Genomic DNA, 72,089 nt, shown 5'->3' on the forward strand with positions numbered 1-72,089 from the left:
GACCCTTCCACCATTCAGTGTGTTGGTCAAACCCCTCCAGCTTGGAAAGGCTGTTCCTGGGGACCCTGCGTGAAAGTCGTTCCCAACAAAAGGCAGAGGAGTCATGTTTTATCCCATGTTCCAGTCAAACGGCTCGACGCACGCATTCGTTGTTCTGTTAGTTGGTAATGGAATCTACCGTTGTTCCCTTGAGGATAAGCGTGCCTGCCTTCTCCATCAGAACAGTGTGTGGCCCAACTAAGAAATATCGACGGACGGAACTCGGAGCTTGATGACTATCATCCTTATCAGAAATCTCTCTACAAACAGAAACCAAAAGCCATAGCAGAACTTGCCAGAACACTTGGCGAAACAAAAATCGATCTTTAAAAGAAAAGGGTTATAAATTCTTCTACGACTGCTGTAGTGAAGACAAGAAAAGCATTTATCTCTCATTTATCCGGTTCTTAGGTGTCTCATTTCTGTAAGAGTCTAAAGGAACGTTTTTTAAATTTCCCTTTCCGATTCTCCTGAGTAAGGCCCCATACATTAAAATATTGTTTACAGCAGACATTACACCATAATACAGCAATGCTCTCCGTACAAACTCAACCCACTTTTGCCACTCAAGCCTCAATAGACAGGCGCACAAAGATGCCAGTTAGGTCAGATTCCTGAAATCAAAGCTGTTACCACACTGCCCCCTCGTGGGTAGTGCTGATTCTGCAGCTCGGATTCCAAAGTTCCATACATATTTGAGAGTTCGAAATCCTTAGCCTCCTCAGTGTCTTGGGGCTTGGAGATGAGGAAGGACCAGCACCGATATCCAGACGTTCAATACCTGTTGTATGATACAATCTGTGATTTTTTTTCGTTTACAACTTGAAATCTGGAACTAGAAGTACATGAGGGGATGGGGTGGAGGGGGGCAGGTGACAGCATCTTCAACAAATGGTGCTGGTCAGACTGAATATCAGCATACAGAAAAATACAAATAGATCAATATTTATCACCTTGACAAAACTCAAGTCTAGGTTAATCAAAAACCTCAACATAAAACCAGACACACTGAACCTGACAAAAGAGAACACATCGGCACAGGAGACAGCTTTCTGGACAGAACAGAAAGAGCTCAGGCACTACAATTAATAAACAGGACCTCAAGGAACCCTTCTGTAACGCAAAGTACATAGTCAACTGGACAAAAAGACAGCCTACAGAATGGGAAGAAATGTTTACCAACTCCACATCTGACAGAGAGCTAATATCCTTACAATATAAAGAACTCAAGAAACTATATGTTATATACTAAAAAAAATAATAATAATCCAATTTTAAAATGGGGTACAGATCTAAAAAGAGAATTTTCAATTCTGTAATCTCTAATGGCCAAGAAACACTTAAAGAAATGTAACATCCTTAGCCACCAACAAAATGCAAATCGAAACGACCCTGAGAGTCCACCTTACAGAATAGCTATGATCAAAATCACAAGTGACAGCTCATGCTGGTGAGGATGTGAAGCAAGGGGAACATGCCTCCACTGATGTGAAGTGCACACTATGGAAATCAATATGGAGGTTCCTCAGAATATTGGGAATTGAACTACCTAGAGACTGATCTGTCCCACTCCTGGGCACATACCCAAAGGACGCTCCATCCTACCACAAAGACACTTGCGCAACTATGTTCATAGCAGCTTTATTCATAATAGCCAGAAACTGAAAACAACCTAGATGTCCCTCAACCTAAGAATAAATAAAGAGAGTGGGGTACATTTATTCAATGGAGTACTGTCAGCTGTTTTAAAAAAATTGAATTGTAAAACTTACAGGCAAATGAATGAAACTAGAAAAAAATCATCCTGAATGAGGTAACATAGACTCAGAAAGACAAATACGGTATGTACTCACTTATAAGTAGACATTAGCCGTTAAGTAAATGATAACCAGGTTACAATCCATGGACCCAGCTAGGTTAAGTAAAGAGAAGCACTCTGGGTTTGCGTGAATCTCCCTAGAAGAGAAAATAGAACAGATTTTGCAGGTGGACTGGATGGATGGGGGAGTTGGGAGCAGGAGGGGTCAGACTGGGGGAGATGGGGTGGAGGAAGGAGTAGTAGAGTGTGGGTAGAGACAGCTAAGACTGGAGGGCATTTGGAAAACAGTTTAGAAACCTAATGCCATGGAAACTCCCTGGAATCTATGAGGGTAACCCTAGTAAGGACTCTTAGTGATGAGAATGTAGAGTCTGAACTAGCATTTCTTTTAACTAGGCAAGGCTCCCAGTGCAAGGACTGGGTTGCATTCAATTAAATTATTGGCCAATGGAGATTCCCAAGCAATCCAAGCTGATGCTAGGACAGAAGGTTGCTCTCCACAAACTGACAGTAGGTCCCCATTGCAGAGGATAACTTCCACTCAGCTCATTAAACATGAAGAGGTCAAGCTGGTGCCTACATGGAACCTTCATGCCTATATTCATGTCTCTTTGGTGCAGGAAGGTACTCTTCAGACTACTGAAAGAGAAAGATGGACACCAACCCAGCCACAAAATCTCTGACCTACAATCTGTCCTGCCTGCAAGATGTGCTGGGGGAAAAGTGGTGCAGAACTTGTGGGAGTGGCCAACCAATGCCTGAGGCCCACTCCACAAGTTGGGAGTCCATTCCCAACACTGCTTCCTGACATGGCCAGGAACCAGAGACTGGATAGCACAGAGACCTGGGGAGGAGCCAAACAGAAAATAAATAAATTAAATGATTCCTAATGATATTCTGCTATAGTCATGGATTGGTACTTTATCCAGTTACCATCAGTAAGGCCTACCCTGGCAGCAGATGAGAGCAAATTCAGACCCACAGCCAGACATTATGCAAAGAGAAAGTCTAAATTGGAGGTCCCCATTGTATCCCTCCCTCAGAGCTTGGAGAATCCCTTGGAAATGGTAAGGAAAGATTGTAGGAGTCAGAGAGGATGGAGGATACCAGTAGAACACCACTGAGTCAAAGAAGCAGGGTGTATATGGACTCACAGAGACTGACATGGCAAGCATGGGGCCCTGCAGAAGTCAGCAACAGGTTGTCGGCATGTATGTTATGGCTGTTAATCTTGTGTTTGGGGGAACTCCTAAATGTGGGGCTGTGTCTTTACCTCTTTTGCCTGTTCTTGGGACTCTTTTCTTCTTGTTGGGTTGCCTTCTCTAGACTCAGTGTGGACTTTTTGACTTGTCTTACTGTATTTTATTTTGTCCTGTTTGGTTGTTGTATCTTGGAGGCCTGCTCTTTTCAGAATGGAAACAGAGGGCATGTGGATTATAGAGAGAGGGGAAATGGGAGGAAGCTGGGAGGAGTGGAGGGAGGGGAAACTGTGGTGTGGTTGTATTGTATGAGAGAAGTATCTATTTTCAATTTTTAAAAATTCCTTCTCACGCCTAGAATCTGCATCCCATCTTCATGACCACTCTGACTTACTGTCTTGCCCAGCTTACTGCCCAAAGCCCAGGGAACACCTCAGGACAGAATGCAGAAAGGAATTAATATCCATAGGCTAGTAAGACATGTCATTAAACACTGCCACCCAGATCTGACATGGTCATTGTAGCCACAAGCACTTTAGAAAGAGGTGGCATTTCTCTACTGATGTAATCACTGGGAAATGAAAGAAGGGGTTTGGGGGAGAGGGAGGAAGGATGTCAAAGTGCACGGGAGGAGGTGGATATGGTCAACACATTGTGCTTATGTATGAGACTCAAAATTTTAAAAAGACTTGAAATGGTTGTAAGACAGTGACCCTTCTTGCATATTTGCATATAGGTAGATGTGCACATGATGGCATTGTGAGCCTTGCCATCCATCTAGGAAATGGAAATGTAGACTCAACACAGATGCCCCAACTCCAGAGTGTGTTCTTGCCCTGTTGTGCAGCTGTGCTTTCCGGCAGGCTTAGACAGCTCCAGGCTGAGCTGGTACATGTTAGAGCTCAGACTTCCAGCCCTGGTGCTCACTGGTGAGCAAGCCTTTTCCGAGCTCTAAGTCCACGAAGAGAGTGTGCTAGATGCAGACACTGGGTGAGGGTGTTCTGCTAGATTTGCCAGTGAAGCATGGTTGCCTCTGTTCTTTCTGTGGGATATGGCAGTAGCCCAGTAGCCCGTGGATGGCAGAAGATCCTGCATTGTCTCAGCAAGCCCTGCTGTTTCTTTCCACAGTCAACGCAACAAAACCCACTAGGCTCTAGTCAACCCTGTGTGTCTAGTCAGCATGTGCCATTTGCTCAGTCAATCACACATCTGATAAGCAGATACCAGACACCTGCTGAAAAACCCACTGTGGGCTCCCAACAGCTTAGAATGTATAACCTAGTCAGGGGCACAAACATTAAGTCAACCACCACAAGTAGATGAAAAATCCCTAGAGTAGTCAATGCTATTCAAGAGAGATTGGTCCCCAGGAGAAGGTAGCAAGGAAAATTCACAAGCTCAGAAAGTTGGAAGCTAGTCTTAGGACACGATGACCAGCCCAGTGGGAGGAGCTACAACCATGCAGAAGAAGAGGAGGGGTCCCAGGTAAAAGGGTATGATGGGAGAGCAAAAGTGCCAGGATGCTGAAGGGGTGAATTCCATGGGTGTGACCATAAAGCCAGCTATCCACTCTCCTTGGTTCTGCTTTACCTAAGAAAATGGGCATAAAGTCAGTCACCTACCTCCACACTCAAGGGTTCCATATCTGTGGATTTGATCAACTCTATTGAAAACGGTTGAGAAAAAAATGCATCCGAATGGAGCATTTCAGGGCCATTTTCATCTGTTTGCCATTATTCCCTAAATTATACAAATGGTGAGTATTTACGTAGCATTGTCCATGCAAGCACAGCTCTCATCCCAAAGGGAATAAGAACGTGTTTATTATAAGCCACATACGAGTAAAGCTACAGCCTGAGAATGTAGATTCAGATTGTCCCAAGCAACAGGTTCCACTGCCACAGTAATTGCATGAAGTTCTCTGCCCACAGAACAAAAGAAAGTCATAAATCAAGACGTTTTCCTAATGTGTTAGTGGGAACATCAGGTAAGTCATTAAAGGGACTAACGATATCTCAAGATGATGTGCAACATTTCAACTCTCCATGATGGTCTAATCAGCCCCTGTAAATGCTTAGCATTGGTTTGGGTTTTCTCTCTGGGAACTTCAGTTTGGCTCACAGCATGCTTACTCCATTACGCGCATAAGTAATCTACAGATGTCTGAGGGGCACGGAAGAATTATGGAGGCTGTATACAAACACTGTGCCATGTTAAGTAGTAGTTCTGAAAAGCCTCAGATTACGAGTATCAAGAGATGGTTGTGAGTTCTCCTCTCTTCCACCCACTGCTCAGTGGACTCATGTTCTTCTAGAAAGACTCAAACTCACAAAGACAAAGAACATACATAGACCCTAGCCAACAAGGCAGGGGCAGGGGTAAAGTCTACGATTTAATAAAGAAGACCAAGAGAGGGGTGATTTAAATGATAAGGAAGGGTGGGGGATGGTAAAAGGACACAGGAGAGGAATGAAGGGGTGGAGGAGGGGTTATAATGAGGGATGGGGAAATGGTGTGGGGGACGTGGGGACGTGGGGAATGGAAAACGTCATAGCAGTATCTAACACATTATAATTATTTTAATTTTTAAAAAATGAAAATAAATAATTCTTTTAAAAATAGAATCAAAGGGGCTGAAATTTGAAATTCCTTCTCCAATTCCTTCCCACCCCTCATCACCTAACCAAACTATCCATACAAAATCTCCCTCTGGTGGAGATAATAGTTTGACCCACTGTCTTAATACGGAATCTCTTTTCATTTCTTATAGAACTTCCTAGGTTGTGTGTACTTAAGACAATTTTACAGCATTGTAACTACTTTGTAATTTTCTGGATTCACTCAATGTTATAAAGTAAGCTCTTTATCATGCAAAAAACCCACTTACCTGTTGGAATAACTCCTAATGCAAAAGATCTATGGAAAAAGAGCCCCTAAACACCGAGTCCCCAGCACCCACATCCAGTGGCTCACAACTACCTTTAATTCTAGATGCAGGGAAATTGACACTCCTGGTCTCTATGGGCATCTGCTCATTCACACACATGGAGGCGGGGGAGGGAGAGAGGGAGACAGGGAGACAGAGAGACAGAGAGACAGAGACAGACAGACAGAGACAGAGAGAGACACACAGAGAGAGACAGGGAGACAGAGAAACAGAGAGAGCCCTTTCTTTCCCTTCTGCTTTCTCTTCTCTATGCCATCAGAGCCAAGCATGACAGTTGTTGCTCTTGCATTTATCAGGGGAGGGAGACTCAGACAGGCTAAGTGGCTTCTGCAGGTCACTGGCTAAAGTGCCCAAAGCCACCTTGATAATCTGCCCACCAGTTCTTGATGTTGCTTGGTCCTTGACCACCACTAATTACCATGCTGGTATCAGCAACTGAACATTTGATACTGCAGTCAAAAGTACTTTTTGTTCCTATGACATTCCCCTCCTCCACTGTAATGGTGCTGAGCCCTGACTTGTGAGCCAGGAGTCCTCCAGGTTAATGCTTCAGGCTTAAACCTGATACCAATCTTGTATTTTTCCTGACTATCAGATCAAAGCTCAACTGGGGTATTTAATCAACACCTGATCAATTCAAACGGCTTTAATTAATTTTTTCCACCAAATTTCTCTACTCTTTAATGGATTTTTATCAAATTGATCAGTTGTATAAGAGTTGAGAAGATATAATGGGATAATTCCATTACGTTTAATTTCAGTGGAAAGATGGGATTCCGGGAGTAAGAAATATCGCTGGGGATTGTGTAGATAATTTTAAACCCGGGGAAATTGAGCTCTCTAATACGGCTATTGGGAAAAAAAATCTATTCATTCAATCATCATGTTAACATCAATGTTGTATTCACTGAGTGTCACAATTGTGCAACGTGAGATACTACAGAAATGGTCTTGAGTACAGTACAAAGCTCTGCCCCTGGGTAGTGTGTGCTTTTTCTGCCAGCTGCAAATCCACCCTGCTTTGCCTGTCCTGTGATGTTCTGGTCTGAAGCGGGTGTGGTGCCGCTTGACAGTAGAGGGCGCTGGAGAGACGGTATAAGACTAACCAGCTTCTCGCAGTGGGTGTGTCCGGCTTACAAGTTGGCAGCTGTAGGCATAGGAGACAGGAGAACATATCAATCTGCTGATTCCCACACCCAGGGTTGCTCAGGCAACACTTCCTGAATGTTCAATGGGCAAATGAATGCACTTTGTGGTGCTCCTGAAGTCTTCCAAGTAAATGTTTAGTAGAAAAGCCAGAGAAGTCGGAAGCAATCTTCTGACCCAAGTTGCTTTTGAGTCCTTAGGACCAAGGGCTGTCATAACCCTTGCCTGTCACAACCTGTCAATGAGCTGAAGAGGAATTAAATCTTAAAGTTTTACTTTATTCATAGGACCTTGATCGGAGGAGGTAATGGATCAACACACTCAAAACAAACTGTTCTCACTCATCTCCAGACCACAGGCTTTACGGAGACAGAGGAAGCAAAGACAGGCAGTGTATTCGGGAACACTGGTTTGCTCCTCGAGTCAGGTGATCAGTTACTGGCATCTATGCCTCCGTAGCATCCCTTGTAGTCTTCTCTCATTCTCTGATTGTCTGGGATGAGGTTCTTTCTGGAATACAGTCGAGTCGTTGTCAACACTGCTCCTCGTGTCAACTGGGCTGAAAGTCAACTCAGAGAAAGATATTAATCAACAGTGTTGGGTTAGGGTTCTCCAGAGGAGCAGGATAAATAGGTTGGACTCATATTTAAAGGACATTTGTTAGATTGGTCTAGGTAGTCTAACCATGATCACCTCACACTAGACAGGCTGGGAACTCAGTATTTGCTTGGTCCATGAAGTGTCTCAGAAATTCCAATCTGGCACTGAAGCCCTGAAGGACTCCTGGAGAGCCACTGGTCTTCAGCCTTTATTAGAAGCCTAAAGTTGTGTCTGAATGTCAGTGAAAGACTGTAGCAGTAACAGCAGCAGAACAGATGGACTCGCCAGCAAGAGTGGAAGCAAGCAGGCATAAGACAAAAGTCTATCTCCGTCAGTCACAGTTGTCTCGACTGCCACTGGAAGCCAGCACCTCAGTTATGATGGGTCTTCTTACTTCAAATAACCTAATGGAGAAAATTCCTTACTTAACGTGTCCAGCAGGGCTCCTTTTAGTTCCAGATTCAGGTAAGTTGACAACCAGGATCAACCCTCATAAGTGTGTGCATGCTAAGCTATTAATGGTGTGTAGGCAGATTCCTCCCACCCCTAGCAATGCATAGGCATTGTTTCCAGCTGCTAAGCTCTGTGTTACTTTGTTATGCTGCATAACATCTCCCCAGTTCACTTAGTTTTAAACTCCATCCTGATATCTCAGAGCTGGGTTTTACCATGTGTGGGTATCCCCTTAGAGGTCTCTGTATAGGTGTGAATCACAGATGTGAGCTGCTGTGGCTCTGTTTATGCATATTTTCATGACAGCTAGGCTTTCTCACTTTCCACAAGAGCTGGTGGTGACTGGTCCCAGTGGTTCCCTGATAAATCCTGGCTGTGGTTCTTTCTGACTTGAGGACTGTGAAGCTAATGCCACATTGCTCCCATGTGACCTGACTCGGAGGCATCACTAGGATGAAAACCATTCTGTCTACATTGGATTGGGAAATTTATTTCGCACCACTGAACTGACACCAGATGATGCCATAGATGTTTTGTAAACTCTTAGCGAAAAAGTGACAGACCATAAACTGCCTGGTGTCCTTTTAAGAAAATGTCTTAACCAACAAATAAGAAAGAAAGAAAGAAAGAAAGAAAGAAAGAAAGAAAGAAAGAAGGAAGGAAGGAAGGAAGGAAGGAAGGAAGGAAGGAAGGAAAGAAAGAAAGAAAGAAAGAAAGAAAGAAAGAAAGAAACTATACAACAAAAAATACTGTGGGAAGGCAGTACCAAAGTTTCCCCAGAGTAGAGTTTGCATCCTAAAGATTTAATATAGGCTTTTACAGAATCACATTGCTTCCAGCCTCTCTGGTTGGCTGTGAAGGTCTTCTTCTGAAAACAGCCTGGAGCTCTAACTAAGGTGACTGATGGGGACAGGAGTGACTCAACAACCCAGGGATAACACTGAGACAACTGTGTGTCTGCTTTGGGACCCTCAAGGGTAACAAAACCACCTAGAAATTGGCAAGTGAATAGGTGGGCTCAGACCAAGCTCCACAACCCTCTGAATCTCAAAAGGTCCCAGGAGAAACCAGCTTTCCCACACCAGAAGGTTCTGGGGACCAAGACAGCACCAGGAAGATAAGATAGACCTTCCCACATTTTCTGGGTCTTCTTTTATGACTCCATAGATGGGTGTGACTCTCCCAGACTAAGCCAGGTAGAATTTCTCACCCCTTCTGATGAACAGAAGGGAGTCACCAGATCTTTTTTTTTTTAATTGCATATGTGTGCATGTATTTTGTGTCTGTCTATGGGTGTGGATGTATATACACCAGCACCCATGTGTGGAGATCAGGAGAGGACTTTCTGAATTTGGGTCTCTCCTACCCAGTTGAAGCTGGGTTTCTGTCCGTGTTTCTGAAGCTGCACTGTGAACTCTATACTGGCCGGTCGGCAAGCTTCCAAGTGCTGTGTCTGTCTCTCCCTCCCATCTCTCAGTGTGAGTGCTGGGATTACAGACAGATGTAGGACATCATGCCTGGCTTTCCATGTGGGTTTTAGGAATGGAACTCAGGACCTCAGGCTCCAGTGCCTAGCATCTTTGCCTGCTGAGCCATCTCTCCAGTCCTCTTGGTACCACCAGTACTGCCTGTTGTCTGCTGCCTCTCTCCCCTTTATCCATACCATCTCTACCCCCACTGACATCAGCATTAATTTTGTAACCTCACATTCAAAATGTACAGATGCATCTTAAGTGCACAAAAGCCAAGTCACAGATCCCTTCAGCCTCAGTTTCTTTGTCTGCAAAATGGGGGCATAGGTTTCTAGGAAGAACAGTAGAGGGCCCCCAGCAAAGCACTTGTAACTCTGTCACCTTCCGCATCTTTGTCATTCTTCCTAATAATTTTGCCTAGTCTCCCAGACAACATTTTCCCCTAGGTCCCATGGGTAAACAAAGCTCTTCTTGATGTGCTGTGTGTCTGCAAGTCTCTAATCTACTTCTGATTGCTTTGCCGTTATAACAAACAAGCCATTGTAATCACCTAAGAGAATCCAAGTGTCACAGCCAACTGACTACCAACCTGGAACTGCCTAAGCCAGCCACAGCAGCTGTAAGAGGGGTGGGACAGGAAAAGAAGGGCTGGGGTCCTCAGGTCTCCACTCAAGGACAGTTGGCCAAGAAACAGCCCAGAAATCACTGAGAAGCATCCTGAGCTGGTCTGGGAGCCACCCGGGAATGTGGATGTCCAGAGGTGGGAGTTCAGGGCTTGGGAATGAGGTTTCTATACATGATGTTCAGGCAGAACTGAAGTCTGAATTGTGCTGCAGAATCTTTCTGGCCTCCAGCAGTTTCCAGTGGGCTAAAAACAGGCCCAAGACCCCTTGCCTGCTTCATCCACTTTTCTCAAGACTGCCAAGTTTGGGCCTCCTGTGAGCTGGTACTTCTTTCCAGCCCTGTACCAACTATTCTCTGAGCACCTCATCCCAGGAATGGGGGCCCAAACCACCCAAAGGAAGCCTATCCAATCCATCATGTCATATAAATTCAGCAAGGAAGAAATGGCTCCGCACAAAAGAAAAACTAACCTATATTCATTACTAATCATTGTTGAGATAAAAATGCCCTGACCAATGCAATTTACAGAATAAAGAAGATTTTTTTTTTTTAAGATTCTATTTGAGATTAAGGGTCCAGGGGGAAAGTCCAAAGTGGCAGAGGAGGCATGGCAGCTGGGCCTGAAGCAGATCATATCTTTAATCACAAGCATGAAGCAGAGACAGTGACCCGGAAGTAAAGCTAAGTAAGGCTAGTTCCTAAGCCAGCCCCCACTGAAGTCTTCTCTCAACAAGGCACCATCCACTCCCCAAACCACTAACTAGGCATAGAGTCTTCAAATACCAGAACCCATAGAGGACACTTCTCATCCAAACCAAAATGTACTGGTTTTGTTGTTGTTGTTTGCCTGAAATGAGAACATTTTTATTGATGGGGGGAAGTATACCTTACCTTTTAATTTCCACTATTTACTATGAATTTGTCCTCATTATTTGTGAAGTAAAGCAAGGCACAGGGACTCCTGGGACATGGAACCCTGGTGCCCCGTTGGTGATAAAAATATCTTGAAGTATTTCAGATTTCCAGTTTCCTGAATAGAGAGACTCGGCTGTGTTGTCTTCCATAGCCACATTTATACCTACAAGGAAATGAAGCACAGAGACATCAAGTTACTGTCAGAAGTAACCCAGCTTATCAGTGGTATTCCAGGACTTGGTACAGAGTGGCTAACTGCAGTGTCTGTTCACATAGGCACTAACTTGTGCAGCAAACACTGTGTTTAGAACTCTTTACCACAGTGGGAAAGTACCACCAGCGGTAAGACCTGTGGTAGAACCCATCCTCTCAAACATCGCATCAGAGCAGCCTCCATTGGCCATTCCAGACACACCTCCATCCCAGGCTCAGCCTTGGGCCTTATCAGCCCCTGGAAGCTCTTGGTCTCAAACTTGGCTGCTGGTTCCAGCGTATCTGCAGCTCATACACATCTGCCACCATTACTGTTAACATCAGCAGAGAATATGTCAAGAGGAAGGAGGACAAAAGGTTCCCCGGTGTCCAAACATGGACTCCGGAGCAGGCATGCCACCTGTGTGACAGTGTGACACAGCCCTGTCATCTACAAAGTTTGCAGGAGAGAAAAGCATCATTGAGTTTTAGAAAAAGAAAAAGAAAGAAAGAAATTACAGGTGAAGATAGCTCAGTTGGGGAAGTACTCATCTTACAAGCCTGAGGACCTGAGTTGAATTCCCAAGACCTATTTGAAAATACCCAGGTACTTGATATCACATGTACTTGCATGTACTTGACATTGAAGAACTAGGGAGGCAAGAGGCAGGAGGCTCCCTGGGGCTGGCTAGCCTGCCAGTCTAGTCTAATTAGTATGCTTTAGACCAATAAGAGACCCTGTCTCAAATGAGTTAGATAGCCTTTCTAAGGATGACACCCGGGGTTGTCCTCTCACATTCATATGCATGTACACACATATACGTGCATACTTACATACATCCATATATACACACATACAGAGATGTACTCTGAATAAAATGCAAAGCAAATATCAATGTTTTAAGTCGCATTCCAGTTTTGAGTTGGGCTGCACTCAGGTCCTGTATGAGTAAAAGCCCTAAGTTATGTCTGGGAAGAATCTGCATCTTGCCTGCCCTAAGGAGGCTCTGTCAGATCGTTCAGATTCATTTTGCCACATCTGGCTAGCTGGGAGAACTATTCACACCCAAGGCAGCTCCTGCCCCCACAGGAACCCAAAAAAAATCACCAGAAGAAAAGAAGTTGGAATGGGGGCTCCCTTTGCCAGCCCATCCTCACCCCACCCCCTACAGAAGCAGGCAGTCTTCAGGTCCCCTCTCACACAGAGTTGCTGGTACACTGAATTGTAGTTTGTTTCCAGACAGAGCCCAAGTTGCAGTGAGGGCAGGAAAAGCAAATAGAAGCCAATAAGGGAGAGGTGGCCACAAAGGCAAACAAACAGCCTGCAATCGATATAATGAATGTGTCAGAAGGCAGACTGGGAACTCCAGTGGTGTTGCTGCCATTTGAGGCATTTATCTTTGAAGCTGAGAGGCCTACAGCTGAGAGAGCAAGTTTGCATTTCAAAGAGGCTTCAGGAAGTGGTAACCCACCACCCCAGCCTGCCAACAAGGGCTTGGAATATTCATAATTCCTCAGCACTTAACAAAACATTCCCTCCAAGGTTATGGCTTGACTCTGGAGGAGGCAGAGGTGTATGAGAGGAAGTACTTTTTCCAGGCATTTTAGCAGCTTCCATACCCCAAGGCTTAAGGTGGGGAAATATAGAAGAGGTGAGAAAGGCAGAAGTGTATAAGGCTTATGACAGATTTTTCCAAAGACATATGGACATTTAAGAAATGAATACCACAGGGAAAAAAAAAAAATCCTGGGTTGCATTGGCCATCAGAAGAGGTGATGATGACCTTGTGCCTAAGAACTCTTTGGGAATCTGCAGCCTCACTGAGCATAGAAAGGGTGTAAAGATAGGGACAGAAAAGAAAGAGAAAGAGAGGAAGAAGAGAAATCCTCCACATGCATGTTCACCCACAAGCACACACACACACACACACACACACACACACACACACACACAAAGAGAGGAAGGGAGGGAGGGGGGAAGAGGAGGGAAAGTGAACCAGATGCTGATTGAATGATGATTGAAACCAATGATTGGGTGGGAAGGGCCTAGAAAAGAGGCAGGTGAAGGAAAGCCAGCTAAGGATACAGAGAGCCAAGGCTATGGGAATCCAAAGGTCTGTGTGGCTCCAGGATGACTTGCCAGCCAGTGCATAGATATCATGCTTGCTGAGGATCTAGGCTGCCCACATATATTGGCTATGCCAGGAAAAACTAAGGCTTGGGACTAATAGATACAGTGATGCTAAGAGCAACCACTAAGAATGGGAAGGCTGGACTGGAGGGAGATGGTTCAGTTGGAAAAATGTGAAAACTCCTGAGTGTGAAGACCTGAGTTCACAGCCTGGTGGCGGTGGTGGTGGTGGTGGTGGTGGTGGTGGTGGTGGTGGTGGTGGTGGTGGTGGTGGTTTGGTTGGTTGGTTTGTTTGTTTGTTTGTTTGTTTGTTTAACCCAAAAGTAGCAATATGCTCCTGTAATCCCATCACTAGGCAGGCAGAGATGGGCGGGTCCCCAAGGCTCACAGGCCAGCAAGCCTAGCCTACTTGACAAATTCCAGCCCAGTAAGAGACCCTATCTCCAAAGGAAGGTGGACAGTGCCTGAAGAATGACAGCTGAGATATCATCTGGCCAACATACATGAAGACATGTGCACCTATGTGCATGTGCGTGCACACACACACACACACACACAAAGAGTGAGGGCAGTTCAGCAAGCCTAAAGAGATTTCTGTCCCCACAAGGGACACAGATAGCACCAAGTACTGACTTTAAGGCCTCTGACACAGCAGCACCACCCGACCCCATCCCTGTGTCTTAGGACACATTAAAGCAAGTGTTGGATCAATCACGGCTCCTTCTCGCTAGGCTGACTGCTTCAAGGTGTTCAGTAGCTGGATTCTCCCATCTCAGTATGTGTTCTATCCACTTGCTGTATGAAAAAATAAAATGCTCTGAGCGACAGGAAGGATCAGTGAATTTGGTGGTTTGAATAAGTAAGAAACATTGCCCATAGGCTGAGGTGTTTGACCACTTGATTCCCAGTTTGGAGGCTCTGTTTGAGGAGGTTATGGCCCATTCCGAGGTGCAGCCTTGCTGGGGAAAGAACAGAATCAAAGACAAGCTATGAGGGCTTGTAGCCTCAGTCTGCTTCTTGCTTGCTCCCTGCTTCCTATGTGCAGATAAGACGTGACCTCTCAGCTTCCTGCTCCAGTCATGCCTTCCTCGATGCCATGGACTTCCCCTCTGGGGTCATAAGCCAACATAAGTTCTTTTGCTTTGCGTCATGGTATTTTTATCATAGTAACAGATCCGTGACTGATACAGTCGGCTGCTTGCTAAGCACGCACACCAAAAGAGCTGAACACACATGTCCGCACATTGCTGCACTCCCCGTTTTACAGGCAGGCCCAGCAGGTATCCTGTCCCAGTTTTACAGACAATAAACCAACATACATAGAATGTGGAATAATTATAACATCAATGTATGTCCCACGCCCTGACACTGTGCCAACCCCTTCATGCCTGTCAATCAAATGTGTTGGTTGTAAAATAGGAGCCCTCACTCAGAAATATAGTGTCTGCGCTGGCAAAGCTTCCCACAGACTTCAGGTCTGAGATTTTGCCGTTGTAAATGAATTCCCTTGGATCTAAATTCAAATTCTTCTAGTAAAATGTACAAATTCTAGAAGCAAACAAACCACCTACCCTGTGAATCTGTCCTCTCTAGAGATGAAGGTTGAGCCTCTTAAACACATTGGAAGAAGCTGGGAGAAGAACAGAGTCAAGGATGGAAGGAAACAGAGCACCTGAAAGTGAGACAGGAGACCGGCGCCAGCGTTTGTGGTGTGTCTACAGCCTGCATGCATGGTGACTACTATCCACTGCTGCCTGGAGCTTCCTAGTTTCCAGTCTTTCCAGGGTAAAATCATGAACAAAGCAGCCTGAGCAGAGTCCTCAATGTTATTGACAGCATTAATGATCGATGCTGTGATCTTACCAGAGTCCTATGCGGTAGACATTAGGAAGAAACCCAGGCCTGTGCACACTTTGCAGGACATTTGCCATTTTGCCAAGATCAAACTCAAGACACAATTGGATTCAAGGTCCAAGCTTCAGCCAATCAAACCATGACAAGCAGTCCCACTGACCTCATACTTTATCCACTGCCATTCCTCTGTCAAGTGCATTAAGGACAATCTTGCAGGTTGGACAACCTGTGACAACTTTTTTCAGCAGAGATGAGCCATATTATGCCTGGCACTGTTGGGGGCCGACTTCTAGCAGAAAGCGGCTATCAGCTTTGCAGCCATCTTGAGCCATATACCCTGACATGAGACTTGGATTACAATAGCCTACAACAGCTGAGCACACTCCGATAATCTTGGTTTAGATACCTTGAGATTAAAGGTGCGTGAGATTAAAGGTGTGTGAGATTAAAGGTGTGTGACTTAAGAGTATGACTTAGAAGTATAGAGATCAGATTTAGAGACAAGACCTAAGGGCATGATTAAAGGTATAACTTAGAGGCGTGACTTAGAAGTAAGACATATAAAAGGCAGAGGCAGACAGTAGACACATCAGACATTAGGGAGACACAGAGGAGAGAACCAGACACAGCAGAGAGAAGACAGGTAGCAGGCACTTGGAAGAAACTTGGAAGAAGTAACTTGGAACTTGGAGGGACTAGGAGCTAGGGACTAGGCACTAGGAACTCAAGACTTAGGACTTAGACTGAAGAATAAACGGGATTGAATTACACTCTGTCTGGTCTGCATTCTTCGAGTTCGTCCTCACTCTCGCTCTTGCTGAACCCTGACCCGCAGACCGGAGCGGCAGCTTGGGCCGGGATACAGTGGCCGCCCAAACGTGGGTTAGCCAGGGGCTTCAACATTTTGCTTGGGCCGAGACATTTTTTGGCTGCCCCAATGTGGGGCTAGTGTGGACCCCAACATGGCACAGTGTAAGTCTTCAATCAATATCAGCTTCGAGAATGAACAGTTGTTTTGGAAAGGGGCCATTTTCCCCCCTTCTGTAGTTTCACACAGGAACTTCCTCACCTAAGTAGCCTGACCTGCTTGATGAGCTCTGGGCCAATGAGAGACACCATCTCAAAAATATAACATAGACAGCTCCCAAGGGGGCAATGTCTAATGCTGACATCACACATACACACATACACAGACACATACACACTACTTACACATAATAACACACATACACCAACCACATGCATACATACATACATACACACATGTACAACCTACACACACACACTCCACTATTGTTTTGGTTCAATTATGTGGCTGCCTATTTTGCCATATGCTCTTAAACTGAATTAGCCACAGAATGATATCCATCGTATCAGGTGGTCACATATTCGGTTGCTTGTGGTAAAATTTGAATGGTATGACGTTACAACCATCCTGAAGTATTACCTATCTGTAAGGTCAGGAAAGGAGGAGTCATGGTTTCCCTTATTTATGGTTCCTTTGTATTTAATGCTAAAAGAGGACATTAAAAGAATCTGTTAGGGTATGGTAGGCTCCAGTTGTGTGTTGGCTGTTCAAAAACAATGGAAGCTGGGACAGGGTAGAGGAAAGAAGAGACAGGATCAAAACTGGAGCTTTGTCATCCACTACCTCATATAACCACTAGATGACACCAAACACAAACCATGCTGTATTCCAAGAGAGGAAGCCAGGCAACCTTGATGCTAAAGAATATCTGAACTGAGTCCTGGAAGAGTCTTTAAACTATAATATGTACTCATGACTCTAGTCCAAGCAGAGATGACTGTTTGACTGTCAAGAAAAGAAGAGTATTTTGTATTTAGTACTAAAAGAGGGCATCATAAAGAAGCACTTAGAAGATGGTGGGGTCCAGTCATGGGATTGGCTGTTCAAATGCAACTCTGGCATCCAAGCACACATATCCTCAGTATCACCCTAGAACAGCACGGTTGCTACCCCAGCTTTACAGCTAGTAGCACAGAGAGCTGAAAGACTGTTTCTTGCTCAATGCCATGCAGGTAGGAAGTGGCTGACCTTGGATTGAGTCTGTATTATTCTCACCTACATCGTGACACATACCCCAGGGATGTCGCTGAAGGCCTCTGTGCCCACAAGTCACCATAACAAATACAAGTATCTCATTTTATCCCTACATCCCATTATCCTAACCCCCAAGATTCTTTTTGACTATCAATCCCTGAACTCTGCCATCTTCTCAGGCCCTCGGCTTCTGCAGCCTCTACTCTACCCTGTGCTTCTGAGTTCAGTTGCTTCAGATTCCAGACAGAAGTGAGAACACACTGTGTCTACTGTGCCTGCCTTGTATCACTAGCGTGATGCTGTCCAGTTACTTTAATATTATCATGAATGACCAAAGCCCCTTCTTTCCAAGGCTATGTAGTAATCCATCACACAAGTGTGGCACATTTGCTCTGCCCGTTGTGTGCAAATGAACAACTTTGCTGCTTCCATTTCTTGCCTTTGTGAGACCAATGTGGCAGCACAGGTATCTTATTAAAACAGTCATTTCAGATTCCATGAGTAAACACTGGATCGTCATTGATTATTTTGGCTTTCATCACTCTATTGAAGAGGTTGTACCTGTGGTTTTCATCAGCGGATTTTACCTCTCAATGTCATTTCCTTTTTTAAAAAAAAAAACATTTATTTATTCTATGCATATGAGTACACTGTAGCTGTCTTGAGACATATCAGAAGAGGGCATCAGATCCCATTACAGATGGTTGTGAGCCACCATGTGGTTGCTGGGAATTGAACTCAGGACCTCTGGAAGAGCAGTCAATTCTCTTAACCACTGAGTCATCTCTCCAGCCCTGAATGTCATTTCTAATTGGATACCATGACTCTGTTGTGTATTTATCTTCTAAATTGCAGTATTTCTGCCTAGAGGGAGATGGGAGGTTCATGAAACTTGAGCTAATGAAGCTTGCAATGCTCAAGAAGCTGATGAACATGGCTGGAGAGACGGCTCATCAGTCCAGAGCACTGGCTGCTCTTGCAAAGAACCTGGGTTAAGTTCCTAGCACCAGCATGACTGCTCACACTGTAGCTTCATCTCTGGGATTCTGGTGCCCTCTTCTGGCCACCAGTAGGCACTGCACACACATGGTGCACATAAAGACAAGCGGGTGACACAAAAATAAAACCAAATATGGTTTAAAATAAAAGCAACTCATCAGAATCAGGATTCAAAGAACTCAGAAAATTCTGAGATTTACAAGACTGTCCCACCTCCCAAGAGTATACAGGCTGAAAATTATTATTGGAGCAGAGAAGACTCTCCTGTCTTCCATGGAGCTACTGCCATATTTTTCAGGGAGCTTTAGGGATGCAGCTTCTTGGAGTCCTTAACCACTGGCTTCATTATTCATGAAAGTAACCCCTCAGCCATGTTCCTGATGCAACCCCCAATAAACCCGTCATTTCACTGCACTAGACTTGGGTGGAATACTTGCATTGTTCAAGTGACTATGCCCTATATGATATGTTATATGTTCATGTGTGCTTTGTTTGATTCAGGAAGTAAGCAAACTTGAGGGTACAAAGAAAACATGGAGAGACATAGAATGTCTACCTAGGGCCACACTTGGCCACTGAGGTGCAGGAAGAGGAAGGACAGTAGTAGTGTGGTGTGACAGAGCAGAATCCTGTCTCTAGTATCCTCATTCATACAGACAAACACTCTTGGGGAGATCCCCAAAATGACCAGGATGTGAGGCATATGCTTGTTCTGACTCCTGCTCCTGTAACAGAGAAGACCTTATGAGCTGTGATACACGGACTTGAGCTGCGTCCCAGAGATAAAAAGATAGTGGGGAGCGCAGAAGAAAGTCCAGGGGAAGCGACATAAAAATTCATACCATGGCATTTAAAAGATAAAGTAAAGGCCACTTAGAGAAATGACTGCCAAGCAACCAGAATGGTGACTGCTGAGACCATGAGCACAGGGATACAGAAATCCCTGAGGATTTGGGGCTCCTAGTGCTCCGGGAAGTTGCAACATCAGGAGAGGTTAGAAAGGTATTACAGGGCAGACAAGCCCCAGTGCCAGGAGCCACTAGGCGATGTGGCTAGTCTAGACCAAGATGTGTGCCAAGTGTAAAATACCTTCCAGATTTTGGAGACTCAGTGGGAAGAGAGAAAGTTAAATATTTTTATATTGTTTGCCTGTAGAGATGATAATATTTGGGATATATTTAGCTCAATAAAATATACTGTTAAAATTAATGTCACCTGTTTGTTTTTACTATGTGAAAGTGGCTACCAATTGATGGAGGGCCACAGAGGTGGCTGGTATTTGATCTCCACAGGCCACTACCAGGCCTATCGGAGGTGGGGGATGGGAGGGGCATCCAATGACACCATAAAGGAACCAAGGCTTAGCTTGGGATAAGAGAAACACCAGACTTTCTGCCCAGAGGAGGGTTTAGGAAGGGTGTAGCTGGGTTTAAGGAAGGGTATTCCAAGCCAGTGGAACTTTCTAAATCAGAAACAGGGCGGGAAGGTGAGTGAGCTATTCAGAAGAGAGAAGCATCCAGCAGGTCAAACTTGTGTTGCTGCACTGTGAACAAAATCAAACCAAACCAAACCACAGGATCTCATTACATCCCTCTGTGGGCCATCCTTATTTCTCTACCCCTTCTCCCCCCACTTTCCTCACCACCAGTTAATCACAGAACCTAGCTTTCCTGCAGGATGTAAAACACAAAGCCAAAATGATTGCTTTCAGGACACAGGAAAGTGTAGAGGAAATGCCCAAAAGAAGGCTTTACTCCTCTTGTTAAGGAGCCAAGAGAGAAACTGAAGCCCATCGACCCACAGGCAGCAATTCCCAACAGTGTAGTCCTTTGTGCCTTCCTTCAAGCCTGCTGACAGGAAGGGCTGTTGCCATGGAAATGGTCCCAGCCAGGAAGCACAGTGGAGCAAACACAGACAGTCTCAGGGCTTGTTCTGTCCACAGAGTCGACCAGTTGGTAAATATTACACCAGGCGCATACCAGAAACACAGAGCAAACAGTTTGTCATCTGGGAGCTGCACTGGCCTGGCTCCAGGGGGAGCATTACACTGGGAAAATGCAAAGCTTGGATCCCATATTACCAGGGCATTGCCCAATAGGATAAAGAGCCATTGTAAGATGTGGGGGAGGACTGTATTACACGTGGGCTCTCGTAGTATGTAGCCTTGTAGGCACTGGCACCTAAGGAGACATCAAGTCATTCTGACAAGAAACAGGAAGTCACTATCTTTCTGTTCAGTTTACTTATCTTTATGAGTATTGGCTGCCCTTGAGAGAGCCCAGGTTCAGTTCCCAGCACCCAGTGGCAGTTCCCAGCAGTCTTTAACTCTAGTTCCAAGGTATTTGGTGTCCTCTTCTGGCCTCTATGGAGTACTGCATATACATGATGCAAGTACATACATGCAGGTAAAATACTCATATGTGTACATGCATATATATACAAAACCACATCTATTAATAAAGCCATCTTGTATACATCACACAGGGTCAGTGTGAGCATTTAACAGGCTAAGGAATGAAATTAATGTGACCTGGTATACAGTAAGTACTCAGTGAACATTACTTTCACTTTCTGCTGTAGGAAACCCACAGACTCAGAATAGTGTCTCCCTTCTGGGACTACCTGTGTCAGACTCTTCTACATGAAGGCTAGGCATGGAAGATTTAGGCATTACCTCATCTGAAAAGTGGCCCTCTGGACTCAGAAATGACGAGGGAAACAAGGCACACAGGTGCTTCCTAGTCACACTAGGAGTGGAGAGCTGCTGTCCTGGTGAGCTGTGCTTCCTCTTGTGCGGGTGCATATTAACAGTTTGGGAAGTTTATTATCATTCACTCATCAGGACAGGAGAGATAGCTCAATGGTTATCAGCACTTGTTGGTCTAGCAAAAGAGTAGGGTCCAGTTCCCAGCACCCACATGGCAGCTCACAACCGTCTGTAATTCCAGTTCCTGGCACTCTGATGCCTTTTTCTGGCCTCTAGTGGCAATTTCAGTTGTGTACACACAGGTGCAACAAGCCCATAAACACTCCCCAGATACACATGCAGACATATAACTTAAGATAAAAATAAATGAAAGGAAATTTGACTCTTTTCAAAAGTCAAAATGTTGTGCATCGACACAGTTCAAGGCACTCTGTGGTAAACTTTGAGTCTGACTTTGGATTACTTAATTGGATAATTTCCTATTAAAATTCTCCCATCCAAGCAAGCAAGAAATAGCTAAAATAAGTACTTCCCTTTAGAGTCTGCAGTGACTGTAGTATTTTGTGTTTTCTAAAAATGTGTTTAATTTTTAAGCATGCATTACCTTCTGATAGAATGGGCAAATAACCCAACAGCCAAGTGTCTCTAACACAAAGAACAAAGGATGAGGAGTATGGAACCTGAAAGAAAGAACAATGGCAAAGCTAGACTACTTGGGTTGTAACCAAGTGGACCCCTGACTTGCTATGTCACCTCTTGAAGTACTAGGTCAGCCAAACAAAACAGAAATACAACACATCTGTGACTGTGACAACCCTTGCTCATCCTACCAATTTAGGATCCAGGCTTCAATTGCTCCTTCTCTTATTCTAAAATGAACCAAGTATCTTAGTTCATAACCATTTCTAAACCAAAGGACCAAGTATGAACAAACTTAGCAAGCATGATCAAGTGGTGGGTGAGTGCCCGCCCTGTGCCTGGGGCTGGTCCAATTGCTATGCTCAAGGAGGTAGAAGGAGGGAAGTAGAATCAGCTGAAGAGTATCTAAGGCAGCTGGGGGATAGCACTGTCTTAGTAGGAACAACAGGCTAAATAGTATTTATAATCTGTGCTCAAAACCTCCCCGAAAAGAGCTCTGAAATAACTTATATTTTTAAAAGAGCCTAATGTTGTTAATAAAAATAAATGCTGCATTAATGAATTCTCACAAGGAAAAGGAATTAAGAAATATCATATATAGTGGAATAGAGAACCCAGAATCTATGAATAGCAACAAATATACCTAAGCTCTTCCTAGCATCCAGGTACAAAAAAACACACTATAAAATTCTTAGTTTCAGAAATAGACATTCTTTTAATTTTTTTCTAAATGAAAAGTCTTCAAAGACCATTTTCAATGAACTAAAATGTCTCCTGGCTTTTCCAACATAAGGATTTGATGTTTCCCGGAAAACTGACAGGCTACTTCTTCTGTTTGGGTGGAGAATAAGCCCCATGAGAAGCTGGAAAGCTACATATCATAGTTAAGTGAAGGGCACACATCAGCAGCGTGCTGCAATGGATGTGGGGACTCATTGTTTAGGCTTCAAACAGCCTGGTAGAGCCATCACTAACATCAAGAATGGTCTCTGCTACCCATCCCCAGGAGTGGAACAACTCCAGGGTTGTAGATAGCTTTCCAGGAAAAACAGAATGGATGCTCTCCAAGACCCAGAAAAAAATAAGAACAATTCCTTTTTTGGAGAGGAAGAGCTACACACATATGAAAACACAGAGAAATGTGGACTGTGTCTCCTCAAGAGATGATGACTCCCAAGGCAATAGACAGTCTTACTATCAATACCCGGAGAAGGCACAAAGCAAGGAGCTTTCCACAAGAGGACCACTGAGAGGCTAGGAGACGGCTCAATGGGTAAGGTGTTTGCTACACAAGCAGGAGGACCTGAGTTCAAGTACCAGCACTCACACAAAAAGCCAGGCATGGTAGTGTGCACCTGTTATCCTACCCCTGGTAGACTGCAGCAGATGGAACTGTGGGGGCTCGCTGGCTAGCTTGTTTAGCCGAATGAATGAGTCCCAGATTCAGGTAGAAACCCTGATTCAAAAACTGAGGTAGAAAGCAATCATAGAAGATACTCCATGTTAATCTCTGATTTAACAGGTGTGCATGAGCACAGGTGTGTGTGCAGGCATACACACATATACACAAACACATATGCATACACAAATGAACACAAACTTGCATGTATACACATGCAACATACATCACACACATACACACATGCACACACACATATATATCATACACCACACACATATGCAAAAAAGAGGTGGCTGAGTCTTGTATTTAACTAACTCAGTGATCACCCCTCACCTCCAAAAGACAATAAAATTGCCTAAAAACCATATATAAATGTGGGAAGTAGGAAGATTGAGAACTTAGATACGAGGAGAGGCAACCATGGTCAAGTGGAGTTCTCCCTTTTATTCTGTGTCTGGATGCTTTTCCAGTCTTGGATGACTGTTACCAAGCCATAAAACTGAACAGATTAATCATGTCTGTGAAGTTCTTTCAAGGGAGACAACAGAAACAGATTTGGGTTAACTGAAGCAGAGAAGGAATTTATCAAAGGACATGGGGTGACTGAGTCTGAGGGTCAGAAGGAAACTGGAAGAAATAAAAAGGACTCAAGATGCATCTACAGTTTCTTCAAGCAAACTCGAAGCCAGTGTCTTCAGTATTGAGCATCCTCAGCCAATCAGCAACTCCAATAAAATGCTATAGCACAAATGCTTGATAGTCCTGTGGGGCTCTGAAGTACACCCTCTGCAGGGAAGGCAAGTCACCTTGACCAGAGGTTCTCAATGGGGCTTGATTTGCCTATCAGGAGGCACCTGGCACTACCTGAAGACATTTTTGCTAATCACACTTGAGGAACACTGGTGGGTTGTCATTGCCAGAGATACTGCTAACTATCCTTCAGTGCACAAGAAACACACTCCTTTCCTCCAGTAGCAACAGTGTGAAGATTGAAACCTTCTTGCTGACCCCAACAGAGCACACAAGAGGCATCTTCTTATTGGAAAGCCAAGATTTGCAGTAGACAGGCCTACATTCCCCATCTGCTCCACCAAGACTCCCTGGAATCCCTGTGACCCTGAAGTCACATTTTCCTTCTTCTACCTTGTTGTGAATCATATTGCTTCCACCAATTGTCATCCACAACTTTCCTCAGAGGACAATCCTGGACTACTGGAGTCACTTGAGACCCTAGAGAGCTGAGTTTGTAAGGTGTGTACACATACATGGTGAACCATTGCAAAAGCAGACTCCATTCAGGCATGGTGTGCATGCCAAAACCCCTCCAGGTGAGGGTGGGATTTGACCAAAATGATATTCATATTCAGTATTCTACCAATTCTTCCTTCCTTCCTCCCCCTCCTCTCTCTTTCTCTCCCTCCATTTATCTCTTCTTCCCTCCTTGCCTGCCTTCCTTTCTTCTATACTTTGGAAAAGTGTCCTGTAGGCTAGGATGGCCTTTAACTGGCTCTGCATTCTAGGAGAGGATGACCTTGAACTTCTGATTATCCTGCCTCTGCCTCCCAAATGCTGAAATTGCAGACATCTACCACCATGCCCACTTTATATGTTGTGTTGGGGACTAAACCCAGGGCTAGGTGCATCCTAGGCTAATGCTTTACCAACTGAGCTACATCCCCACACTCTCAACACATCCTAAATAATCCATTTGTACACAAGTCCCTTCTCAGGATGGACTTTTAGGGCCTTTGTTATGAGACATGAAGTTATTACAAGAAGAAAGTGTGAGGGATGGTTGACAGGTAAAACAAAAGACACTTTCCTGACTTGATTTTTCAGCTCTCTTCTGGCTCCATGATCAAGTGCACTGAACAGAGACTATCCAGAATCAGACGTTCATTGGAACCAGATTCAGGATTCCATGGCAGAAGCCAGCAAGGAAATACATTTTAATCATTCAAAACAGGTTAATGTTTTCTGATGGCCAAAAGCACAGACACTAGAGCCACCACAAAAGCCATGCAGCCTACTTCAACCATTAAAGTGGCTGTAGCCAACTCATCTAGCAAAAAGCAGAGATGATACAGAACAGGAATCCTGCTTCAGGTCTGAAGCCGGACAAGGGGGAAGCAGGGGAGAAAGCAGGTCAGTCGGACTGACGTTCCCCAGCATAACGGAGTAGCATCAGAAGGGTTTGATGGCCACCTCAGAATTGAAAATGAGAGGACACAAGTGGAGTGGAGAAGGAGTTAGATGTGGGCAGTCAGCAGAGACTAGGCCATCTTCATAGGTCAGTGAGCCAAAGCCTCCACATGGAGGTGAAACCAAAGATATTTAATGAGATGGTGGGGTGGCTCAAAAACTGTTCTGGGTGTGAGAAGGAAAGAAGGTTTCAATAACTATATCACATCTCCTTATTTCTCTGCCTGTCTCATCCTGCACGGAATGGGGTTATTTTAGTGATTAAGGGTGCATTTTTCAAGAATGAGAAATTATTTAATCCATGGATTAGGCATGGTTATTTAAATGTTTTGATGTATGTGTATGTGTGTTTGCCTGTGTGCAGGAGCATATGCTTGTGGAGGCCAGAAGACATTGGCTGCCATCCTCACCCACTACCAACCTTATTTTTTGAAACACAGTCTCTCACTAGCCTGGAAGTCAGCAGGAAGGTTACATTGACTGGTCGAAGCACTACAGAGATCACATGCCCCTGCGTTCCAAATGCTGCAAGCATCCATCCTTCTTGTGCTTTTCAGTCTGGATATTTACAGTTAATTTACTTAAAGTGTAAGACAACTTAAGACTCACTGGGTTCTACTTACAGCTCAGTGGCCTAGTTGGAGAAGGCCATTCCACCCAGAACTCCAAATCTCTGTTGATAAATATAGGTTCTTCTAGTTCTGGGAATATTTGTTCTGTGGTATAGAAAGAAGGATATTAGGAGAACCTTCAGTGGAGTCTGCAGCCCCAATGGCTTTATAGGCACGTGTCTCAGGAGGGTCTATGCTAACCTATGTCCTCCATTGGGGAAGAAGAGTCTTCTGCCTCCAGTTCTTGGCTCTTCAGTGTCTGCTTGAGCTGCAGAGCTGTCCTAGACCTGATCATGGCCCTCAGAGATCAATTTATATCAAGACAGGCCTGGTTACAGTACAGCTGTCCCTTGGTGTTCCTGGGAGACTGATTCAAGGGTATCTTGTGAAAACCTGAATCCTGGTATACTTAAATCCTTGTGTGAAATGGGAGATATTTACATGACAGATGCACATCTTCCCATACTCAAAAATTCATCTCTACCTGGTTTGGAATACTTAATACAATGCAAATGTTGTGCAAATAACTGTTGCATTATCTTGCTTAGAGAATCATGATAAGGAAAAAGTCTTTATACATTCCATGTGATTGCAGTAATTCTTATTTCTGATCCTAACTTGGTTGCATCAGCATGTACCTTCTGCAGACACCAAGTCCCTCCACTGCTTCTGCCCCTCCCACTGGAATAAGGTTTTTTTTGTTGACCATGGAAAACACCTCAGCCCATATGCCTTCCTATTTTTTCAGTGGAGTCCATGCCTAACAAAGGAACAAAGCAAAGCTATGCATCTAGGAATCTGCTTCTAGAAAACCCACATTAGGACAGCTTAGTGCCCTGGGGCCTTGGCAAAGCAGGATAGGAAAAAACAAAAGGATGCCATGAGGGTTTGATTGCAAAACTATGCCAATTAATAATAATACTAATGGCTGACAATTAGAGGATGCTAACCACATGTGGGATGTGGCAGCATGGACCTCACACATTGATTCATTGGCATCCCTATATTACTCAGTGTTTCAGGGGTCGGGAATACAGGTAAAGAAACAGGCACAGACACTTGAGCAACAGCCATGATGTCCCATAAGTACACAGATAAAGAATATACAGATATTGAGAGTCTGGATCCAGAGTCTGTATCCTTTCTTATCCACCCATTCACACCATCACTGCCCCACTAGTCTGCATCGATTATCTTCCCAGGCTTCAGTTTCTCCTTTTATGTGATGTTTGGATAGAACAACGCTGAGCACTTTCCAAAGCCAATGTTGGGTACTCTTGCTCAGTGTATCCATAGTAACAGAGTGAGTAAAAGGATCAGGCCAAAAACTCAGAGGTCACTGCCGCCTCTATGCACAGAAATCTGTGTGTCCCTCTGGTCTGGCTTTACAGAAAGAAAGATGGAGGAGGGCTCTGAAGGAGGTTGCAACCCCAATTTATGCTTTTAGGGAGCATGAGCAAGATACTCTAAGCACTCTACCCCAATACCTCCTCCCGTATGTATAGACTCTCCCTGACTTTGCACTTGCAATCAGCCAGGCACTGGTATTTGTGCACTCATTTAATCCAATGGAGGAGGCTCAGAGAATAGAGTCACCTTCCCAAAGCCACAAAGATGGTCACTAAATCTGCATGGCCTCAAGGCCTAGCAGGCTCCACGAGTCCTCACCGTCTCTGCCATGGTTTGCATAGGGCTTGAATTTGTCATCCAGGGTTTATGCATGGAAAGTTTGTCCTAGATGTAGTGTGTTTAAAAATGGGGCCTAATAAGAGGTCCTTAGATCATCGGGGGCATTCATCTAGAGGACGTTAAAGTAGAGCTCCAGAAATTTTTAAGGTAATTATCTCGAGAAAAATTTTAAAGCTGGACAAAGGCTCTATCCACCACCTTCTTGCTCTGACCTCTGGATTTACTATGTAATCTCCCTCTTGGAGGTGTTCCCACCATGATGGCAACACCATTAGAGAAGTCCTTTTCCCATGTATAGAATGAGCTGATGAGATGAGGTGAGGCACTAGTAGTTAGAAGAGTGTAGAAATGTTGGAAGTATACTGCCAGGGATAACAAAGTCAACACAGCTATAGAGAAGGATCAAGATTAGAAGCAATGGTCAAGACAGCCACAGAAACCATGAGGGTCACTTAAAAAGGAGAGGAATGCATGGAAGAGGAACAAGAAAGAGAACGGGGGAAGAGGAGAAGAAAGAAGAGGAGGAAAATGAAAAGCCCTCAACACACAGGGAAGACCTCCTGTGCACCACACACAGCACCAAGTGTGTCTTATAGACTCAGTCCTCACATCTATCTTGTTAGGGAGCTCTGTATCTTTATGCCCGTTTTACAGATAAGCAAATGGAAGTCTTAACTCATGAATATCACCCCATGCCAAGAGGTAGTAGAGTGTGAACCATGGTACTTCACACTCCCAGATGCCTCACTATAGCCACCCATACAGTGCTCCCACAAAAAAAAAAAAAAAAAGACTATTTCCTTCCAGCTTTCACAATGCTCATTCCAAAAGTCTTGCAGCATCTAATGAGTTGACCCTGCTGTCCTCTGAATTAGAAGAAAACCTAGAATTAACTTCCCTCAGATAAGAGTCTTTATAAATAGTTTCCATGGAATGGCCCCTGCTTTATTGGAAAGGTCGGCATGAGACTGGTTGTCACCCAACTCTCTGTTGACGTTTCCTTTTTAAAGAACATAGCATACATTCTTGGATGGGACTCAAACATTCTTACATTTTGCTTTCTTTTTAAAACTATTTATGGAAAAAAAAAAACCACATGATTATTAGAAACGCTAGGTGGAAGCCCAGAGTTCCTTCTTTCTCTGTGATGAAGGCATCAAATGTCAGCCCTTCATAACCCCTGAAGTAGCTTCTCTCTCTCCTGCTGGTTCTACAAGACCTCCCAGATGCTCATATCCGTATGTGAAAGCACAGAGTAGATGGTTAGAAAATGACTAAGGTTTTGCTATGTAAAGCATTCCATATGCACCTTACATTGACGCCTCATTATGACCGTATTTGCTAAAGGTAAGTAGGTCAGGAGAGCTCTGCTCTAAATTCATGAATTTATCCATTCATAAGTTTTTGACAGGGTAGTTGTGCTATAAAAGCAAGCACTCTGTGGCTCTCTTGTTCTCTATCACCACATGAAGCTAACACTGTTAAGAAGTTAAGGGAGGAAGACCCTCCCCAGAGGCTGAGGACATGCTGGCTCCATTCCGTTGGATCTTCTAGCCTCCAGAACTGAGAACCAGATGAGCTCCTATTCTTCATACACAGCCTGGTGCCAGGTATCTTGTTAGAGCACACTGATAATGAACTCTGGCACACAATAAGTAAATGTAAGTGACTCTTAAACACAGCTCTGGTTGAATCCAAACCTGGATTTCATGGAGAAGCCAGTGCTAAGCATCACAAGTTTTGCTGCCCAGAAAATGGGCAAAAAGAGGAGAAAAGAACTTGGCCACTGTCTATTCTCATGACAATATGTCTGGTGTTTAACAGGGTTTCTAAGTTGGAGGAAAACACTATCAAGAACAAGTGTAAGCTGAAAGAAAGAGAAAACATACTGGCTTCAGAAAAGAATAAGTTATGCTTAATGGGTCATGTAACAGAGAAATCCATGTTTGTCTGCTTTCAACCTTTCATTAGGTGAAATTTTGTTCAACAACAAACAACATATGCAGGTATCCAACTGCAAGGGTGGATTCATAAGATGGCATCATTGCTGCCTCAATTGTTAGAAGCACACTCTATGGCATTCACACAGATCGAATCACCCCCACAATGCATGTTTCAGAATGCACCCCCCATTGTCAAGATCTCAAAATTTGAACTGAAAGGAAACCAAATTTCAGCAATGTCTCAGTTCATCTCTCAACTCAACTTTAAAGACGACAATCCCCCAACAACTGCAGTCACAACCTTCACAGCCCCTCGACCTCAACAGAAAGAGGGGTTTCTTCCTCTGTCTTCCAGCATAAAACCAGGCTGTATAGCCTCACCCAGATTACCTACCCATCCTCCCTACACAGGCTAAGTGTAGTAAGGTAGTATCAGTCAGCAATAGATGATATATTCATCATGGTCTAGCTCATATGACCTCCAATGACAGAGAAGAGGGGAGTTTAATGATGAAGACAAGGCAGAGGAGGTCCTTTGACAAGACCTAGGACACAGAGGGTCTGGAGATGTACTGTGACTGGGCTCTGCCCCTTTCTCTTGATTCTTGGTGATTTTTCTTTGGCAGGTAGGAATCAACTGAGAAGTCTATGCAATTCCAATGTCTTCTCTCTCTGTTAAATAAGAGCCCATGCCAAGAATGGTAGACTGGGAGCAGGGTGAGTGGACTGCACAAAGACATCATGTTTTGTTAATGAGAGCTGACAAGCCTGAGATGATCTCAGTGGAGAAAACTTTCCCCAACACAGGGAGACTGTTAACAAAGTTTTGCTTTCCATGGCCCCAATGAAAGCAAAAAGGCAGCATGAAATTGCATCCTTTGGTTAGATAGTCGCAAGTCCTGATAGGGAAGGTTGGGGTGGGGTCACAGCAGAATGAGTGCAGCGGGATCACTGCAACAGGGCTTGGCATAATCAAGCATGCCAAGGTGGCTGAGAGCTTGGAAAGGAGTGGGGCCTGGTACCTGAATGGCTTTGTGGAAGTGAGAAGCCACAGGGGTGCAATCGTGACTTTCCTGCACAAGTCTACAGGAGACATGACATATCACATACTCTGCAACAATCACACTCGGAACATGGCAACACATGACGTGAACATTGATTGGGGCTTAATCTTCTGTATGCTCCCTCTGTATGGTCTTGCTGTTCAACACACGTGTTTCTTGCACCCCTTTCTCAGTCTCCATCTTCATATCCCAACTTGAGTGTTACTTTGTCAGAGAGGTCAGGCCCACCATGAATTTCACAAGGCCGTCTGCATTACTTGCTTTTCTATTGTTGTGATAAAAATGTCATGAGCTATGGAAAATTTTCTGAGAAACTGCCAGACTGATTTCCAGAGTGGTTTCAACACCGTTCAATCCCACAAACAATGAAGGAGTGTTCCTCTTTCTCCACATCCTTGCCTGAGTTTCTGATCTTAACCATTCTGACTGGTGTGAGGTGGAATCTCAGAGTTGTTTTGCTTAGCATTTCCCTGATGACTAAGGTTACTGAACATTTCTTTAGGTGTTTCTAGGCCATTCAAGTTTCCTCAGTTGAGAATTCTTTGTTTAGCTCTGTACCCCATTTTTAATAGGATTATATGGTTGTCTAGAGTCTAATCTCTTAAATTCTTTGTATATATTGGATATTAACCCTCTATCAGATGTGGGATTGGTAAAGATCTTTTCCCAATCTGTTGTTTGCCATTTTGTCCTATTGACAGTGTCCTTTGCCTTACAGAAACTTTGCAATTTTATGAGGTCCCATTGTCAATTCTTGATCTTAGAGCATAAGCCATTGGTGTTCTGTTCAGGAACTTGTATTCAAGGGTCTTCCCCACCTTCTCTTCTATTAGTTTTAGTATATCTGGTTTTATGTGAAGGTCCTTTATCCACTTGGACTTGAGCTTTGTACAAGGAGATAAGAATGTATTGATTTGAATTCTTCTGCAAGCTGATCTCCAGTTGAACCAGCACCATTTATTGAAAATGTTCTTTTTCCACTGGAAAATTTTAGCTCCTTTGTCAAAGATCAAGTAACCATAGGTGTGTGGGTTCATTTCTGGGTCTTCAATTCTATTCCATTGATCTTCCTGCCTGTCTCTGTACCAATACCATGCAGTCATAGCATTAGCTGAGGACCAAGCTATACCACTCCTGGGCATATAAACAGAAGATGCTCCAACATATAACAAGGACATATGTTCCACTATGTTCATAGCAGCCTTATTTATAATAGCCAGAAGCTGGAAAGAACCCAGATGTCCTTCAACAGAGGAATGAATACAAAAAAAAAAAAGTGGTACATATACACAATGGAGTATTACTCACCTATTAAAAACAATGAATTCATGAAATTCTTAGGTAAATGGATAAAACTAGAAAATATCATCCTGAGTGAGGTAAGCCAATAACAAAAGGACACACATGGTATACACTCACTGATAATTGAGTATTAGTCCAGAAGTTCACAATACCCAAGATTCAACTCACAGACCACATAAAGCTCATGAAGAAGGAAGACCAAGTGTGGGTGCTTCAGTCCTTCTTAGAAGGAGTAACAAAATACTCAAGTGAGCAAATATGGAGACAAAGTGTGGGACAGAAACTGAAGCAGGGGCTGTCTGGAGACCATTCCACCTGGGTATCCATCCCATGTGCAATCACTAAAGGTAGACGCTGATGTGGATGCCAGGAAGTGCATGCTGACAGGATCCTAATATAGCTGTCTCCTTAGAGGTCTGCCAGAGCCTGACATATTCAGAGGCAGATGCTCACAGCTAACCATTGAACTGATCAAGGGGCTCCCAATGGAGGAGTTAGAGAGAAAGAGCTGAAAGGGTTTACAGCCCCATGAGGAGAGCAACAATACCAACCAACCAGAGCTCCCAGGATCTAAACCATCAGCCTGGGAGCACATAGGGAGGGACCCATGGCTCCAGCTGTATATGTAGGGGAGGATGGCCTTGTCATTCGTAGGTGGGAGATGAGATCCTTGGTCCCATGAAGGCTGGACCCCGAGTGTGGGGGAGTTCGAGGGTGGGGAGGTGAGAGTGGGGGAGGCAGGGGGGATACATCCTCATAGAAACAGGAGAAAGGGGAATGGGATAGGGGGTTCCTGGGCTGGGGGAAATGGGGTAAGGAGATAACATCTGAGATGTAAATAAAATATCCAATACAAAATAAAATTTAAAAAATGCCATGAACAAAGAAACAGATGAAAGGGTTTGGCTGGGTTTACAGTTTCAGAGGGGTAGAATCCACAATAGTAGAGCAAAGGCATGGTGGGGGTGGAGGGGGGGGAGGCAGGCAGCTGGAATATCAGCTTCGAGCTCCTATCTCTGACCACACACAAGAAGCAGAGTGAAAACTGGGAACAGTCCGAACTCTGAAAGCCTGTCCCCAATGATGTACTTCAAGCAATGCCTCACTCCCAGTGCTTCCCCAAACAGCACCAGTCAGAAACTAAATATCCAAATACCAGACTATAAGAAAGAGTTATCACCCTGATTACTCATTAGACTTCTATTTGTTACTTGCTTGATGACATGTACATGGCCTGGTTCAAAAGTGACTCCATAAATACAGGGCCCTGGTTTAACTTTAGTTACCAATAGATAGTCAACAATATATGGTCACCAAAACATGGTCTCTCACAGCTACTAGCCCTAATTTGTTGTAAACATAAATCAATCATCTCTGACCTCTTCTCACAGTTGCTTGAGCTACATCAGACTCTTTTTTAGAAATGCCTACTTATATTTTTTATTTAAGTACATGTGCACATGTAATGTGTGTGAAGTCATTGGATCTAGAGTTATAGGCAGTTGTGAGACACCCAGTTCTCATGCTGGGGACCAAACTAGGATTCTTTGGAAGAGCAGAAAGTTCTTTTAATTACTGAGACATCTCTCCTGCCCCCTACAACAGATTCTTTGCATAGGCTCCAATCCCTTGCAGAGGCCATTCCTCTATCAACGGCAGACATGTTTTCCACTGTCACATGTCAGAACTACCCAATAAGTCACATTCCTTCTCCGAGGCCACTGTGGCCTACTTATAATAGCTTACCTGATTCGCATCTCTTCTGTGAGAGTAGATAGAGCACACATCCTGACTACAACCAGCCCACATTTAGCCTTTGCTCCAACACTTGCTAATATGGGTACTTAGGAGAGATGTTAGCCTTTCAGAGCCTATTTCTTCATGTGGAAAATGGGGATGATAATAACATTAGCTGCTACCAGTTCTCTGAGAACTAAATGAGACAAAGAATTTCACCCCAGCACCTACTATGTGATAGGACTCTGACATTAATGACAACTTCATGCTTAAGTTCTCCAGGAGACACATTGCAAGCTTTACATTCTGCTGACTTTCATTTTGCCTTACACATAGTAGGTACTCAACAAGTGAGCATTGAATAAAATTGGATGCTGTCCTAACACTATCCAGGCATTCAGGGGCCACTTACATATCTCATTGTCTATAGCTATCCTGAGAAAGCATCCCCATGTGGCTCATGTCTTCTACAAAACTCTAAGAAGATGTATCACCAGCCATGAGAATATAATCACACTCCGCGTTCCCACTGCGAAATGAATTGCTTTCTGTTGACTTCCAGCCTGTGCCCTCTGCCCTCAAGCCCGTGTTTGTTAGTGTGAACCATGAAGAGCAACTCAACTACAAAAGACAAGCAGGAAATAACACTGGGATGGCATACGTGGCTCTCTCAGACAAGCTCTTCACAGGCTAAACTTCTGAAGTTTTTCAGGAAAAAAAACAAGACCCCATGCCTCAAGCTTTTGCTGCTTGAAACTGGCAACACCTCCCTTCTTCAGCCTCGGGGACTATGTCAAGTTTAAGGTTATGGCCATGGGCCATAGAGGAGCCAGACATCCTAACACAATAGTATTTGCTTTCCTAGTCTCTGGTGCATGCAACAGGAGCCTTCAGTTCCCAGAGGTCAAAGGTTTTAATTGGTTCTTATTCCAGCCCATAACATCACCAACATCCCAGGAACTAATCATTTTATCAGACACCTAGGTTAGGTCCAGCATCACTATTCTGACTACACTTTCCTTATTCTGACATTATGAATGTGTTTCTTTTTAAAACAGTGTTTTGGTTGGAAAGCTCAGTATGTCCTCACTGAAGTCTTCCAGAATTTGCTGGCACCTAAGGAGGCCCCTTAAAAAGTCAATAGCAACAACTGAAATCTACCTGCAGTGGATTCATGTGACAGACAGGAAATGAGATGAACAAAACGAAGCAAAATGGTGACAGAATGGGAGGGGACAGTGGGTGACAGTCCTCGGGTTGTAAATGTGCCACCCGGGGGCCACTCCTCACTCAGCAAGTACTTGTTTACTTGGCCAGTGTCTTCCATTCCATGGATTTTCGGCATGTTTGCACACTCAATGGGAAAATGGAAGAAATAGGTCATTGAGACCTTTCATTTTTCTCATTCCTCTCAAATAAACATGAAGAAACTAAAATGCTGCTAAGTTAGGGCAGCCCAAGGATAGTTCAGGCCCGTATCCTGAATGTTTCTCTCTGTTTGATGCAGCTTTCTGCTCTCACAATGGATGAAAATAGTTCTTTCCATGGCAACGTCACGTAGAGATATGGCAAGTTTTCTTTAAAAAAAAAAAAAGAAAGAAAGAAAGAAAGAAAGAAAAAAAAAAGGCCATGCTGTTTATCTTGAATCTGAACCAGATTCTGTCACCCACAGTCACACTAGTGTTGGCAGGTTCCCCGAAGGGCATATGAGGATGCTTAGTTACCTTCACCAAAAGACTTTGGTTCCCCTCCTCCAGCTGGTCCTGAACACTTTTGCAAATGCTTTTAATGTTGGGTGCACAAGGCCAAGTTCTTGGTTTGCTGCTCCTGGCTCTGCACTATTGTCATAACTCCATCTCTATTAGCAGTTCTAAACCTGTGGGTTGTGACCCCTTTGGCAAACCCCTATGTCCAAAAATATATACATTATGACTCATAACAAAATATATACATTATATATTTTGTATATATTTGTATTATGTATTTTACATTATACATCATAGCAAAATATATACATTATGACTCATTACCGCTATAAAGTAGCAACAAAAATAATTTTACGGTTGGGGGCCACCATAACACAAGGAACTGTATTGACGGGTCTCAGCATTAGGAAGGTTGAGATCTATTGCTCTGTATGTTCATATCCTGCACTGGCTCACATCTACATCTTGCCCTTGACGCTAACACTACTGAGCTATTTAATATAGGCACCTAAATGCATGTGGCTGTCATGGTAACCTGATGTTCTATTACAGTGACATTCAACCTAACTTCATCACTGCAGCCATAAGCTGGCACTTGTGAATACAGAGTTACATAAATACATATATCCTTTCCCTATCACAAGCGGCTGGAGGATAAAGTTAAATTTTACTGAGGGCCCAAGGAGAGAATACAGACAAGGGGATATCACTTGTAAAATGTATTTTACAAGCTTCTTTCAAAATAATTTCTCAGAATTCACGGGAGACCTGAAGTGTCTCTTTTTTCCTATTGCAAAACTGTTACCCAGTTGAAGTCAATTCTTTCTCCTTATCTCTTCCCCAGCACCATAGCCCACTGAACAGAATGAAATTCAGGGACCCAGGTGAGAAATTTCCTTAACATCAGATCATTAAGCAAATTCTGACAATTCGTCATCCCTGATTAGTTCAAGATCAAGGCAAAGGTGAACACTAAACTAAAGCTACACTCAAAGTCTCACCTGCATGACTGCTTACACATGAGCTGCATACAGACAACAGCAATATTCATACTAATATGTACAGGGTCTGGGGGGAGTTCAGGAGGCCTTGAACCTACACAAGTCTACAAACACCTAAAGAACACTGATAAATGGTTTTGCCCCTCCCCCCCAAAAAAAGCTCTGCAATTGGTTATCTGACACCAAATGGTCAGCCCTTAAATAATATATACAAGTAACAGTATGAAGATTGAGAAGGTTGTATTTATACATGTGTGTGTGTGTGTGTGTGTGTGTGTGTGTGTGTGTGTGTGTGTGTGTGTGTGTGTAAAACAATTGATGAAATAGGCAATGATGTGAAAGAGAGCAAAGAATCACATATCATAGGGTTTCAAGTGAGAAATGGTGTATTTATATCATAATCTCAAAAAATAAAAGAAATAGTTAAAATAAATAATAAAAATAATCAGCTCATGCTTGGCTCTGTCTTCTCTCCTTTTGTCTAAGAGCAGCTGCTTCTCCATCATCCTGAGGCCCAGAGTAGAGATGGTGAGGGACAGAAATACATTTGACCCATCTAGCAGTATAGCACTTTAGTCTGTCAGCCACTGAGACGTCAAGGTTATATAATACCTGTCTCAATTAACTCAACTGACAATTTGACACAATCTAGAATCATCTGGGAAGAGACTCACAGTTGAGAAATGCCTAAATCAGATCGGTCTGTGGGTATGTCTGAGGAAAATTGTCTCGATTGTTAATTGATGTAAAAGGACTGAACCCACTGTGGGTAGCACCATTCCCTAGGCAAATGGTCCTGAACTGTATAACAAAGCTATCTTGGCATGAGCCTTCCTAACAGCTTACAAGCAACACCCTTCATAGCTCCTGTTGTGTGTCTTTGACTATGAAGGGAATTCCTTTGTCAGAAGTACTGATGTGTGAAATAGCAAGCAGGCCTGCCTTCCCGTTTCTATCTTGGCTTCCCTCAAAAAAGGACTATAACCTGTAAATGTAAGTGAAATAAATTTTTTCTTCTCCAAAGACTCTGTGTGTCAGGGTATTTATCACAGTAATAGAAATGAGCTAGAAATTTACACCAGCATAACATAATCTAAGCTGACTAATGAACTCTAATACACATATGGTCCTTTTGTAGTGTCCTAAATGTCAAACAAAAAGATTGACATCCATCTCTTAATACAGGCATTAACACATTATAGCATCAATCAAATTTTTATGATGTCTAAGAGTCATCCATACCTCCCAATTACTCAAGTTTGGTAACAAGATCTCCCAGGACCTGATTCTGGCTTCCTCACCAATCACTTTTTGTTCCACCTTCTCATTTGCATTCCATGGTCCATCATGGTAATCTTCTCACTGTCAGACAAGCTGTGTTATCTCTAATATTCAGGTGTGCCTATGCTCCTGAATTCTCTGGTCGGCCCACCTTCATCTCCATTGTATTATTTAAATGGCACTTCTTTGTTGAAAATGTTTGGCAGCCTACAGTGAGAATTATGGTCAGTCCCACTTATTAGGTGCATTCTTTGAAGCATGTATTTTCTTTCATAATAATTTGCAATTTTAGATGTGTTTATAGAGTAGTTTAATGAAACCACTTCCCCAGCTAGACTATCTGTTTCCTGGCAATAGGAACTACATCAAATTTACCCTACCACCTAGACAGCCAATTGCTTAAACATGGTAGATATTCATGGTACTTGATGGATGAAGGGATGCATGAACTGTGAATAAAGACCTTTTCATAGTATTTGGCTCCTCAGAAGACTTGAGGAATAAAGTATCTGTTTCCATTAAGCAAGAACTCAAAAAACTCTCCTCATTCAATCTCTTATGTCAGAAAACTCAAGTCATTTTATTATTCTCACTGTTACAGAAGTACGTCTGCATGTCACCTCATCCACTTTGGCTTTCTGGCCATGCAGACAAAAGACATAGAATTCAGAACTTCTTTGAAGACAGGCTCTGGACCAGCAGCTTGTAAGGGGAATGTGAATGCTCAACAAGCAGGGCTGATTTGCCACATCTCACAGTTAACATACTCATGAGCTAAAATGGACTGTTTGTCTTTTGGAATGTGTGTGGATAGTGACCAGAAATGGAGTACTGGATGCTATTTTCTCTCCACAGCCGACTATGGTTTTAGGCATCCCAGGGGCATGGTATGAGCAGTTTCATATAAACAACCCAGAGGCCCAGAGCGGGACCCCTCTGTTTATCTAGGCCACTGGTCAAGACATTGGCTGTGCCACTGTTCTTAAGGACAGCAAGGGCTGGGCCAACTGTCACAAGATGCTCTGTGATCAGCAAGCCTCTGCTTGTGGTTTCAGAGCTCTCAACTGAGTCCTAGAAAATGGCCTCACCAAAAGTTACAAAACAGGGTAGCCCGGTGTGATAAGAATGGTACCACCAAAGAGCCACGTTTTCTCTGTTCTTTGGGCTCAAATCCAGCACAGCTAATGACTAGTGATGTGAACTTGGGTGTGTCACCGTACTTCTCTCAGTCATACTATCATCAAACAGGAGATGAGTGCATTGGGGAGATGGCTCAGTCAGTAAAGTGCTTGCCCTGCAACATGAGGACCTGACTCCAGTTGTCAGAGCTTATGTAAAACACCCAGGTGTGGTAGCATGAATTTGTAATTGTAACACGAGAGAAGTGGAGACTGATAGATCCATGGGTTCACTAGTTAGCCAGTCTAGCCAATTAGGTGAGCTTCTGGCCAATAAGAAACCTTGTTTGAAAACTCAAAATAGCTGTCTCCTGAGAAATTGACACTAGAGGAAATCTCTCTCTCTCTCTCTCTCTCTCTCTCTCTCTCTCTCTCTCTCTCTCTCTCTCTCACACACACACACACACACACACACACACTGTCAGGTAAGCAAAGATCCTTTCTACTGGTAGGCGTACTAAATGATTTAATTTTTAGGAAGCACCCACCATGTAGCAGGCTCTCATTGATAGGCTAAGTCTCTCCACTTTTGTTTGTGACTTTCCCCATGGCTGACAACAGCAATTGAAAGGAGATAAAATGTTGGCCAGTAGTTTCATAAGTAGACCATCATAGTAAGGAAGGCATGATAGCACAGTGGATCTGTCCATGGTGGCAGGTGCATGTGGTGTCCCCATGTTAAATTTAGGTAGATCAGGAAGCAGAGAGTTCAAGTCAACACTTAGAAATTGATATAACCTTCAAGGTCTGTCCCTGGTAACCCATTTCTGCTAGCTTGGTTCTACATTCTACAGATCCAAAGACACTTCAGACTAAAGCCATAAGCTATCCCTAGTTCTTCTTCAGCGAATCAAATCCTTAGTTTATGTCTCAGTAACTAACAGGGTGCTCTAGGGTCATTCTGTTGCTGTGAAAGTACACTGATGGAAATGAATTTGAGAAATATGAAATGGTTTCAGCTTACATTTCCTGTCTACAATCAGGACAGAAAATCAAGCAGGAACTGAAACGGAAACAGCAGTGTAATGCTGATTACTGGCTTTCTCTCTGGCTTATGCTCAGTAGCTTTCTTTGTACACATATCTAGGAATGATGAAGGCCACAGTAAACTGGGGTCTCCTACTTCGTCTGGAAACCGAGACAATGTCCCATAGACGTGCCTACAGGCCAGTCTGATTGACACAATTCTTCTATTGTGGCTCCTGCTTCTCAGGTAACCCAGGTTTTGTCAAATTAACAATAAAAACTATCCATGGCAGAGCATGTGTCTAGACCTCAGGCTTTTATTCATACTTTATTGGAAGGAACCAAGGTTTTAGCTTCTTTGTAAGTATGACAGCTAGGTAGGGGTGAACTTTATGAAAATCAACATAACATGGTAGAAATTACCAAATAGTAATTAATGACCACCTCTGTGAAAACATTCACTAGGGGCCAGGCACTGAAGTGAATAATTTATACCCCTATTGACAGAATCACCTTATCTTTGCAACTATGTCTAACAGACACAGTGATACTCTCATAATTTTGACAACCTGAGCTATGTAGAAGAGCTGAGCTATCTATAAGGGGTTCAGACCAATTGAACTATGAACAAATAATATTCTCCAATCTGTTGAACTACCAGAAGGCTGTGCAGTGAGCTTCAGGCTCCCAGCTTTCATGAGCTATATGTATCCATGCTAGGCTATGCTTTGATGATACAGCAGTCTGCGTCATTTCTGCTCATTTAAGTCAGAGAGTGTCCCTCAGTGGAACTTATTATTTATGTATCCTTGAATGGGAGGGGTATAGTGAATCTGGTCAGTTTCAGGGACTTCCTGAAGTATTTCAGTTGTTTACTTCTTGGGCTTAAGGAGCTCCTTGAAAGGTATAATGTTTCGCCTCCTCTTAGAACAACTTATTATTTCACCTCTCTGTAAACATTTTGTGTCTCATTATGTTTTTTCCAGGATGAAATGTTTTACTTTTTGAGCAAACTGCTATACAACCTGGCAAAGGAGATAATACCGCATTCCTAAGTAAACCCAAAAAACTCATTTGTTCACCAAGTTGGATTTTGGTTGTTAACCTTATTTTGGTCTGTCATTGATTCCTTATCTGGATTGAGTAGACATTTGTTCATGTTTTTCAGGACAGTATCACAGAACATCACAGAAAAAAAGTCCTAACACAGCAGGTTTATTGCATCATACATGGGTCTCAGAAAGAATCAAACAGTCTGACCTATTATTCTGAGACTGCAAAATACCTTTACAATATTATTTTTTTATTCTCTCATGGTGCTTTGCTAATGTTAACTGAGACTTCCTAGGAGATGCTTTTATAATTGTCCCACCTTGCAGATATGACAACTGAAGCTTATGGTAGCTATGTGATCACACAGCACAGAGGAAGCAAATCTAGATGATTCTTATTCCAGACATTGCATTCTCAGTCATAGTGAGAGACCATGATTCCATGATAACCAATATTTCTTCCAACTCTCAACACAAGATCTGACCCTTCCTTGGCCATGGGAATTTAGTGGCACTTTTTCCAAATATTTATGGATAGCTTATATCCACCATGGGAGCACAAGACAGCGTACACATGGGTCCAGCATGTGGAGTTATTCAGTCACTGAAATTCTGATTGTCTCCTGGGACTTTTCTTCAGAAGAGCTGGGTGTTGATGGCTGAATCCTCAAAGCAGGCAACCCCAGGCTGGTGTGTGGGAAATATCTACAGAGTAGCTTTGACTTTGCAGTGTGTCAACCTTCAGGCATTTGCACATAAAAATAAACTTATCACTGTTTATTTAGGGACCAGTCTCTTATTGTGCCTTTCTTATTTTTCTTATTGTTATTTTCTAAGGTAGAATCTTATGTCATTCATACTAACCTCAAACTTATTATGTAACCAATGCTGGCCTCCAACTCATGGTCCTTCTGACTCAACCTCTCAAAAGCTTAGATTAAAGACATATCCCACCATACACAACTGAAGACTGAAACCTGGAGAGTTTTTAACCCACAACGTTAGGAGGAAATGAGATAAAACCATATGTGATCTGACTGTGAATACTTCTCAATCCCTGAGCCCAAGTCCATAACAGCATTACAGAGACCAGTATTGTCTTTGAGAGTCTTCTGGCTTTTGCTCATGTACCATAAATTCTGTTCCCCACAAAGTAGTCACAGTGGGATTAGCCAAATGTAAACAAGATTACACAGTACCTGACTGAAAATCCCATGTGCATTTTCATTGGCCAAATGCCTTATCCTTGCTCTTTTGTGCAGCTCATAAAGCTTGTGAGGTCAGCTTTTGCTGTGTTCTCAGCATCCTCTTCTATCAGCTCTCCGTAGTTTCTCATATCCAGTCCATTAAACAGCCACGTTCTGGATCCTCAAATGGAACAAATTATTTTCTCCTGCCTCAGAGCATCCCTGCTTTCAGGGAGACTTCCTGGAGCACCCCATTTAAGGCCCTCTGCTTCCTGTTCCATCTATAATGTAGAACCAAATAGTACTAGCCATTTACTTGGTATATTTCTCTGTTGGGTTGTTTAGTGTTTATATTTATTGTTTGGTTTTTTATTGTTTACCTTCCAGTATGTAAAGTTCAGGAGAGTAATGGCTTTGTGGTGCTCACAAGTTTCTCCTCCAGGTATAGAATGGTAACAAGTTCATGTGTGCTGAGTGAACTAATGTGTGATAGAAATCCAAAACACAACCCAAGTGTGATGGTATACACATGTAATTCTAGGAGTGGGAAGGCTAAGACAAGAGGCAACAACAGGATTATGGATCTGAGACCAACCTGGGATACACAGAGAGTTTCTGACCAGCCTGAACTGCATAGGGAGACTTTGCCTCAGAAGAGAGAGAGAGAGAGAGAGAGAGAGAGAGAGAGAGAGAGAGAGAGGAAGAAGAGGAGGGGGAGGGGAGGGGAGGGGAGGGGAGGGGAGGGGAGGGGAGGGGAGGGGAGGGGAGGGGAGGGGAGGGGAAGGGAAGGGAAGGGAAGGGAAGGGAAGGGAAGGGAAGGGAAGGGAAGGGAAGGGAAGGGAAGGGAAAGGAAGAAAAGAAGAGGTGGACTCTCAAGGAAGGGAAGAAATAAGAGAAGTATCAGCACTAAAACTGTGGGGAAAGGAAACAATAAACTCTGATTTTTACAATCTCTGTCCCTAAAGTAAAAGGGGTGTTTAGCAAAAGGAAGCCACTAGTAAGTAGTCCCTAGGATAGCAGGTGATCTTCTTTCTGTGCCCCTCTTGGAATGAGCAATAAGCATCCTTGCAACACCAGCTGCTTGGGCACGAACTTATGGTATGTTCAGGTCACTCCCTGTTGTCCAGGGAGTGAGTTAAGATGAATTCCTTGAAAGTCCCAGACTTTCCTTGAAAAGTCCTTGAAACAGTCCTTGAAAGATCCAGGACTGTTGTCCTGGATCAAGTTAATCTTGGGTCAAACTAATTCTAAAAGCAAGCTGGGTTTGAGGTTGTCATTAGTCAAACTCCTGATTAAATTTTATGAAACATTTGCAATGTGCAATGGCCTTGAGGGTACATTTTCATTCTGCATAAGTCATACAAACCAGCGTCTTGTGATGGCTGCCTCCAGATACCACACTTACTGTTAGAATGAATGTACAAAGACGTAGGACAGACCCAAGAAAAGATACTGTCAAGAATACTCAGGAGACCTACATCCTTCCTAGAAAGTCATCTATCTTTATATGGCCAGTCATCTTCATCCTAAGCATAGAATGATTGCACAGAAACATGTTGGATGCACTCCAACCATACCCTGGGTTCTCATACCTTCTAGAACCAAGAAGAAAGTGAACCTAAGACAAGAAGAGAGAGGATCTCAGGACAGTGTGAAATAATCAAAATATTTATAGAAACAAGATGAACATGTGAAAAAGGAGACACATGTGTTGGAACAGGATGAAGATGAAATTAAAGGGATAGGGGCCTTGCACTTAGTCACCCAGGCAAGACCATTATTAGGATCTCTCCAGTAGTGATCACCTTTCCTGAGAAGGGTACCATCATGCAGGGTTTCTGCATGAACATTAACAGTCTACCTACAAATCTGTTGAAAGCACAAATTCTCAAGCCTCAGTCCAAACCTACTACATGAGAACACTAGAAGGTAGTGCATTGGTTACTTTTCTATTGCACTTATAAAACACCTTGACCAAGGCAACATATAGAAAAAGGAGTTCACCTGGGCTTATAGTTCCAGGATGATAGGAGTTCATGATAACAGCATGGAAGCATGGAGGTTAGAGAAGAAGCTGAGCCACAAGTAGGAACCAGACAGTGAAATAAAAATTGTGCAACTCTTTAAACTCTCAAGCCACCTCACCAGCACCACCCTCACACAAATACCATCACCAAACAGGGACCAAGTACTAAAATAACTGAGACTAGTAAATTATTGACCCTAGCTTTTTAGTCTTCTCTGCTACCAGAGCCCCCTTTTTCATGAATCCATGAAGTTCTTTCACAAAGGGCAGACTGGGTAATGGTACCCTTGTCTGTGATGTTCGCTTTGGCCAAAAAGATACTAGCAGATACGACTTGAGCAATACGTTGGATTGTACTTCAACTTATGCTTGCATACCTTGGTCATGCCTGCACTTCTCCAGGGACAAGATTCCCCTTCAGCCTGGTCCTAGAATGACCCCAGGTAGAACAGACCTAACTTGCCCACTTAAGATCATATTCTGTTCCTAGTGAATGAAACACTTCTTGTTGCAAACTGTAAGACTCTGGGTTTATTTGTCACCCAGCAATAGCAGCCTGATGCACTGAGCATCCGTGGACTTTGGTGCTAGCTGCATGAGTGAACTATTTCACCTACAACATAATCCTTCTGATACCCTAGTGCCTTATGGTGAAGGAGGATTCAGAGATTTGAAGGAAATCCCACTAGGGGATGGAGTGGAATCCACTGCTCTCCAGCAAACCCAAGTATCAGTCTGGGTTTTGGAATCAGAAAAAAAAAAAGATGATAAAGGTAGAATAGAAGATAATACATGAAAAGAAAGAAGAATGGATTTGAGCAGTTAGGATTAGGAGATAGAGACACGGCATTCTTGTTCTCTGCTCCCGTTAGCCTCCTAAACAGATGTCCAGGGGTCTCTGGCCCAGCCAAACCCACCTCCATTCATTTTTGCACTGACCATAACATCCACATGATTTGCCTTTTTCTGAAAGTGTGAATGGATGTGCAGTGAGGTCAGACTAGAGCCTCCTCTGGTGGGAGGTGATGAGATGCTGTTTACCTGGGAATGATTTGCTCAAGGCCCAACTCACCAACTCAGATTTCTGCTGTGCAAATAGTTGGTCTGTGAGTACATTCTTAAGTGGAGATCATTGCAGTAAATTGTCGTGTGTACTTCCACCCAGCTGCCTGGGTACCTGGTTGGTGGCACAAGGCACGGGGGCTCATCTGGCACATGGCCTCCCATTGACATCCCAGAGGCATGGATCTTCTAGGTTGAATGCTCTTTAAAGAAGAAATTATGGAAAGTTCTGAGTAGCCAGAAGTAGGAACATAGATATGTTCAGTACTGATGAGACAAAGTACTGAGATGGGGTAAAATCTCTTAGATATTCAGCAGTGTACCCTTCTTTCTCAGCTCCAATTAACTTAGTTTGTCTGGGACATGCCGGTATCTCCTGACCTTCAGTGCAGTAATTGGGGGTGGGAGAGTGCCAAGCATTGAAATAATAAAGAAAGAGATGGAAGAGTGGATGGAGGGAGAGGAGAGTACTGTTGTTTAAGGGCTTCTTCTGTGCTAGTGGTTTATATAAATCACCTTAATCCTCCTCCTGATGCTGTATACTTAGTTGCAGATAGGAAGCTTGGAACTCAGGGAGGTGAAGCAACTGCCATGTCCTAGTTTAGTTTTCCGTGGCTGTGATAAAAACACTGACCAGAAGCAACTTGAAGGAGCAAAGAGCTTATCTGGCTTGTGTGTCTATGTCACAGTTGATCACTGAGAGATGTCAAAGCAGACTCTCAAGCAAGAACCTGGAAGCAGGGACTGAAGCAGAGACTGGAGAGGAACTCTGCTTACCAGCTTGCTTCCCATAGTTCTCTTGGCCTGCTTTCCTATACATCCCAGGGTCATCCGCCCAGAAGTAGCACCTCCCACAGTGGGCTGAACCATCCCCATCAATCATTAATTAAAAAAAAAAATACTTATGGGGATGCCAATAGGTCAATCTGATGGAGACAATTCCTTCAGTTGAGGCTCCTCCTTCTTAAACAACTTCTATTTGTGTCAAGTTGACCAAAACACTAACACTAACTAGGCTACACAACTGCTGAGCAGGGAATCCAGGGTGACTTACCCAGAAGCCAAGATTCACATTGGTGCTATCATCTACGACAAACGTTACTTCATTTTATTATCGGTTATTTTACCGTTGATTCTTTAGGGTAACAGAGGATCCTGTCTCTCTTAGGCTAAGTTTTATAAACACTGTCTCAAGGCTCTTCTCATAGCAAGTGCCATCCTCATCTGACAGATGGGACATAATAAAGCTGAGGGAGGCTAAACGGCTGACCTGACATACACAGTAAGCAAAAGAACCATGACTTGAAGCCATCTCATTGCAGAACCCATATGCCTAATCAGGAGGCCATCCCTCAGGCTGTTCCTGTCCACACACTGGGATCCAATTACACTCAGCAAAAGTGCTTACAAGCCAAGAAAAAAAAAAGGTACTATAAAGAACATGGCTTCTATGGAGCTAATATATATCCAAAATCTCATAGATGCATATGACTCTAACATACACATACATATATACAGTCATACATACATGTATGTATGTAAAACACTCATAAAAATACAGTAAATAAACCACTAAACTTTTAAAAAGCAAGAAAATTTCTTGTCACAATTCCCCTGAGCTTACTAATAAATGCAGTTCTCCGTTCTTATGGGGTACATGATTTTAAACAACATCCAGCTCTTGTCTGGTGGATGACAAGACCCGGTTGCTTTGGGAGCAGGGTGTTTTGATCAGGGAGTCCATAAAACTGTTTGGGACCTCCTCTTTCCTTCCTACCACACGCCCGGCTTGCTCTCTGCCCTAGTCTTCTGTGGGATTTCACCTGGCCTGGCCTCTGGCTTCCACCCAGCTGTTGGTAAAAGTTTGCTTGCTCCTCCCACGTGACCCCAGGAACAGAGAAGCCATTTAAGCCTTATAAATACTGGCAGGCTCAAAAAGCAAGTCTCCAGCCTTAAAAACATGTCTCTGTTTCCTTTGGCAGATTGGCAGATCCAGTAATATTTTCAGATAAGAAGGTAAACAGTGTGGGTGGAGGGGATTAAGGCGCCCTAACAAGGCCAGCGTGGAGCAGAGAGGAGCGGCTCCTCAAGGCAAGTCTCTCCCTTTGCGGGAATAGGAAAGAGCCAAGCCCATCAGAACCCCTCAAAGCTTGGAGAACTGGGGGAGGATTAAGCAGAAAATAAAATCTGGAGACACTTGAAAACAGGCTGGATCGCACGGTTGTGGCACAGGTCACCCTCAGAGCTTAAAGACAAAGAACCAGGTCAGAAAAGAAATTGATTCAAGCTCCAGGTTCAGTTCTGGAGTGTGATGGGCTTTGAGAACACTTGCGAGTCCCACACCTTAGAAAGAAAGAGGAAGCCAGACCAGTGCTTCAGCCCTCAGAAGCTGGAGTAGCAGGGAAGACGGCTCCAAGACCGAAGGGAAAGTCTGCATAGCTCAAGTGTGGGTGCAGAGCCTGTGTGGTAGTATTGAAGAAAGATAATAAGCCATCAAAGATAGATTAGTGTCAGGTCCATCTCCCCCATCCCTCAACCCCAAGACCTCCTGTGTGTCACTGAATCCAGGCTCACGGAAGCAGGAATTTTTTTTTTTTTAAAGACTTAAAGATACACTCTACGTAGAAGAGAGGCTCAGGGAAGAGGGAGATTCTGTGTTCCATTTATTGTCTGTATGTCTCAACACATACAAGGTACTTATAAAAATATTTATGAAGTAAATGAACAACTGCAGCCAGAGCCGGCACTTTTATTTGCTTTTTTTGATGTGGCTTGGTGTAACTCATAGATGCAGTATGCAGAACCTTAGGAAACACGTATCTTCAAACCATATCTGTACTGAGCCAATGATTAACCCCCACCGCACATTCTAACAATCATATCTGGAATTCAGTGTCTTCACTCCCCCAAAGCAAGGCCATCATCCCCAGGAAAGAAAGGAACATTCTAACCATGACCCTGAAGGCAAACTTTATAAAATGCTTGCCCTGTCCTGGGCTTTCAATCTTTTGGTGCTATTGACATTGAAACCTAATTGTGTTGACCTTGGTCTCCAAGGTAAACAAGCTGCGCGGAGGAAATGTTTGGACCTGAAGATTCCTGTTTGTTTCTAGTTGTTCTAATGGCCAGAATCCTGAATGGTTCCATTCTCTTCTTTTTAAACTGCCCTTGACATGCAGCAAAGGGAAGAGTCCCAAACTATTGGTCCTTTTCAAAATCAGGTTCAGACAGACTCCCTACTCCCATGGACTTGTATTTACAAAGAAACACCAGGAGCTGCGCCTCTCCTGGGGCCCCAGGATTCTGAGAGAGCTAAAGGGAAACGGAGGAAGAGTAAGATGGTCCGGAGTTACTGATTTATTGTCAAGTTTTTGTGTGTATTTTTTTGTTGTTGTTGTTTTTGAGACAGAGTTTCTCTGTGCAGCCCTGGCTGTCCTGGAACTCAGTCTGTAGACCAGGCTAGCCTCAAAGTCAGAAATCCACCTGCCTCTGCCTCCCAAGTGCTGGGATTAAAGGCATGTGCCACCACTGCCTGGCCTGTGTGTATTTTTCATTGTGTGTGTGTGTGTGTGTGTGTGTGTGTGTGTGTGTGTGTGCATGTGAGTACACTCAAAATCCAGAGGTCAATGGTCAATGTCTGGTGTCTTCCTCAGTTACTCTCCACCTTATTTTTTGAAACAAGTTCTCTCACTGAGCTTGTATCTCACTGTCTAGATAGGCTAACTAACCAGTGAGCTTCAGGGATTCACCTAAGCTCCACCCTGACCCCTGCAGGTGGACTTGCAGTCTTTAAACTGTTGGGTCTGGCTTTTTATGGGGATTCTGGGGATTCAAACCAAGTTCCTCCTGTGAGGCCAGCACTTCATCAGCTGATCCATCTTTCCAAAGTCTACTGTGGGTCTAGGTTTAGGTTTTGTTGGTGTGTGTGTGTGTGTGTGTGTGATGCTGGGGTCTAAAGAGTAAACTATGGACCTCCTGCAAGACCCTTACAAATCTGAATACTGATTACATATCTGGAGCAAAGTTATCCTTTCAACAGTCCTAAGACAAAGATTTCACTTTAAACATGAGAAAACTGAGGCCCAGAAATAGTCCAAGGGCACACAGCTGAAGTGAAAATCAGGGTATGTGTTTGTGACAAATCCTTGGGTAGGTCATGCTCTCTCTCCAGGTCTTTCCTTTCCCTGGTACCACAGCACTTCTTTCCCTAAGTATGAGGGTAGTTTCTTAATTAAACGGTCAAGTCTTGGGGCTGGAGAGAAGAGATAATGAATGGTTAGATGAAGACCCTCCCCTAGAAGTTTCATCTGGGAAGACAAGGATGGCAAAGGCTGGAGCTGAAGTGAAGTGGAGTTTTGAGATGGGAAAAGTAGCTCAACCTTTTCTAGAGAGCTATAGGGACCAGAGCAGGGTTCAGATGGGGGCAGAGAATGGCTAGGACTGTGTGTTGGAAATAACATGCCAAAAGAGCCATGCCAGGCCTCCTGGTGTCTCAAGCAGGATGCACACTGATGGGCTGAGGAAGTTGTCTAGCCCACAATTGGCATTGTCGGATGGGGCCTGCCTGGCAAACCTTGGCCTCCTCATAACCCAGTCTGGAAAGCTGGCCTCTGTTGAATTTGGCTGGGAGCCCTTGATGATCTCAGCAGCAGAGAATGCCAAGTGTTACTGCTTTCCAATGCAGAGGGCTCTGCTCAATCAGGACCACAGCTGGACCATCGTATGGGGCCTTGGGAATGTGTCCAGGGCTGACTGTTTTCTGACACATGTGGTAAAAGATGAGCTGAATTCATCCTTGGCTCATCCTTGCTCATCCTTCGCACAAAAGGCTTTAAAACCCTGAGCATGATCCCTGGAAACCTTGCTAGTCCACATGTGATCTGGGTACCAACCACATGAGCATCTCCTGCCATTCATTGGAAATGAAACTACCAGGGCTGAGGAGATAGCTCAATGGCTTAAAGAAATGACCATTTTAGCTGAGGACCCAATATCTGATTCTCAGAACCCATAGAAAGATAGGCATGGTTTAATGCACCTATAATCCCAGCACCCCTATGGCCAGGATCATATTATATTATAGGAAGAAAAGACAAGATAAGCCACAGAAGCTTGCAGGTTAGCTAGTTTAATGCACACAGTGAAGAAAAAATGACAGCTTCAAATATATGCAAGGTGAGGTTTAGCACCCAAGGTCCTCTGACCTACATACATACACCATCACACGTGTGAGCACACACACACACACACACACCACATACACACATACCACAACACACACAAAGAGATTAATTTTTGAGAAAGAAAGAAAGGAAGGCAGAAAGAAAGAAATAAGGAAACTACAGACGCCAGGCTCTACTTGGTCCCACTGAATCCAAATGTGCTTTACCAGCCTCCCCATGTAAGGAGAGTTTGAGATGTACTGTCCTTGACCATGCCCTGATAAGATGAGTCAGTTGTGAAACTGTGCTTCTCCAATCTGTCTGTTTTCTGAGATAACCCCGCCCAGGTGGCTCAGATGCACAGTGGAATATTCAGCGCATCTTTGAGACATCCTAAGATCAGCCTCACTACATTCAGGCAATGTCTTGTGCATGCCTCCCACAAACAACAATGTCACAAAAATTCCCTTTGAAAAGGTGTGGAAAGCACCATCAGATGATTTTCAACATGACTTGTCCCTGCAAAGGCTTTGAGACTGTCTATAAGCAGAGTGGGTGGCCTGTTGAGGAGAAGAATAAAGGTGTCTTGGGCAACTCCAGAGTTCCATTGCCCATGAATCCATGCTGGTGGGTTACCTCTGTGATTCTTTTTTTAAATGGGTTATGTGGGTTGGAGAGATAGCTTAGTGGCTAAGACTGCATTCTGCTCTTGCAGAGCATCTGATTTTGGTTCCCAGTATCCATGTTGGATGCTAACTCCAACTCTAGGGGATCTAACAGTTCTAGCCTCCAGAGACACCTGCACTCATGGTCTCACCCCCACGTACAGAAGCACATGTACACACATAATTAAAAAGAAAAAAAATCAAATTGGTTTATTACTTTTTTTTATGGATGAAAAAGTATACTTACCCTGAAAGTAAATGTCGAAGGGTTTCTATATTGCTGTGACAAAACACCATGACCAAAAGCAACTTTGGGAAGAAAGGTTTTATTCATTGTATATTTAGAGCTAACAGTCCATCACTGAAGGAGGTTACACAGGGACTCATCCAGGGCAGGAACCTGAAGTTGGGAGCTGGTTCAGAGCCCGTGGAGGAGCACTGCCTACTGACATGAGCTGGACCCTCTCACATCCATCATAAAGCAAGCAAATGCCCTGCAGGATTGACTGCAGGTCAATCCAGTAAGGGCATTTTTTTTTCAGTTGAGGTTCCATCTCTGCAAATCACTGCAATTTGTGTCAAGTTGATGTAAAACTAGGCATCACACTAGATCACTAGTGACTACAGAGTCTGGTCATGTGTGTGTGTGTGTGTTCATTCATGTACATGTATGCACAGTAGATATGTGTGCATGTGTGTACATGAACACATGCATGTGGAGGCCAGAAATCCATATCAAGTGTCTTTCTCAATTGCTCTCCACCAGGCAAGGTCTTTCACTAAACCTGAAGTTGCCTAACTAGGCTAGACTTATGGCCAGTAAGTGTGCAGATTCTCCTGCTTCCTCCTCCTCAACTCTGGGATCCTCAGGTAAGCACGACCATATTTCCCTTTCTTGTGTGGATTCTGGAGATCTGAGCTCAGGTCCTCATGTTCACTTGTCAACACGCACTTTACAGGTTGTGCCATTTCTCCATTCCTGAGTCTACTTCTCTTGACAGCAGTCTCTCAACCAGAAGAAAATCCTGAAGGCTGCTTCCTTTCCTCTTCACCACCTGTTACACCTCATCTGCTCATTTACAAGGTCCCACAGTGGATCCTTGCTGCTATCCCTGTCCTCTACTCTCTGGTCCCTCAAGCAATTAGGAGGTCACTGATGAACAGAAATCAAAGATATTTGAAATCCAACCAAAGGCCAAGACCAGCCTGGTCCCCAGCTTTCTTATGCTGCTGTAACAAATGACAGCAAACACAAGTGGATCAACAAAAATGTATTATCTCCCAGGTCTAAAGACTGGAAATCCAAGTCTCACCAGGCTAAAAATGTCCTTCTGGATGATACAGAGTCTGTTGCTGACCTGCTTCAGCTTCTAGAAACTACCATTATTTATTGGCTACCTTGTGGCTACATCCCTACCTCCATAGTTGCCTGCCCTTTCCCTCTGTTCTCTGTGCCACATCTCTTCCCCCTTCTGACAATGATGTGTGCACACAATTATATTTAGGGCCCACATACTTAACCATTGTGAGTCCACACCCTGACTTTGTCTTGTCTTCTGACACTTATGGTTTCATGGATAGGATGTGGGATTTGGGGAAGTGGCATTTCTCCATCTACTGCAAAGTCATTCCAATGTACTTAACAAAACCTAAACTATTTACAGTAGCCACTAAGGTGATGTGACCCCTGCCCAACCTCTAAACTCATCTTATTCCTTCTTTTCTCAGCCCATTTCTCTGATCTGCTTTCAGATCTTCAAACCAGTATGTGCCTAGATGTGGGAAGCGGCTCCGATCTCGCCATTACAAGATGGCGCTTGGCATAAAGCCAGTCAGTGTGACTAGGCATTGCTTGAGAGAAAAACAACTCCATACGTGGTGAGCCCGTGCTGAGAGGTGCGGTTACCCAATCGCCTCACCTCGAGTCATTGAGAGTGGCCAATTAGTAGTGACATCGTGGCAATTGCTGATTGGGACAAGGAAAAAGCTTTAAGGGGATGCACGGAGGAGAGGAGGAAGCTTGTTGTACAAGGGGCTGAATAAACCGCTTGAAGAAGAACACGATTTGCCGTTGCCTTATTCCGCTGGTCGGAGGTGGGTAGCGACACCCAGAGGTTCTTCACTTGCAATATTACTGCTTTGGGTATCATGTCCTGAAAGAATACATGAATTAATGAATGAAAACAAATGAATAAATGTCTTATTCCCAAACATATCAAAAATAGAAGCAGTCCTTTGGGTTGACTAGCATGATCGTTTTAGTTTTTCTCAGTCTGAATAACACATTTCCACCTAATCATTTTTTTCAGCCATCAAACACTCTGAACACCTATCAGTCTCTCAGTCTTAGCTATCTGCAGGCTGGCTAGATTCGAGCCACACTCTGTCACTGTGACAAAACATGAACTGAGGACTGGCAAGACTAATGTACAGGACCACACCACACTCATCTCTTTGTTCTTTCAGGAGAAAAGTCTAAGGTGTAGACTCTTCTCTTCATAGGCTTCATCCTATCTTGGAGACAAGATGCCTGGCTGTAGCCAAATGACCTTGAATTTCTTCCTGCTTTGAGAACAGGATTATAATCAATGAAATTCTAATAAGCTACCAAGATAAAAGCATAAACAGGAATGGTTGGTTTTGTTGTTGCTCCTAAATAAGAATTCAAACACGTCTAGATGTATAAATTAGTAGCAGTTATTAGACTATAAACAGATCTAGAGAGAGCAACCAAATCCCTCTGGTTTGTCTAGAACTTTCTCTGTCATAATTTTAAATCCTGTATCCCAGGGGAAACTCCCTTAGTCCCAAATAAGCCAGGACAGCTGGTTACATAGTGCTAGCTTACAGGCCTATCCCTATCATTAGAGGGTCAAAGCAAAAGGGTAGAAGCTGGGGCCAATGTAATTAATGTATGTCTAAATATATACAAGTTATAAATCAAGCTAATGTACTGTGGAATAAAATATGCTTTCTCTTTCTACCCATGACAAATGGTCTCAAAACCACATGGAAAGTCAGGTTTGGATTTCAATTTCTTAAGTGTCTGTATAATTCCTGGTTTTCTTTCACTTTATCTTCATGCTCTTAGCTTTGTCCTGTACCTTAAGGGATATTACATAGATGGAAATGTTCAAACTTCACCTATACACACTTGGATATTCCTTGGTCCTAGGGTAAACTGTTTTGGGCCTATAAAAAAGACTTAGTAGGCTCTGAAGTGGAATTAGGTTCCATCACATAGGAATTCTAGAGTCTAAAGTTCTCCAAGTCTGGATGGGGAGAGGTGGATAGCCAGACTGTGGTCCCCAGGATTGGAGCCATGACTCCTAAGTCTCTTGGTCATACTGGCAGGCACCTCTCAATGGAGGATCCACATAATTGGAAACCATGGGTTGACTTCTAACTCCTAAATTTACCATCTACTTTTCCAAAGCCTAAGCTCGCAATTATTCAACTAGTAGAATGAATCCTGCAGAAAACCTTTACAGTTCTCCAGGGCTATTCCTAGAAAGTGCTCTCTAGAATATTTGAAGTTATGATAAGACTTAAGAAAAATGTAATGTGATAGAGCCAACAAGAAGAACTACTTGAAGATGAGTCTCACTTCCTAGAAATTTATAAGAAAAATACTTAAAGAGTCCAGAAGTTTCCATCATTCTCTTTTCTGAGTCCACAAAAAAGCTAACGTGTGTTTCACTCCATGGAATTTACTTTGATGAATTACTTATCCTATAGGCAACACTGATAGACAAAAGACCACACAATCAAAGTCTGGTCTGCTCCTCCAGCCTTGCCTATATAAGTTAATAAAATTAAGGAAACAAGCACACAGCTGATGCAGGGTGGTAAAAAAGATGATGTCTTAGTTAGGATTTCTATTACTGTGATGAAACATCATGACCCAAAGAAACTTGGGGAGGAAAGGGTTTATTTGGTTTACACTTCCACATCAGTCTCTTGTCAGAGGCAGTCCCACGGCAGGGAACTGGAGGCAGGAAATGAAGCAGAAGCCATGGAGGAGTGCTTGTTTGCTGACTTGCTCCCCCATGGTTACCTCAGCCTGCTTTTCTATACAACTGGGACTACCTGTGACAATGGGATGGATCCTCCTGCTTCAATCACTAAACAAGAAAATGTCCCACATTTTCTTGCCTATGAGTCAATCCTATGAAATCTTTTAAAGGCATTTCTCAATTGTGGTCCTCTCTTCTCTGATGGCTCTAACTTGTGTCAAATTATTAAAACAAACAGACAACAAAAAATAAAAATGATCCAGGACAGATGGTGAGGATAAGACAAGAAACAAGGATGTCCATGTGAATAGCATGGAATTGGGGATGGTAGGTTTAGATACTGCTGCTGCAATTTGCCACCAAGCTGAGTTTCATTGCTAATGCGATTCTTGATTCTTTCCTAAAATAAATACAGCTCCAAACCGCATATACTATATACAATTGGAAGGAAGGTAGGCACCGAGAGAGAGAGAGATAGGATAAAGGACATAACCAGGGCCTGTGGCATCACATTTCAAATCCCACGTCTTTATAGTAGCAGGTGTGCTGGTGGCTATTACCAGAGAGTGACACTGGCACAGCAGTTCTAACCACCATCACATCAAGCTATAGCCATGGTGCTGTGAAGTAGATTAATTAGTTCTGAGGCTTGCTGTTAAGGAGAGACATTTTCAGTGATGATTGAGATAGCAGGTAAAGAAAGCCCATAAGAGCACCAAGGAAACAGCTTTGTTGGTAAAGAACTTGCTTTGCAAGCACAGACTTAAATTTGATCCAGATCCATATAAAAAGCCAGGAGTAGTGAATATACGTGTGTGTGTGTGTGTGTGTGTGTGTGTGTGTGTGTGTGTGTGTGTGTGTACATATGTATGTATGTGGAGATGGAAACAGAAGATTTCCTAGGGCTGCTGGCTATCAAGCCTCAAGCCACATGTTCCTGTGAGAAACCTTATCTCAAAAACTAGTCAATAGCTTCTGAAGAATGGCATTCAAGGTTGATCTCTGGCCTATACACAACCTACACACAAACACACACATGCACACACACACAAAGAAATTCCACTGGAGTCAGAGTTGGTAGACTACGTCTTTAATACCTACAAAATGACCAAGAAAAAGTCAAAGGGAGCTACTTGAAGGCACCAACTGTTCACACCTTCTCTGGAATATCTGGTACTGGATGAGCAGTGCCCATGAGCACAGATACACGTCATACAAGAACAGCTATGAAGGGAACTAACAATGGCATTCACAGTCACACTGATGCCACCCAAGCCATTTCAGCCATTCACTCTCCTCTCAAATAATAGAAGGCAGGTTACTCATGGGCAAGTCCTAGTCACTTCTCAAGTTGTACATGAGTCACTTCTAAATTAAAAGTGAACATCACCAAATTAGCTCAAAATGACAGAATATCTGGACCAGTGGACCAACCATATCACTACTAAGTTGAAGGCAGGAAACATAAGGAACAAGGAGGAAAAAATAGAAGCCTACATTCTTTGAAAAAAAAAAAAAACAGTTTATTTTCTTTTGAAATGCAGGGCTATTTTTGTAAAAATGACTGACTCATTTCTTTTTCTTTTTTCTTTTTTATCATTGTAAAGGAAAGAGAATGTGTATAATAGATGGCTTTACTACCAAATGAAGATGTCATGTGGCCATTACACTCCCCGGTTTGGTTTATATTATCCTAGCAACATCCAGAATGTGCACGTGGGCCTGACTGATTCGTTTCTGGGTTAGATTGCTTAAGGCCTTTCCATGGCTACAAGGAACTTCCCGAAAAGCTTTCTCATGCTTCCTGAGAAACAGGGGCATGGCTTACCCCCAAATACTCTCTGGCCTGGTCACCCTATGTTCTCGAACTTGTTCTCATAGGGTAGGAGCCTTACTATAGGGTCTTGGAAGTAAATGAAGAAGGTCTAAAGATGCTTCCTACCCTGAGTTCTTGCCACCCATTTGTCAATCTTTGCCAGTTTGGGGGACCAGGAGGACAAAGGGTGTAAAGTCAGACGGATCAGGGATTCCCCCCCCCAGCTGACAATCTGCCTGCTATCTCTGAGCTTCAGCTTCCTCATCTGTAAAATGGGGGGACTCGGGAGGATTAAGTGTGGCTATCTTTGTAGAAGACTTGGCTCTGTGCCCAGCCAGCTGGCACAAACTACACAAATGTTCGTTCTTCTTCTTTGTAATGTACGAGTGCTCGGAGTTATTTATGTAGACACTCTAGAAGCTAAGCCCCTGGAATCTCAGCTTTGGGGTAATAGAAAAAATTTAAAGCTCCAGCCAAAGTAATGCAAGGCTCTTACCCTCTCTGTCACAACACTCCCCATTCGTCACCTCTTGTCATAATTACTTGTTTACAGGGTCTGTCTTCCCTAGAATAGCAGATCCTGTGTGCATTATATTTCACTGCAGCCTGATCAACACCCAGCACAGTAAGGTGCACAGGACAGGAAAGCACAACAGTCATCTGTCCACTGAGTAAAAGTCTGGACAAGTAGTAGACCCATGGATTGACAGACTGAATGAAGAAGCATGGAGCACGGGTAGAGTGGATGAATGAATGGCTGTTTCCAATGAAGGAAGTAATGAATGAATGAAATAAGAGAGTGAGGTTGGTCGTGTGTGTGTCTGAGTCAAATGAAGGTATTTTGGATTCATGACATAAGATGAGTCTAACTAAATCATAGATATTAGCTGGGAAAGGGTAAGTTCTTCAGGGATAGATGATAGTTATTTTTGAATATCTTGAGGAGTTGGATTCAGTGTTCGGATAGGTGATAATGCCCCAGCGGAAAGCATGACTCACTCCATGCTCACGTGGTACACAAATTGCACGTCCTTCTTACCTTCCATCACAATCCAGGATCTATCTGGCAGCTTCTGGCTTTGGCACATCTATTTATGTCAGATGACATCACCACCAAGCCATGTGTCTGGGGTTGTGACAACAAGTGCGGACATCAACAAGAACCTCCTCTTACCCCCCAGACTTTTTACAACTTGATTTCCAATAACTAAGAATCTTTCCTGAAATCTCCCACCCACCTTTTCTTCCGAGTGAGTTCATCTGGTTTTTCAAGAAGGCTGATCAACAAGGAAGCATCACTGGACTTTGTCAGGGGGATTTGGTGTCTCCATAGCCTGTGTATCAGCTATGGACTCACTCATCTTTCAGCTGCTCTGGAGTACTGCCCATGGCTGTCTGGGCATTCCACTGCTTCCCCAGAGGTCTCTACAACACCCAGGGTTAGTCAACGGAGGTCTGAATGATGACTTCAAATTGTAACCTGCTTTGAACCGATATATTTAAAGTGACCTTTGAACTATTCAAATCTTAACTAATGCCACTTTGCTACCACAAAGGAAGAAAGACCCCATATTCATGTTGAATACAGCCTTAAAGGCCACTAAGAAGATTTTTCTAAGATAACAAACCATTATGAATGCTCCTACCTGACAAACTAGCAAATCAGGTGTTACCTGCTTTCTCCAGGCCAGGCAATAGAATGCATGCTTTACAATTACCTGCACATGTGACCCTCATGGCCAGTGACAAGAGCTTGATATCACTGAACAAGGTGAACTGAACTGAACAAGTGGCCAACCAGAAATTTGAACAAAGATTTTCTGGCTTATAAGCAGGCGATCATACTGTTCTGCACATTATAGCATGGCCCACCAAGATAAGAGGTAAGGGTGACAATCTCACAAAGTGGGATACATCATGAAACACACCTCAGAAAGAAAAACTATGTCTGTATCTAGAGGGAAATGGGAACAGAGACCTCTTGAGGATACTATCACAGTTTTTTATGCATGCACATGTGTGTGTTTTCCTGCATGTGTGCATATTTATGAGCATATGTGCATATGTGTGTTGTTTGTCAGATGTCTTCCATCTTGTTTTTCTTTTAAAACAGGGAGGGTCTATACCTTGCCAGGAACTCACAAAGTAGGCTAGGCTAGCTGGCCAGGAAGTCTAAGGACCTTTCTGTCTCTGCCTTCCATCTCACCATCACTGCAATTATAAATAAGTCCCACCATCCCTGGCTATTTTAATTGGGAGTTCTGGGAATTGAACTCACATCTTTCTTCACAAAGCAATCACTTGACCAACTGAGCTGTCTCCCCAGCCTTGACCATTGTTTTCTAATAGCTCTACTGTCTCCATGTGTGAAAAGGCCTTTCAGATACATCATACAGGCAGGAAAGGGGACAGATGAGTGACATTTTCAGGAAGGCAGATGTCATCTCATGCTAACAAAGAAATGTATAAAAGTGAGAGACCCCCACATACCCAGAACCTGGGCTGTGAGAGGACAGGCTCTTCAATACAGACAACACCAAGCAGAGAAAGGCAGATGTCAGGATTACAGAGGTAGGAAACAGGATTCCTCAGAGGTTCTGCCAACTGTTTCCTCTTTGGGTATTAAGCATCCAAGAATATATACATGACACTGTAATAAATAAGCAGGGCCTCTACACAGCCACTTCTCATTATACCTGTATGTACTGGAACATCTTGGAGAACTAGTCCAAGGTGGCAGTGTTGTGTAATAGGGAGAAGAATAACAACCCAGGCAACAGCTATTCTGGACCATCTATAATCAAGGAATAACTGGGTGGACATTAGAAGGGAAAGGAGTTTTTGTTTCATTTTGGTTTTTTTTTAAAGTATATTATTGTGTCCAACAGCAGAGAGGTACTTTATGTGTTCACCCTCATGTCAGTGGTTATGTTCTCTCCAGGACAGGATCCCAGTCCCACTTCACAGCTAGAAAAATCAGGATTAAGTGAAGAATGTCCACAATGGTATAACTGCAAAGCAGAAAACCATGGATTCAGCCTCAGATATTCTTGACTGAAAAGCCACACTTTCCTCACCAACATTTGTCAGACCCAGTGGGGGAGGCCAGCAGAGGACTCAGAGACAACAGTCCTCAGCATAGACTGAGTCTCATGGTCAGAGAGGGCAAAACAAACCTGAAGCATGGAGAATGTCACAAAGGATTAAGCTAATATGAAATGCTTGGGCAGGGCATCTAATCCTTCAAGGAAAGTTAGGAAACAGGAAATGACTGGATTAGATACTTTTCTTGTCACTGCATGACTTAGTTTGACCTCGGTCTTTACGTGATAAAGCACTGACCAAAAGCAGCTTAAGGGAAGGAAGACATCTTACAACTTTCTGGTCACAAGCTATCATTGAAGTCAGGGCAGAAATTCCAGGAGGGAGTGCTTACCATCCCATGCAGCAGCTCCAGCCATAGCATTGGGAGTATGAGGTACCTGTTCACATCATGGCAGATAAGGAAACAGCTGGAAGTAAGGCTGGTCTATAACCCACAAACGTGCACACTCAATAACCCACTTCTTCCAACCAGACCCTGCATTCTCCCAAAACACCACCAACAGTGGTAAGGACCAGCTGTGTTGGTGGGGGACATCCAATGTCAAGCCATAATGTAGATCAAATAAATAGGACATCCCCGCATTTACAACAGAGTCTAACTTGAGCCTTAAATCTAGCCATAGAAATGAATCCAAGTCATAAATGATGCCAGCTCATGGGTGAGACTTCTGATATCCAAAGAGCATGTGCATGTCATTCTTATGACCAATAAGACACATGGGCATTTTTTTCAGCACCCCACAAAGAGATGTTACCAGGTAATAAACTTTCAGAGGACCTTGAAATATTAAAATGCCAATATAGCAAACAGGGTAGAAAATTTAGATGTGGAGAAAGCTATTAAAGACGGTGTCAGCCTAGCAACTTTCCTATCTTCCCTGTCTTTTCAGCTCTCCCTGGAATGAGGAATGCTCTTCTATTCACCTCTATTTCTCACTAGTGTGAGCTCTCCTGAGAAGCTGAGTCAGTTAGATTTCTTCCCCCATTACCTGTGTTCAGATTATTCTAAAATAGAATGTTATTCTAAACAGTCCCCCAGAGCTGATTAGATAGTTCAGTTCATAAGTGCTTGCTGTAAAAGCATGAGGACCCCATATCAATCCCCAGAAGTTAAATTCAAAACAAAGTTGTGTGTGTACTTGTAATCCCAGCACTGTGTCAGACAGGCTGGGAAACGGGCAGATCCCTGGACCAATGAGCCTAGCCAAATTAGCAAGACTCAGTCCAGCAAGAGACCCTATGCACAAAAACAACAACAAAACAAAAACAAACAAACAAAAACCAAGAAGAAAGGACTGAAGGAGCTGAAGGGTTTGCAACCCCATAGGAAGAACAACAATATCAACCAACCAGTCCCCCCAGAGCTCCCAGGGACTAAACCACCAACGAAAGAGTACACATGGAGTGACCCATGACTCCAGTTGCATATGTAGCAGAAAATGGCCTTATTGGGCATCAATGGGAGGGGAGGCCCTTGGTCCTGTGAAGGCTCACTAACCCAGTGTAGGGGAATGCCAGGGAAGGGAGGAAGGAGTGAAAGGGTGGGTGGGGAGACACCTCATAGAAGCAGGAGGAGGGGTATGGGATAGAGGAATTCCAGTGGAGGGAACTGGGAAAGGGGATAACACTTGAAATCAAATATAAAAAATATTTAATAAAGAAAGAAATTGCATATAACAAAACAAGGTAGTTTGTAACCTGAGAAATGAGATCTAAGGTTGACTGCTAGCCTCCACAAACACTTACACACATGTACACACTAATATACATGAACACACACATACACACTAAAAAATGTACAATAAGAAATAAATGCTACCTATAATTAGGTCTCTCAGAGGCATATACAATCAGCCACAGGTGTTAAGATAGAATTATTTTCATTTCTAAGCATATACAAACACATATACATATATATTAATTATAGGGTCACTTGGCACTTTGCCAATGCCTCAGTGGGGACTGCTGGTGTTCTAGCTGTGGTTTATAGTCTTAATCAGTATTGATACTGGAATATTAACACCACTGTAAATTCAAATCACAGCTTTTCAATCAGCTGTATGACCGTGGGAAAATTACTTAGTGTCTTCAGGTACCCTAGTTAGCATTAACTGTCAATTTGGCACTCACAAGAGTAGCCTGAAATGAGTCTCCATGGAGTAATTGCCTTTACAGCATTGGTCCATAAACATGTCTATGAGGGGCTGTCTTGATTATCTTAGTTGATGGAGTAAGGGTCAGCCAAATGTAGGTTGTACCATTTCCTAGGCAGGTGGTCTGGACCTATATCAGACAATGATCCAGGGAGCAATCCAGCAAGCAGTGTTCCTCTGTGGTTCTGCCTCCAGTTTCTGTGTCGAATATCCCTCAAATGGCCTGTGATCTGAAATGATAATCCAAATAAACTCTTTCCTCCCCAGTCTGTTTTTGGTCAAAGTGTTTTATTACGGCAAAAGAAATCAAACTAGAATACTAGGACTCAAGGAAATGAAAACACGATCACTTTCTTCGGGAAGGTTACATAGGAAAATTACGTGAAGCTTTGCATGGCCAGAAGCTGGCTAAGTTAGTTCAGCATCAACCCAGAAATCATACTTCATATGAGTCTTTTGAAGTTGAGAGGTCCTCTCTTCAGCAAGTCACTATAAATTTATGAGGCAACCCCTTCTAAGCTAGTCTGCTTCTACAACTACCCTCCCCTTCCCCCCGAGACTCACAATGATTCCTAGGCTAGGAATTTTGGATCCTCATCATTGCCTCTTAATCCTACCGAGTGTGCTTCTTCCTTAGTGAGTCATAATAACATCCTCCTCCCACTGTGGCACATCCACATAGAACATGATGAGTATTTTCTACATCATGTTTGCAAACTGCATGTCAGCTAATCACACAGTGATTCAAGCTCAGGCAGAGAGTCAGTCCAGAAAACTTCCCAGATAGTCCCGGTGTCTCATGCACAAACCTAATCCCCAAAGAATCAAGATGAGATTGATATTGGCAAACTCCTCCCCTGAGGAAGAGTGTACATGTAGAGAGGAGTCATATTCCTTTAAACCATGTACTATGGTTTGACTACAGCTTTTATGTTTCTATAGTGAAATGTAACCCCCCAAATCATATGTTGATGGTGTGTGAAGGTAGCACCTTTGATGAGTAATTAAGATTAAGATTAAATGAAGTTTTGAGAATGAGAACCCATGATGACAGTGTATAAGAAGAGGAAGAAAGGGCCAATGAGATTGCTCAGGACAGAAAGGCACTTGCTGTAATGTCAAGCCTGATGATGTGACTCTAATTTCCAATCTACATATAGTAAGAGTACATATAGTAACCAGACTCTGCAAGCTATCTCCAGATCTCTACATATACACTAAATAATTAAATATAACTCAAAAGAAAAATGAGGAAGAAGAGGAGAAAAAGGAAGAGGGAAAATGGAGGAGGAAGTGACTGGGAGAAGGGATGAAGAACTGAACTGAGGAAAAGGAGAGAGGAAGAGGAGGAGTATAGGGGTAAAGGGGGGACAGAGTGGGACTCAGAGCTGGGCTGTTTTCTACTTCACCACACAATGCTTTCCTCAGTGTAGTCATGTACCCAGAAGGCCCTATAATATGAGCCAAATATCTGCCATTCCCTTCTCCTGGGTTTCCCACCCTCTAGGACCATCAGCCAAAGTAAGCCTGTTCTTTATAAATTACCTTGTTTCAGATATTTTGTTATAGCAATAAAAAAAAATGAACTGTGATGCCAAGCTTCTATCTAAGCCCCACATTCCCACATCTACTCCTCAAAGCAGACAAAATTTATTGACAGTTATTTTAATAACACTTTCTCCTTACATGCCTGACCCTGAGTTTACACAGCAGTGCTGTGTGTAGGCATTCCTGAGCATAAGAAGACCCATGCCTAAGATGAAAATAATTTTCCACTAAGAGAAAACTGTGAAGAAGGAAAAAAACTCTTAGCAAGCAAGAAGGCTTTGTATGCCTGTAGCCTTATCACCTAAGAGATACACCTTGTGGTACTTAGTGGTACCCTGTTGGTACCCTGTGGTACCCTGGTGCCAGTTGCCACACCTCATGAAAACACTGTGGGTGATAGCTGCCTGCACTTCCCAGTCTCTTCACACTCCTTTAGCAGGTTCCCTGTACTTGAATATGACTTATTTATGAATTAGTTACTTTTTGCATAGTTCTGGGCACGGAACTGTAGGCCTCCAGCATGCTAGGCAAATGCTCCAATATTTAGCTATATCTTGAAACCAACTACATTATTTTTAATACAGGGAGACTGAGGCAAAAAGAACTTACATGTCTGAAGTCACTCTTCATAGTTGAATAACGTCACAGTTGTTTTCCTTGTGACATCAAAGCAGCTAGCAAGCCAACCTAATAAGGGCCTCAATTTCCACCTTACCTTCCCGTATCTCTAACTGTTTTTCATGTTCTACTTGATCACCAAGCCTCACATCCTGAAGCTGACTCACATAGAACAGAGAACACAAAGAATCATAAGGAGATGAGAGGGAGACTACCAGTGAGCTAGCCAAGCCAATCAAGGAACATTGCCTTGTGTGGTCCCAATTACAGTTAGAAATCCTGGAAAGGAACGCTGAAGGAAGTCATTGAAGGGGTTTATTAGGATAAAATAAGAATCAGAGATTCCTTAAAGAAGAGAAAAGCATCCAGAACCAGCAATAACAAGAAACAGAAAACTGAAGCGACCAAGGGACAAAGCTGTCACTGATCCATGGGAAACTGGGCTGTATGTGGATGTTCTAGTTTTTTTTTTTTTTCTGTTGCTGTGTTAAACACACACACACACACACACACACACACAGCAAAAAGCAACTTATGGGAGAAAGGGTTTATTTTAGCTAACAATTCCAGGTTAAAGTCCATGACTTCTGAAAAGTCAAGGTTGTGGGAATTTGAAGTACCTGATCAAGTCTCGTTGCATCTGCAGTCAAGAACAGGAAAAAGACACATGTGTGCTTAGTACTGACTGCCTTTTATTCTTATGTAGCTCAAGATCTGCCTTTTAGAGAATTATGCTGTCTAGAGTGGACTTTTCCCAATAAATTAACATAAATTAAAAAATATCCCCACAGACATGACCACAGGCCAACCTGATCTAGACCATTCTTCATTGAGACTCTTCTTCTCGGACTGAGAAGATATCTCAGCTGATAATGGCTCACAACAGACATCTCTTCCTAAGTGATTCTGTATGATGTCATGCTGACAACTAAAACTAGTTGTCATGAGGTCAGGGGGACAGGCAACACAAAACCCTGCCCATGGAGGAGAAGGGGGGAATTAATATATGAGCATGTAGTCTACCACTGCCTAGACCTAAGGGAAACACAGTGAAGTCCTCATGAATGGAGTTTGAGGATCTGCTTCGGGCACAGAGTTAAAGGAAGAAGGAAAGGTGAAGCCAAAGCCATGTGGGAACTATCCACACCAAAGACTGGAAATCTCATCTACCATGCTTACCCAGCAAGTCCTCACCCAGAAACCAGGGACCCCCTGAATGGTCCCAGCATAACCTTGCATTACCTTTAGCCGGGAGGCCTTGAGCAGTTATACCAACATGGCTGAGCTCTCGATACTCATCTGGAAATACAAATGACAACCTTTGCTCAGTTCTAGGATTTCACTTAGGAAACAGTAAGGATACAAAGCAAGACAGGCATTTGTTCACTTTCTTCCTGTTACCCAGGTTTGCAATGAAAACAAAACAGAATAGATACATAGATACACACACATGAATGTAAACACACCACACAGAGATGGGGGGAGGAGGGAGGGAGAGGGATGGAGGGAGAGGGACAGTGAGAGGAAGGGGGAGGAAGGGAGAAAGAGAGAGAGGGAGGGAGGGAGGGAGGGAGAGAGAGAGAGAGAGAGAGAGAGAGAGAGAGAGAGAGAGAAAGAGAAAAACTTAGAGAGTCATTAAACAACACATTTAGTTAAGATTGATTGAATTTTCCAAGATGCTAGCTAAGATTTTCTCCATGGTGCTAGCTGTATGCTGGTTAATTTTCATTGTCTATTTGGCTAGATTTAGAATCATCTAAGGGACACATGATTGGTGCCTCTTTGAGAGCATCTTCAAAGAAGATTAACTGAGGCAAGAAGAGCCACTCTGAATGTAGGTAACACCATCTCATGCAGGGGAGAAAGGAGGGAGCCAGCTAGGCACTGAATCCCCCCTTTTCTGCTTCTTCATACACACAGATGTGTGTAAGCAGTCTCATTCCCCTGCTGCACAGATGAAAGCCAACCATACTGCTGTGCTCTCCCCTCCCTCCCCACCTCTAAGTGTGTGTGTGTGTGTGTGTGTGTGTGTGTGTGTGTGTGTGTGTGTGCATGTGTGACCAAGAAGAGAACTGTCACTGGTGACGATAATAGTCTGCCTCCCTCAGATTTGTATGCCCTTTAGATTTCCCGTTCTAGAATACGGATTATTTGTGAATCTGTGTCTGATGGCTTATTTTAGTATAACAGTTGGAGTTCAGAGCCTCAAGCTTGGCAAGTGTAAGTGTGTGAGTGTTCGTACAGATGTGCGTACATGTGTGGGGAGACCAAAGGTCGATGTCAGGTGTCTTTCTCAAACATTCCCCACTTTATCTTTTGAAATAGGGTCTCTGACTAACATTGGAGCTCAGAAGTTAGCTAATCTGACTGACCAACAAGCTCTAGGGCTCTTCTTGTCTCTGCCTCCCTAGTATTGAGATGATGGGCATACATCGCCCATAATCCTAACTCAGGTTCTCATAACAGTGAAGTAGATGACAGGAGAAATCGCCAGACACTTGCAGGCTAGCTGACCTGCAAGCAAAATACCCCATCTCAACCAAGTTTATGAGCTGAACTATCTTCCTAGCTTGTTAAATTGTTCCCCCACCCCCACCCCCAGGTATTTTGCCACTCCGATGAGAAAAGTAACTAACGGTGTGACCTAAGGGCAAACTATGCTGTTGAAGAAGATACTTGTGTCGGGGAGTGTGGCTCTGTGGGAAAACACCTGCCCAGCATGTGAAATTCCCCAGTGTCCATCCCTAACACTCCAAAAAAAATTCAATTGATCAATCAATCAATTAATAGGAAGAGTACCCTATTCATATGAATTTCTGCTCAGGGAAGTTATAGGAACTCAGAGAAATATCAGCTTTAAAAGGACACAGCAAATTTGTTGGCCCTAAGAAGTAACAGGCAACTAAAGCTTTAACACAGTTTAGTGACTATGGAACAATGATGCTTGGATCTTCTCTTCAAGCATCAAGCAGAAATCTAGCATCTTAATGTTCTTCTCACATCCAGATATCCCATGGTTTCCAATGGGGTGGATCCCTGTGTCAGTTATCACACATTGATGTAACCAAATGTTTGACAACAAACAACGTAAGGAAAACAGTGTTTGTTCTGCTTTACAGTTTGAGGGGTGACAGTACATCATTTCATGGATGGCATAAGGGCAGGAGTTTCAGGCATCTGCTCACATTGTACCCGTAGCCAGAAGCAGTGAGCAGTGACTGGCAGTGCTTAACTGGCTATCTCCTTTGTATACAGTCTGAGAGCCTAAGCCATGACAGGCTGTCATCTTCATTTAGGGTCTTACCATCATCTCAGTTAACTTAATCTAGACAATTCTTCAAAGACAAGTCCAGAGGCTTGTCTCTTAGGTGATTCTGGGTCCTATCAAGTATACCATATCAGCCATCTTAACCATAACATAAACTGAAAATATCTTAAATCCAAACTGCATTGAATATCCTAAGCAAATGCCCTAGTTTGACAACAGGCACTTTAGAGTGTCAGGTATTCACTTACTCTTGAAGTTGTGTAGCTGGCCAAGAGCTGTGGGTTCCTGACCAGCATCACCAGAAACAACAAACTATAGACTGATACCCTTAGAAAAGATAAAAATTCAAACACGGAAATCCAGACAGTCGCTTTCATATATCAAAAAGTTAAAACAAACCAGAGGCTGGGAAGATGTCTCAGTGGGTCCAGTTCTTGCCACACAAGTGTGTGTATCTAAATTCAGATAGCCAGAGTTCATGAAAGAGCCAAATGTGGTAGTATTTGTCTGCAATCCCAATGCCCCTGTTGTAAGATGGATAGCAGAGTTCACAAAATTTCTGGAAGCTTTCAAGGCATCTAGCCTGGTTAATGCTGGAGCAAACAAGAAGTCCTAACTTAAACAAGTGGAAACTGAGGTCTGATACCTGAGGTTGTTTTCCAGTCTTCTTATGGTGTGCACCAACACACAAGAACACACACACACACACAGAGAGAGAGAGAGAAAGAGAGAGAGAGAGAGACAGAGACAGAGACAGAGACAAAGAGACAGAGAGAGAAAGAGGAAGAACACGAGTAAAAAGAAAGTTAAGTCGAAATCATTGTTACAATGGTTTTGGGATTCGGGCACATGTACTTGATTTACTTGTTAATTGGGTTCCTGGCTCAGAGCCTCACAAAAGTGAGTTCCAGCTGTCAGCCTGGCATGGGGTATCCTCTGGGACCTCCTCTGAGACAGGCTTTGGTCCTCTTCTGAGCTCATCTGCTGTTGGAAGAATGCATTTTCTTGCAGATGGAGAACTGACAGCAGCTGCAGTGGCTGACTCCTTAGACCTAGCAAGGCAGAAAAGAGGCCCTCACCAACAAGCCTTCTTTTTGTAGGCACAGATCAGGCCGAGTGCACATAGAAACATCGTCTCTCTATAGCTTATTCTAGACCTTACTTATATCTGTAGGATCCCTTCATCTTTGCCAAAAGACACAGCCTATCACAGCATGATTTCCAGCACCTTCACTGTCTTATGTTTGTTAGAAGCAACTTACAGTTACTGGCATAGAGGTCATTTTAAAATTCTGTGCACTTCAGATGAAGCAAGAATGTGGATGCATTTGTAACAAGAGGGAAACAAACATCATCATCCTTACTTTTCAGAGACAATGAGACTCTCAGGTATCTTCTTCAAACTTCTTAATATACCCATGGTAGAGATGAAGTGAGCATACATACATTATCTATCTGTCTGTCTATCTATCTATCTATCTATCTATCTATCTACTAATCTATCTATTTATCTACCTATCTACCTATCATCTGTCTATCATCTACCCATCTATCATATATATGATAAATATGATATATATATGAATATATATGATATATATATATATATATATATATATTCAGACATACCTTCTAGGTATACATCCTGTACTCTTTCTTTATGCTCCCTTTACATGACTGAGTGAGAAAGGTTACTATTCTACCTGCAGCTAAATTGCAAAGCTGACACCAAGGACAAATTACCAGTCACTTCGAGTAACTCAGAGCAAACTTGACTTACAAGGTAGGGGTCAACAACATTGATGTTAGTAGATTTGTGCTCAACTTTCAAGAGTCCAGCTCCTGCATAGTGTAATTTCCAAAGAGGCAGAGCCGCCTCATGTCTTTCCCCACCCCTGTCAAAAGCTGTGAAGCAGAACACTAGTTGGATCCAACAATCATGGTTTTTAATCCAGATGTTTTGGCCCTATAGGCAAAGGCTTTCTGAATCTGGGAGCCTATCCAAAAATCTGGAGAAAATTAGATCTTTATTCTAAAATTAAAGTTCCTGTAAAAAAAAAAATAGCAGGAAAGAAACCAAAAAATTTAAGTTGTGGACAAGTTACAAAATATACGGCACAAATGTGGGTTGAAATGAACACAAATTAAGCTACAGTATGTCACTCATGCATATTTATAACAGCTAATTAAAATAGACTATGTGGTCTGTGAATTATTTATATCTACTAATCCTTAAGCGTTGGGTGCTTTTAATGAACACAGGATGTTCTTAAAAATCACAACCAAATAAAAGCCATTATTCATGTTCACACATGGAGACAACTTGGGCCATGACTACTCTAGCCTAACAATGAAAGTTCTTGTGAGCTGTGATCAGTGGGGATGCATGAAAGGGTCTGGTGTGAAGCCAGGAAATCTGCGTTCAAATCTTGCTTCTACTTCTCTATGCCTTTATAACTTTGGAAAAGTCACTTCTCCCTTTTAGTGATCTCATAAGAGATCAGTCAATAAATGACTTCACAGCTCCATCATTTCTCCAAGTGGTGATAAGAGAACATTAGTTATCAGCTGCATTCCTATTTGCTGGTCATGGGCTGTTTAGTTTGCAGGGATGATTTGCTCTATCTAATGTAGAAGCCCCTAGCCACTTGAGGCCAATGAATATTTGCAGTATGGCTACTCTCTATAGAAATGCACTGAGAAAATAAGATGGTTCAAATATGCAGTAAAAGAACAGAAGGGGTTGAAGAGTTGACTCAGCAGTTAAGAGCACTGGATGCTCTTCCAGAGGACCCTGGTTCAATTCCTGGGACCCAAGAGGAGGCTCACAATTGTCCATAACTCATCTCAGGAGATTGGGTGCCTTTTTCTGACATCCAAGGGTACAAAGTATGCACATGGTGTACAGACCTGCACATTGTGCAGGCAAAACACCCATACACATAAAACTATTTAACTAACTAGCTCTTTAAAAGAGTAGAAAGTGTCGTAGTGAGCCTTATATCAAAAACAGCTGGAAATAGCAATAGTTTGCTGATATCATGTTAAATAAAATTTATTATCAATATCTCATCTGTTTCTTTTTGCTTCCTGTAAATGTGGCTATTGGAAGTTCTAAGTGTCATATATGGCATGCATTGTATTCCAGTTGGAAAGCAGGAACATGTCATATCTTAGTGTTCTCAGAGAAGAGTCTTAGCTGCTTGGTGTTGTTTAAAGGACTCAGGGAGATCAAGCCCTGCCTGCCTTGCTCTCCTCTTGCTCCCTCCAGCTGTTGCTGCTCTTCTTCCACATTGACCCTTCCATCCCTCACACATGAAGCCCATGACCACCCGGGGGCCTTTGCTCTTCTAGCCCTGGGCTCCCAGAGTATTCTCTCCCCATCAATTGTATTCACGTCTAACTTATTCCCTGTTTCATGTCTCAGCTGGCATGCTGCCACCTGTCAGGCTTTCCTGGACCACCACGACACTAAGGAACAATATCCAATCGATTTCTTCTCCATTGATTTCCCCCTAGCCACCCTGAGAAACCTGTCATTTTCTTAACTAAAATCCTCCATCCAGCTACCTGCATGGACAAACCCCCTTCCAGTAGGAGTGTTTGCTACTGAATGCTCACCTCAGTACTGCACCCACACTAGTTGCCAATCCAGCGTTTGCTTGTTTAGTTGATTCATTCATCAATGTTAAAAAAGAATGTGAGATTCATTTAAAAAAAATCTCAGACAAGATAAGGAGAGAGATGGTGTTGGTGTCCACAGCATTATCTTGAACCAAGTAGTCACTCTTTCTCTGACAATAGCTCATGTGTCTACAGTAATGACCAGGGTCATGGGAAGACCACATGGGACAGGTGAAAATACAGGATCACCAATATATAATTGTGGATTGAAATTTTAGTGCTGGCAATTTCTAGTTTTGTTACCATACATTAAGAAAGCCCTTGAGGTCTGGAGAAATGGCTCAGTGGTTAAGAGCACTGACTGCTCAGAGGTCCTGAGTACATTCCCAGCAACCACATGGTGGCTGACAACCAACTGTAATGGGATATGATGCCCTCTTCTGGTATGTCTGAAGGCAGCTATAGTGTACAGTAGTGTGTGTGTGTGTGTGTGTGTGTGTGTGTGTGTGTGTATCTATGTATATGCCCTTGAATTTTTATTTTCTCTGAGTGACTAAGATCTAGTAAGCTAAGGGTTTTCTCAGGTAGAGATCCCTGCTGTTAGTTACTAGAGCAACAATCTCCAAGCAGAAGGATTTGTTTTTAATGTATGGAGTAATCCCCAACACTTGGGCTGGGGCTTGGTTAAAGCAGGTGATTGAGAGTCCCTTAAAAATGAATGGGCATTCCCAGCCCCACAAGCAATAAATCTTGAGAAAAATCAGTCCTTGCTACTGTTCTAACAACAACAAAAAAAAAAATTCAGAATTCTATTTTCTTCCCCAAAGAAATAGAGAACACATTTCATTAAGCCATAAACCCATAAAACCACACAAGCAAAACAGCCAGAGTTCAATTCAAAGTACCC

The sequence above is a fragment of the Arvicanthis niloticus genome, chromosome 9 (assembly GCF_011762505.2).
Source record: "Arvicanthis niloticus isolate mArvNil1 chromosome 9, mArvNil1.pat.X, whole genome shotgun sequence".
Classification (NCBI taxonomy): domain Eukaryota; kingdom Metazoa; phylum Chordata; class Mammalia; order Rodentia; family Muridae; genus Arvicanthis; species Arvicanthis niloticus.